The 57,500-nt window shown below is 52.8% G+C and overlaps 1 protein-coding gene across 3 annotated transcripts; it reads left to right on the forward strand.

Annotated features, from left to right (window-relative positions):
- The first annotated feature begins 25,583 nt into the window (after nucleotides 1-25,583).
- Nucleotides 25,584-42,595, forward strand: LOC143995851 (tripartite motif-containing protein 75-like). 3 transcript variants are annotated; one of them, XM_077490568.1, is made up of 2 exons: nucleotides 25,584-25,666; nucleotides 39,649-42,595. In XM_077490568.1, the coding sequence occupies exon 2, from the start codon at nucleotides 39,651-39,653 to the stop codon at nucleotides 41,190-41,192; it is 1,542 nt and encodes a 513-aa protein (XP_077346694.1). In that variant the 5' UTR covers nucleotides 25,584-25,666; nucleotides 39,649-39,650; the 3' UTR covers nucleotides 41,193-42,595. The 3 variants fall into 3 exon arrangements, with proteins under 3 accessions (XP_077346694.1, XP_077346695.1, XP_077346696.1); XM_077490569.1 differs by having other exon boundaries at nucleotides 25,590-25,682; XM_077490570.1 differs by having other exon boundaries at nucleotides 25,598-25,621.
- Nucleotides 42,596-57,500: the final 14,905 nt, after the last annotated feature.

The raw sequence follows: 57,500 nt of genomic DNA on the forward strand, positions 1-57,500 counted from the left end.
ACTTTCTTCTCTCCCGCCCTGCGCCTGCCGCCCCCCTCCTTCCTGCATTATCTACTATGAAGTCATTGGCAGCTATGACCAGTGTCCTAGCAACCAATGATGCTTGCCGATGGTCGTCCACCTCCGCTCCGCCCCCTAATCCACCTCCGCTCCGCCCCCTAATCCACCTCCGCTCCGCCCCCTAATCCACCTCCGCTCCGCCCCCTAATTCTGGCTCCCTCAGTCCCTCTCTGCATGCAGAGCAAAGCAGAGGCCGCCCTGACCCCTCCCCCCCCGTCAATGCAGCATTCTTGCAGGAGCCCAGCAGAAGGAGCAGCCAGTGCACAGGGAGCAAGTGCAATCCACAGCTTACAGAACGGGACAGCAGGAGAGCGGTACGTACAGTCCATCACTGAGCACCGCTGTCCCCTATCCACCCCGCTGTCTCCCTGCCCACCCCGCTGTCTCCCTGCCCACCCCGCTGTCTCCCTGCCCACCCCGCTGTCTCCCTGCCCACCCCACTGTCTCCCTGCCCACCCCACTGTCTCCCTGTCCATCCCACTGTCTCCCTGTCCATCCCACTGTCTCCCTGTCCATCCCACTGTCTCCCTGTCCATCCCCCTGATCCATCCCACTGTCTCCCTGTCCATCCCACTGTCTCCCTGTCCATCCCACTGTCTCCCTGTCCATCCCACTGTCTCCCTGTCCATCCCACTGTCTCCCTGTCCATCCCACTGTCTCCCTGTCCATCCCACTGTCTCCCTGTCCATCCCACTGTCTCCCTGATCCATCCCACTGTCTCCCTGATCCATCCCACTGTCTCCCTGATCCATCCCACTGTCTCCCTGATCCATCCCACTGTCTCCCTGTCCATCCCCCTGATCCATCCCACTGTCTCCCTGTCCATCCCCCTGATCCATCCCACTGTCTCCCTGTCCATCCCCCTGATCCATCCCACTGTCCATCCCCCTGATCCATCCCACTGTCTCCCTGTCCATCCCCCTAAACCGTCCCACTGTCTCCCTGTCCATCCCCCTAAACCGTCCCACTGTCTCCCTGTCCATCCCCCTAAACCGTCCCACTGTCTCCCTGTCCATCCCCCTAAACCGTCCCACTGTCCCCCCTGTCCATCCCACTGTCCCCCTACACACACACACACACACACACACACACACACACACACACCGACACACACACACACACTAGGGTTGCCACCCGTATGGGATTGACCCGGACAGTACGGGTCGGGCAACTTGTGCCCAGGTTTCTGTTCCCTGGAGACCCGGGCTCCTCTGTGTCCAACTTTCTTCTCTCCCGCCCTGCGTCTGCCGCCCCCCTCCTTCCCGCATTATATACTTTGAAGTCATTGGCAGCTATGACCAGTGTCCTAGCAACCAATGACGCTTGCCGATGCTCGGTCCACCTCCGCTCCGCCCCCTAATCCCGGCTCCCTCAGTCCCTCTCTGCAGGCAGAGCAAAGCAGCGGCCGCCCTGACCCCTCCCCCCGTCAATGTAGCGCTCTTGCAGGAGCCCAGCAGAAGGAGCAGTTAGTGCACAGGGAGCAAGTGCAATCCACAGCTTACAGAATGGGACAGCAGGAGAGAGGTACAGTCCATCACTGAGCACCACTGTCCCCCCCCATCCCCCTGTCCCCCTATCCATCCCCTTGTCCATCCCACTTTCTCCCTATCCATCCCCTTGTCCATCCCACTGTCCCCCTATCCATCCCTCTGTTCATCCCCTTGTCATCCCTCTGTTCATCCCCTGATCCATCCCACTGTCTCCCCTGATCCATCCCACTGTCTCCCCTGATCCATCTCACTGTCCCCCTACACACACACACACACACACACACACACACACACACACACACACACACACACACACACACACACGGGTTGCCACCCGTACGGGATTGACCCGGACAGTACGGGTCTGGCAACTTGTGCCCTGGTTTCTGTTCCCTGGAAACCCGGGCTCCTCTGTGTCCAACTTTCTTCTCTGCCGCCCCCCTCCTTCCCGCATTATCTACTATGAAGTCATTGGCAGCTATCACCAGTGTCCTAGCAACCAATGACGCTTGCCGATGGTCGGTCCACCTCCGCTCCGCCCCCTAATCCACTTCCGCTCCGCCCCCTAATTCCGGCTCCCTTAGTCCCTCTCTGCATGCAGAGCAAAGCAGAGGCCGCCCTGACCCCTCCCCCCCGTCAATTCAGCGCTCTTGCAGGAGCCCAGCAGAAAGATCAGCCAATGTACAGGGATCAAGTGCAATCCACAGCTTACAGAACGGGACAGCAGGAGAGAGGTATGTACAGTCCATCACTGAGCACCGCTGTCACCCCTCATCCCACTGTCCCCTATCTGTCCCCCTATCCATCCCCATATCCATCCCCTTGTCCATACCACTGTCTCCCTGTCCATCCCGCTGTCTCCCTGTCCATACCACTGTCTCCCTGTCCATCCCGCTGTCTCCCTGTCCATCCCGCTGTCTCCCTGTCCATCCCGCTGACTCCCTGTCCATCCCGCTGTCTCCCTGTCCATCCCGCTGTCTCCCTGTCCATCCCGCTGTCTCCCTGTCCATCCCGCTGTCTCCCTGTCCATCCCGCTGTCTCCCTGTCCATCCCGCTGTCTCCCTGTCCATCCCGCTGTCTCCCTGTCCATCCCGCTGTCTCCCTGTCCATCCCGCTGTCTCCCTGTCCATCCCACTGTCCCCTATCTGTCCCCCTATCCATCCCCCTATCCATCCCCCTATCCATCCCCCTATCCATCCCCCTATCCATCCCCCTATCCATCCCCCTATCCATCCCCCTATCCATCCCCTTGTCCATACCACTGTCTCCCTGTCCATCCCGCTGTCTCCCTGTCCATCCCGCTGTCTCCCTGTCCATCCCGCTGACTCCCTGTCCATCCCGCTGTCTCCCTGTCCATCCCGCTGTCTCCCTGTCCATCCCGCTGTCTCCCTGTCCATCCCGCTGTCTCCCTGTCCATCCCGCTGTCTCCCTGTCCATCCCGCTGTCTCCCTGTCCATCCCGCTGTCTCCCTGTCCATCCCGCTGTCTCCCTGTCCATCCCGCTGTCTCCCTGTCCATCCCGCTGTCTCCCTGTCCATCCCGCTGTCCCCTATCTGTCCCCCTATCCATCCCCCTATACATCCCCCTATCCATCCCCCTATCCATCCCCCTATCCATCCCCCTATCCATCCCCCTATCCATCCCCCTATCCATCCCCCTATCCATCCCCCTATCCATCCCCCTATCCATCCCCCTATCCATCCCCCTATCCATCCCCTTGTCCATACCACTGTCTCCCTGTCCATCCCGCTGTCTCCCTGTCCATCCCGCTGTCTCCCTGTCCATCCCGCTGTCTCCCTGTCCATCCCGCTGTCTCCCTGTCCATCCCGCTGTCTCCCTGTCCATCCCGCTGTCTCCCTGTCCATCCCGCTGTCTCCCTGTCCATCCCGCTGTCTCCCTGTCCATCCCGCTGTCTCCCTGTCCATCCCGCTGTCTCCCTGTCCATCCCGCTGTCTCCCTGTCCATCCCGCTGTCTCCCTGTCCATCCCGCTGTCTCCCTGTCCATCCCGCTGTCTCCCTGTCCATCCCGCTGTCTCCCTGTCCATCCCGCTGTCTCATTGTCCATCCCGCTGTCTCATTGTCCATCCCGCTGTCTCATTGTCCATCCCGCTGTCTCATTGTCCATCCCGCTGTCTCATTGTCCATCCCGCTGTCTCATTGTCCATCCCTCTGTTCATCGCCCTGTCCTACCCTCTGTTCATCCCCTTGTCCATCCCTCTGTTCATCCCCTTGTCCATCCCTATGTTCATCCCCTTGACCATCCCTCTGTTCATCCCCTTGTCCATCCCTCTGTTCATCCCCTTGTCCATCCCTCTGTTCATCCCCTTGTCCATCCCCTTGTCCATCCCTCTGTTCATCCCCTTGTCCATCCCTCTGTTCATCCCCTTGTCCATCCCTCTGTTCATCCCCCTGTCCATCCCTCTGTTCATCCCCCTGTCCATCCCTCTGTTCATCCCCTTGTCCATCCCCTTGTCCATCCCTCTGTTCATCCCCTTGTCCATCCCTCTGTTCATCCCCTTGTCCATCCCTCTGTTTATCCCCTTGTCCATCCCTCTGTTTATCCCCTTGTCCATCCCTCTGTCTCCCCTGATCCATCCCACTGTCCCCTATACACACTTTCTCTTCCCTGGAGACCCGGGCTCCCCTGTGCCCAACTTTCTTCTCTCCCGCCCTGCGCCTGCCGCCCCCCTCCTTCCCGCATTATCTACTATGAAGTCATTGGCAGCTATGACCAGTATCCTAGCAACCAATGATGCTTGCCGATGCTCGGTCCACCTCCACTCCGCCCCCTAATTCCGGTTCCCTCAGTCCCTCTCTGCATTCAGAGCAAAGCAGCGGCTGCCCTGACCCTCTCTCACCCCCGTCAATGCAGCACTCTTGCAGGAGCCCAGCAGAAGGAGCAACCAGTGCACAGGGAGCAAGTGCCATCCACAGCTTACAGAACGGGACAGCAGGAGAGCGGTACGTACAGTCCATCACTGAGTACCGCTGTCCCCTATCCATCCCGCTGTCTCCCTGCCCACCCCACTGTCTCCCTGTCCATCCCCCTGATCCATCCCACTGTCTCCCTGTCCATCCCCCTGAGCCATCACACTGTCTCCCTGTCCATCCCCCTGATCCATCCCACTGTCTCCCTGTCCATCCCCCTGATCCATCCCACTGTCTCCCTGTCCATCCCCCTGATCCATCCCACTGTCCCCCTAAACCGTCCCACTGTCCCCCCTGTCCATCCCACTGTCCCCCTACACACACACACTGACACACACACACTGACACACACACACTGACACACACACACACACACACTAGGGTTGCCACCTGTATGGGATTGACCCGGACAGTACGGGTCGGGCAACTTGTGCCCAGGTTTCTGTTCCCTGGAGACCCGGGCTCCTCTGTGTCCAACTTTCTTCTCTCCCGCCCTGCGTCTGCCGCCCCCCTCCTTCCCGCATTATATACTTTGAAGTCATTGGCAGCTATGACCAGTGTCCTAGCAACCAATGACGCTTGCCGGTGCTTGGTCCACCTCCGCTCCGCCCCCTAATCCACCTCCGCTCCGCCCCCTAATCCCGGCTCCCTCAGTCCCTCTCTGCAGGCAGAGCAAAGCAGCGGCCGCCCTGACCCCTCCCCCCGTCAATGTAGCGCTCTTGCAGGAGCCCAGCAGAAGGAGCAGTTAGTGCACAGGGAGCAAGTGCAATCCACAGCTTACAGAATGGGACAGCAGGAGAGAGGTACAGTCCATCACTGAGCACCACTGTCCCCCCTGTCCCCCTATCCATCCCCTTGTCCATCCCACTGTCTCCCTATCCATCCCCCTGTCCATCCCACTTTCTCCCTATCCATCCCACTTTCTCCCTATCCATCCCCTTGTCCATCCCACTGTCCCCCTATCCATCCCTCTGTTCATCCCCTTGTCATCCCTCTGTTCATCCCCTTGTCATCCCTCTGTTCATCCCCTGATCCATCCCACTGTCTCCCCTGATCCATCCCACTGTCTCCCCTGATCCATCCCACTGTCTCCCCTGATCCATCCCACTGTCTCCCCTGATCCATCCCACTGTCTCCCCTGATCCATCCCACTGTCTCCCCTGATCCATCCCACTGTCTCCCCTGATCCATCCCACTGTCTCCCCTGATCCATCCCACTGTCTCCCCTGATCCATCTCACTGTCCCCCTACACACACACACACACACACACACACACACACACACACACACACACACACACACATATATTAGGGTTGCCACCCGTACGGGATTGACCCAGACAGTACGGGTCTGGCAACTTGTGCCCGGGTTTCTGTTCCCTGGAAACCCCGGGCACCTCTGTGTCCAACTTTCTTCTCTGCCGCCCCCCTCCTTCCCGCATTATCTACTATGAAGTCATTGGCAGCTATGACCAGTGTCCTAGCAACCAATGACGCTTGTCGATGGTCGGTCCACCTCCGCTCCGCCCCCTAATCCACTTCCGCTCCGCCCCCTAATTCCGGCTCCCTCAGTCCCTCTCTGCATGCAGAGCAAAGCAGAGGCCGCCCTGACCCCTCCCCCCCCCATCAATTCAGCGCTCTTGCAGGAGCCCAGCAGAAAGAGCAGCCAATGTACAGGGATCAAGTGCAATCCACAGCTTACAGAACGGGACAGCAGGAGAGAGGTATGTACAGTCCATCACTGAGCACCGCTGTCACCCCTCATCCCACTGTCCCCTATCTGTCCCCCTATCCATCCCCCTATCCATCCCCCTGTCCCCCTATCCATCCCCCTGTCCCCCTATCCATCCCCCTGTCCCCCTATCCATCCCCCTGTCCCCCTATCCATCCCCCTGTCCCCCTACCCATCCCCCTGTCCATCCCCTTGTCCATCCCACTGTCTCAATCTCCATCCCACTGTCTCCCTGTCCATCCCACTGTCTCCCTGTCCATCCCACTGTCTCCCTGTCCATCCCACTGTCTCCCTGTCCATCTCACTGTCTCCCTGTCCATCCCACTGTCTCCCTGTCCATCCCACTGTCTCCCTGTCCATCCCACTGTCTCCCTGTCCATCCCACTGTCTCCCTGTCCATCCCACTGTCTCCCTGTCCATCCCACTGTCTCCCTGTCCATCCCACTGTCTCCCTGTCCATCCCACTGTCTCCCTGTCCATCCCACTGTCTCCCTGTCCATCCCACTGTCTCCCTGTCCATCCCACTGTCTCCCTGTCCATCCCACTGTCTCCCTGTCCATCCCACTGTCTCCCTGTCCATCCCACTGTCTCCCTGTCCATCCCCCTGTCTCCCTGTCCATCCCCCTGTCTCCCTGTCCATCCCCCTGTCTCCCTGTCCATCCCCCTGTCTCCCTGTCCATCCCCCTGTCTCCCTGTCCATCCCCCTGTCTCCCTGTCCATCCCCCTGTCTCCCTGTCCATCCCCCTGTCTCCCTGTCCATCCCCCTGTCTCCCTGTCCATCCCCCTGTCTCCTTGTCCATCCCCCTGTCTCCCTATCCATCCTCCTGTCCATCCCACTGTCTCCCTATCCACCCCCCTGTCCATCCCACTGTCTCCCTATCCATCCCCCTGTCCATCCCACTGTCTCCCTATCCATCTCCCTGTCCATCCCCCTGTCCATCCCACTGTCTCATTGTCCATCCCACTGTCTCATTGTCCATCCCACTGTCTCCCTGTCCATCCCCCTGTCTCCCTGTCCATCCCCCTGTCTCCCTGTCCATGCCCCTGTCTCCCTGTCCATGCCCCTGTCTCCCTGTCCATGCCCTTGTCTCCCTGTCCATCCCCCTGTCTCCCTGTCCATCCCCCTGTCTCCCTGTCCATCCCCCTGTCTCCCTGTCCATCCCCCTGTCTCCCTGTCCATCCCCCTGTCTCCCTGTCCATCCCCCTGTCTCCCTGTCCATCCCCCTGTCTCCCTGTCCATCCTCCTGTCCATCCCACTGTCTCCCTATCCACCCCCTTGTCCATCCCACTGTCTCCCTATCCATCCCCCTGTCCATCCCACTGTCCCCCTGTCCATCCCACTGTCTCCCTGTCCATCCCACTGTCTCCCTGTCCATCCCACTGTCTCCCTGTCCATCCCACTGTCTCCCTGTCCATCCCACTGTCTCCCTGTCCATCCCACTGTCTCCCTGTCCATCCCACTGTCTCCCTGTCCATCCCACTGTCTCCCTGTCCATCCCACTGTCTCCCTGTCCATCCCACTGTCTCCCTGTCCATCCCACTGTCTCCCTGTCCATCCCACTGTCTCCCTGTCCATCCCTCTGTTCATCCCCTTGTCCTCCCCACTGTTCATCCCCTTGTCCATCCCTCTGTTTATCCCCTTGTCCATCCCTCTGTTTATCCCCTTGTCCATCCCTCTGTTTATCCCCTTGTCCATCCCACTGTCTCCCTATCCACCCCCTGTCCATCCCACTGTCTCCCTATCCACCCCCTGTCCATCCCACTGTCTCCCTATCCATCCCCCTGTCCATCCCACTGTCCCCCTGTCCATCCCACTGTCTCCCTATCCACCCCCTGTCCATCCCACTGTCTCCCTATCCATCCCCCTGTCCATCCCACTGTCCCCCTGTCCATCCCACTGTCCCCCTGTCCATCCCACTGTCCCCCTGTCCATCCCACTGTCCCCCTGTCCATCCCACTGTCTCCCTGTCCATCCCTCTGTTCATCCCCTTGTCCATCCCTCTGTTTATCCCCTTGTCCATCCCTCTGTTTATCCCCTTGTCCATCCCACTGTCTCCCTATCCACCCCCCTGTCCATCCCACTGTCTCCCTATCCATCCCCCTGTCCATCCCACTGTCTCCCTATCCATCCCCCTGTCCACCCCACTGTCCCCCTGTCCATCCCACTGTCCCCCTGTCCATCCCACTGTCCCCCTGTCCATCCCACTGTCCCCCTGTCCATCCCACTGTCCCCCTGTCCATCCCACTGTCTCCCTGTCCATCCCTCTGTTCATCCCCTTGTCCATCCCTCTGTTTATCCCCTTGTCCATCCCTCTGTTTATCCCCTTGTCCATCCCACTGTCTCCCTATCCACCCCCCTGTCCATCCCACTGTCTCCCTATCCATCCCCCTGTCCATCCCACTGTCTCCCTATCCATCCCCCTGTCCATCCCACTGTCCCCCTGTCCATCCCACTGTCCCCCTGTCCATCCCACTGTCCCCCTGTCCATCCCACTGTCCCCCTGCCCATCCCACTGTCCCCCTGCCCATCCCACTGTCCCCCTGCCCATCCCACTGTCCCCCTGTCCATCCCACTGTCCCCCTGTCCATCCCACTGTCCCCCTGTCCATCCCACTGTCCCCCTGTCCATCCCACTGTCCCCCTGTCCATCCCACTGTCCCCCTGTCCATCCCACTGTCCCCCTGTCCATCCCACTGTCTCCCTGTCCATCCCACTGTCTCCCTATCCATCCCTCTGTTCATCCCCTTGTCCTCCCCACTGTTCATCCCCTTGTCCATCCCACTGTCCCCCTGTCCATCCCACTGTCCCCCTGTCCATCCCACTGTCCCCCTGTCCATCCCACTGTCCCCCTGTCCATCCCACTGTCTCCCTGTCCATCCCACTGTCTCCCTATCCATCCCCCTGTCCATCCCACTGTCTCCCTATCCGTCCCCCTGTCCATCCCACTGTCTCCCTATCCGTCCCCCTGTCCATCCCACTGTCCCCCTGTCCCCCTGTCCATCCCACTGTCCCCCTGTCCATCCCACTGTCCCCCTGTCCATCCCACTGTCCCCCTGTCCATCCCACTGTCCCCCTGTCCATCCCACTGTCCCCCTGTCCATCCCACTGTCCCCCTGTCCATCCCTCTGTTCATCCCCTTGTCCATCCCTCTGTTCATCCCCTTGTCCATCCCTCTGTTCATCCCCTTGTCCATCCCTCTGTTCATCCCCTTGTCCATCCCTCTGTTTATCCCCTTGTCCATCCCTCTGTTTATCCCCTTGTCCATCCCTCTGTTTATCCCCTTGTCCATCCCACTGTCTCCCTATCCATCCCCCTGTCCATCCCACTGTCTCCCTATCCATCCCCCTGTCCATCCCACTGTCCCCCTGTCCATCCCACTGTCCCCCTGTCCATTCCACTGTCCCCCTGTCCATCCCACTGTCCCCCTGTCCATCCCACTGTCCCCCTGTCCATCCCACTGTCCCCCTGTCCATCCCACTGTCCCCCTGTCCATCCCACTGTCCCCCTGTCCATCCCACTGTCCCCCTGTCCATCCCACATTCTCCCTATCCATCCCTCTGTTCATCCCCTTGTCCATCCCTCTGTTCATCCCCTTGTCCATCCCTCTGTTTATCCCCTTGTCCATCCCTCTGTTTATCCCCTTGTCCATCCCACTGTCTCCCTATCCACCCCCCTGTCCATCCCACTGTCTCCCTATCCATCTCCCTGTCCATCCCACTGTCCCCCTGTCCATCCCACTGTCCCCCTGTCCATCCCACTGTCCCCCTGTCCATCCCACTGTCCCCCTGTCCATCCCACTGTCCCCCTGTCCATCCCACTGTCCCCCTGTCCATCTCACTGTCCCCCTGTCCATCCCACTGTCCCCCTGTCCATCCCACTGTCCCCCTGTCCATCCCACTGTCCCCCTGTCCATCCCACTGTCCCCCTGTCCATCCCACTGTCCCCCTGTCCATCCCACTGTCCCCCTGTCCATCCCACTGTCCCCCTGTCCATCCCACTGTCTCCCTGTCCATCCCACTGTCTCCCTATCCATCCCTCTGTTCATCCCCTTGTCCTCCCCACTGTTCATCCCCCTGTCCTCCCCACTGTTTATCCCCTTGTCCATCCCTCTGTTTATCCCCTTGTCCATCCCACTGTCTCCCTATCCACCCCCCTGTCCATCCCCCTGTCCATCCCACTGTCCCCCTGTCCATCCCACTGTCCCCCTGTCCATCCCACTGTCCCCCTGTCCATCCCACTGTCCCCCTGTCCATCCCACTGTCCCCCTGTCCATCCCACTGTCTCCCTATCCATCCCTCTGTTTATCCCCTTGTCCATCCCTCTGTTTATCCCCTTGTCCATCCCTCTGTTTATCCCCTTGTCCATCCCTCTGTTTATCCCCTTGTCCATCCCACTGTCTCCCTATCCATCCCACTGTCTCCCTATCCATCCCCCTGTCCATCCCACTGTCCCCCTGTCCATCCCACTGTCCCCCTGTCCATCCCACTGTCCCCCTGTCCATCCCACTGTCCCCCTGTCCATCCCACTGTCCCCCTGTCCATCCCACTGTCTCCCTGTCCATCCCACTGTCTCCCTATCCATCCCTCTGTTCATCCCCTTGTCCTCCCCTCTGTTCATCCCCTTGTCCTCCCCACTGTTTATCCCCTTGTCCATCCCTCTGTTTATCCCCTTGTCCATCCCACTGTCTCCCTATCCACCCCCCTGTCCATCCCACTGTCTCCCTATCCATCCCCCTGTCCATCCCACTGTCCCCCTGTCCATCCCACTGTCCCCCTGTCCATCCCACTGTCCCCCTGTCCATCCCACTGTCCCCCTGTCCATCCCACTGTCCCCCTGTCCATCCCACTGTCCCCCTGTCCATCCCACTGTCCCCCTGTCCATCCCACTGTCTCCCTGTCCATCCCACTGTCTCCCTATCCATCCCTCCCCACTGTTCATCCCCTTGTCCATCCCTCTGTTTATCCCCTTGTCCATCCCTCTGTTTATCCCCTTGTCCATCCCACTGTCTCCCTATCCACCCCCCTGTCCATCCCACTGTCTCCCTATCCATCCCCCTGTCCATCCCACTGTCCCCCTGTCCATCCCACTGTCTCCCTATCCATCCCCCTGTCCCCCTGTCCATCCCACTGTCCCCCTGTCCATCCCACTGTCCCCCTGTCCATCCCACTGTCCCCCTGTCCATCCCACTGTCCCCCTGTCCATCCCACTGTCCCCCTGTCCATCCCACTGTCCCCCTGTCCATCCCACTGTCTCCCTGTCCATCCCACTGTCTCCCTATCCATCCCTCCCCACTGTTCATCCCCTTGTCCATCCCTCTGTTTATCCCCTTGTCCATCCCTCTGTTTATCCCCTTGTCCATCCCACTGTCTCCCTATCCACCCCCCTGTCCATCCCACTGTCCCCCTGTCCATCCCACTGTCCCCCTGTCCATCCCACTGTCCCCCTGTCCATCCCACTGTCCCCCTGTCCATCCCACTGTCCCCCTGTCCATCCCACTGTTCATCCCCTTGTCCATCCCTCTGTTTATCCCCTTGTCCATCCCTCTGTTTATCCCCTTGTCCATCCCACTGTCTCCCTATCCACCCCCCTGTCCATCCCACTGTCTCCCTATCCATCCCCCTGTCCATCCCACTGTCTCCCTATCCACCCCCCTGTCCATCCCACTGTCTCCCTATCCACCCCCCTGTCCATCCCACTGTCTCCCTATCCACCCCCCTGTCCATCCCACTGTCTCCCTATCCATCCCCCTGTCCATCCCACTGTCCCCCTGTCCATCCCACTGTCTCCCTATCCATCCCCCTGTCCCCCTGTCCATCCCACTGTCCCCCTGTCCATCCCACTGTCCCCCTGTCCATCCCACTGTCCCCCTGTCCATCCCACTGTCCCCCTGTCCATCCCACTGTCCCCCTGTCCATCCCACTGTCCCCCTGTCCATCCCACTGTCTCCCTGTCCATCCCACTGTCTCCCTATCCATCCCTCCCCACTGTTCATCCCCTTGTCCATCCCTCTGTTTATCCCCTTGTCCATCCCTCTGTTTATCCCCTTGTCCATCCCACTGTCTCCCTATCCACCCCCCTGTCCATCCCACTGTCCCCCTGTCCATCCCACTGTCCCCCTGTCCATCCCACTGTCCCCCTGTCCATCCCACTGTCCCCCTGTCCATCCCACTGTCCCCCTGTCCATCCCACTGTTCATCCCCTTGTCCATCCCTCTGTTTATCCCCTTGTCCATCCCTCTGTTTATCCCCTTGTCCATCCCACTGTCTCCCTATCCACCCCCCTGTCCATCCCACTGTCTCCCTATCCATCCCCCTGTCCATCCCACTGTCTCCCTATCCATCCCCCTGTCCATCCCACTGTCCCCCTGTCCATCCCACTGTCCCCCTGCCCATCCCACTGTCCCCCTGCCCATCCCACTGTCCCCCTGCCCATCCCACTGTCCCCCTGCCCATCCCACTGTCCCCCTGTCCATCCCACTGTCCCCCTGTCCATCCCACTGTCCCCCTGTCCATCCCACTGTCTCCCTGTCCATCCCACTGTCTCCCTGTCCATCCCACTGTCTCCCTATCCATCCCTCTGTTCATCCCCTTGTCCTCCCCACTGTTCATCCCCTTGTCCATCCCTCTGTTTATCCCCTTGTCCATCCCTCTGTTTATCCCCTTGTCCATCCCACTGTCTCCCTATCCATCCCCCTGTCCATCCCACTGTCTCCCTATCCATCCCACTGTCCCCCTGTCCATCCCACTGTCCCCCTGTCCATCCCACTGTCCCCCTGTCCATCCCACTGTCCCCCTGTCCATCCCACTGTCTCCCTATCCATCCCTCTGTTTATCCCCTTGTCCATCCCTCTGTTTATCCCCTTGTCCATCCCTCTGTTTATCCCCTTGTCCATCCCTCTGTTTATCCCCTTGTCCATCCCTCTGTTTATCCCCCTGTCCATCCCACTGTCTCCCTATCCACCCCCCTGTCCATCCCACTGTCTCCCTATCCATCCCCCTGTCCATCCCACTGTCCCCCTGTCCATCCCACTGTCCCCCTGTCCATCCCACTGTCCCCCTGTCCATCCCACTGTCCCCCTGTCCATCCCACTGTTCATCCCCTTGTCCATCCCTCTGTTTATCCCCTTGTCCATCCCTCTGTTTATCCCCTTGTCCATCCCACTGTCTCCCTATCCACCCCCCTGTCCATCCCACTGTCTCCCTATCCATCCCCCTGTCCATCCCACTGTCTCCCTATCCATCCCCCTGTCCATCCCACTGTCCCCCTGCCCATCCCACTGTCCCCCTGCCCATCCCACTGTCCCCCTGCCCATCCCACTGTCCCCCTGCCCATCCCACTGTCCCCCTGCCCATCCCACTGTCCCCCTGTCCATCCCACTGTCCCCCTGTCCATCCCACTGTCCCCCTGTCCATCCCACTGTCCCCCTGTCCATCCCACTGTCTCCCTGTCCATCCCACTGTCTCCCTGTCCATCCCACTGTCTCCCTATCCATCCCTCTGTTCATCCCCTTGTCCTCCCCACTGTTCATCCCCTTGTCCATCCCTCTGTTTATCCCCTTGTCCATCCCTCTGTTTATCCCCTTGTCCATCCCACTGTCTCCCTATCCATCCCCCTGTCCATCCCACTGTCTCCCTATCCATCCCACTGTCCCCCTGTCCATCCCACTGTCCCCCTGTCCATCCCACTGTCCCCCTGTCCATCCCACTGTCCCCCTGTCCATCCCACTGTCTCCCTATCCATCCCTCTGTTTATCCCCTTGTCCATCCCTCTGTTTATCCCCTTGTCCATCCCTCTGTTTATCCCCTTGTCCATCCCTCTGTTTATCCCCCTGTCCATCCCACTGTCTCCCTATCCACCCCCCTGTCCATCCCACTGTCTCCCTATCCATCCCCCTGTCCATCCCACTGTCCCCCTGTCCATCCCACTGTCCCCCTGTCCATCCCACTGTCCCCCTGTCCATCCCACTGTCCCCCTGTCCATCCCACTGTCCCCCTGTCCATCCCACTGTCCCCCTGTCCATCCCACTGTCCCCCTGTCCATCCCACTGTCCCCCTGTCCATCCCACTGTCTCCCTGTCCATCCCTCTGTTCATCCCCTTGTCCTCCCCACTGTTCATCCCCTTGTCCTCCCCACTGTTTATCCCCTTGTCCATCCCTCTGTTTATCCCCTTGTCCATCCCACTGTCTCCCTATCCACCCCCCTGTCCATCCCACTGTCTCCCTATCCATCCCCCTGTCCATCCCACTGTCCCCCCCCTGTCCATCCCACTGTCCCCCCCCTGTCCATCCCACTGTCCCCCCCCTGTCCATCCCACTGTCCCCCTGTCCATCCCACTGTCCCCCTGTCCATCCCACTGTCCCCCTGTCCATCCCACTGTCCCCCTGTCCATCCCACTGTCCCCCTGTCCATCCCACTGTCCCCCTGTCCATCCCACTGTCCCCCTGTCCATCCCACTGTCTCCCTATCCATCCCTCTGTTCATCCCCTTGTCCATCCCTCTGTTTATCCCCTTGTCCATCCCTCTGTTTATCCCCTTGTCCATCCCACTGTCTCCCTATCCATCCCACTGTCTCCCTATCCATCCCCCTGTCCATCCCACTGTCCCCCTGTCCATCCCACTGTCCCCCTGTCCATCCCACTGTCCCCCTGTCCATCCCACTGTCCCCCTGTCCATCCCACTGTCCCCCTGTCCATCCCACTGTCCCCCTGTCCATCCCACTGTCCCCCTGTCCATCCCACTGTCCCCCTGTCCATCCCACTGTCTCCCTGTCCATCCCACTGTTCATCCCTTTGTCCTCCCCACTGTTCATCCCCTTGTCCATCCCTCTGTTTATCCCCTTGTCCATCCCTCTGTTTATCCCCTTGTCCATCCCACTGTCTCCCTATCCACCCCCCTGTCCATCCCACTGTCTCCCTATCCATCCCCCTGTCCATCCCACTGTCTCCCTATCCATCCCCCTGTCCATCCCACTGTCCCCCTGTCCATCCCACTGTCCCCCTGTCCATCCCACTGTCCCCCTGTCCATCCCACTGTCTCCCTATCCATCCCTCTGTTCATCCCCTTGTCCATCCCTCTGTTTATCCCCTTGTCCATCCCTCTGTTTATCCCCTTGTCCATCCCACTGTCTCCCTATCCACCCCCCTGTCCATCCCACTGTCTCCCTATCCACCCCCCTGTCCATCCCACTGTCTCCCTATCCATCCCCCTGTCCATCCCACTGTCCCCCTGTCCATCCCACTGTCCCCCTGTCCATCCCACTGTCCCCCTGTCCATCCCACTGTCCCCCTGTCCATCCCACTGTCCCCCTGTCCATCCCACTGTCCCCCTGTCCATCCCACTGTCCCACTGTCCCCCTGTCCATCCCACTGTCCCCCTGTCCATCCCACTGTCCCCCTGTCCATCCCACTGTCTCCCTGTCCATCCCACTGTTCATCCCCTTGTCCTCCCCACTGTTCATCCCCTTGTCCATCCCTCTGTTTATCCCCTTGTCCATCCCTCTGTTTATCCCCTTGTCCATCCCTCTGTTTATCCCCTTGTCCATCCCACTGTCTCCCTATCCACCCCCCTGTCCATCCCACTGTCTCCCTATCCATCCCCCTGTCCATCCCACTGTCTCCCTATCCATCCCCCTGTCCATCCCACTGTCCCCCTGTCCATCCCACTGTCCCCCTGTCCATCCCACTGTCCCCCTGTCCATCCCACTGTCTCCCTGTCCATCCCACTGTTCATCCCCTTGTCCTCCCCACTGTTCATCCCCTTGTCCATCCCTCTGTTTATCCCCTTGTCCATCCCTCTGTTTATCCCCTTGTCCATCCCACTGTCTCCCTATCCACCCCCCTGTCCATCCCACTGTCTCCCTATCCATCCCCCTGTCCATCCCACTGTCTCCCTATCCATCCCCCTGTCCATCCCACTGTCCCCCTGTCCATCCCACTGTCCCCCTGTCCATCCCACTGTCCCCCTGTCCATCCCACTGTCCCCCTGTCCATCCCACTGTCTCCCTATCCATCCCTCTGTTCATCCCCTTGTCCATCCCTCTGTTCATCCCCTTGTCCATCCCTCTGTTTATCCCCTTGTCCATCCCTCTGTTTATCCCCTTGTCCATCCCACTGTCTCCCTATCCACCCCCCTGTCCATCCCACTGTCTCCCTATCCATCCCCCTGTCCATCCCACTGTCCCCCTGTCCATCCCACTGTCCCCCTGTCCATCCCACTGTCCCCCTGTCCATCCCACTGTCCCCCTGTCCATCCCACTGTCCCCCTGTCCATCCCACTGTCCCCCTGTCCATCCCACTGTCCCCCTGTCCATCCCACTGTCTCCCTATCCATCCCTCTGTTCATCCCCTTGTCCTCCCCACTGTTCATCCCCTTGTCCATCCCTCTGTTTATCCCCTTGTCCATCCCTCTGTTTATCCCCTTGTCCATCCCACTGTCTCCCTATCCACCCCCCTGTCCATCCCACTGTCTCCCTATCCATCCCCCTGTCCATCCCACTGTCCCCCTGTCCATCCCACTGTCCCCCTGTCCATCCCACTGTCCCCCTGTCCATCCCACTGTCCCCCTGTCCATCCCACTGTCCCCCTGTCCATCCCACTGTCCCCCTGTCCATCCCTCTGTTTATCCCCTTGTCCATCCCTCTGTTTATCCCCTTGTCCATCCCTCTGTTCATCCCCTTGTCCATCCCTCTGTTCATCCCCTTGTCCATCCCTCTGTTCATCCCCTTGTCCATCCCTCTGTTCATCCCCTTGTCCATCCCTCTGTTCATCCCCTTGTCCATCCCTCTGTTCATCCCCTTGTCCATCCCTCTGTTCATCCCCTTGTCCATCCCTCTGTTCATCCCCTTGTCCATCCCTCTGTTCATCCCCTTGTCCATCCCTCTGTTCATCCCCTTGTCCATCCCTCTGTTCATCCCCTTGTCCATCCCTCTGTTCATCCCCTTGTCCATCCCTCTGTTCATCCCCTTGTCCATCCCTCTGTTCATCCCCTTGTCCATCCCTCTGTTTATCCCCTTGTCCATCCCTTTGTCTCCCCTGATCCATCCCTTTGTCTCCCCTGATCCATCCCACTGTCCCCCTATACACACTTTCTGTTCCCTGAAGACCCGGGCTCCTCTGTGCCCAACTTTCTTCTCTCCCGCCCTGCGCCTGCCGCCCCCCTCCTTCCCGTATTATCTACTATGATCCTAGTAACCAATGACGCTTGCCGATGCTCGGTCCACCTCCGCTCCGCCCCCTAATCCACCTCCGCTCCGCCCCCTAATTCCTGCTCCCTCAGTCCCTCTCTGCATGCAGAGCAAAGCAGAGGCCGCCCTGACCCCTCTCCCCCGCCAATTCAGCGCTCTTGCAGGAGCCCAGCAGAAAGAGCAGCCAATGTACAGGGATCAACAGAACGGGACAGCAGGAGAGAGGTATGTACAGTCCATCACTGAGCACCGCTGTCTCCCCCCATCCCACTGTCCCCCCCCATCCCCCCTGTCCATCCCACTGTCCCCCATCTGTCCCCTTGTCCGTCCCCCTGCCCATCCCTCTGTCCGTCCCCCTGCCCATCCCTCTGTCCGTCCCCCTGCCCATCCCTCTGTCCGTCCCCCGGCCCATCCCTCTGTCCGTCCCCCTGCCCATCCCTCTGTCCGTCCCCCTGCCCATCCCTCTGTCCGTCCCCCTGCCCATCCCTCTGTCCGTCCCCCTGCCCATCCCTCTGTCCGTCCCCCTGCCCATCCCTCTGTCCGTCCCCCTGCCCATCCCTCTGTCCGTCCCCCTGCCCATCCCTCTGTCCGTCCCCCTGCCCATCCCTCTGTCCGTCCCCCTGCCCATCCCTCTGTCCGTCCCCCTGCCCATCCCTCTGTCCGTCCCCCTGCCCATCCCTCTGTCCACCCCACTGTTTCCCTGTCCACCCCACTGGGGTGCACTTTGGGGTGCCTTTGATATGATGGACTGATTAGTAGTAGTGTTGAGACAGAATGGGCCACTTTGGTGTGGTAGTTAATAGTGTGGGTTATAGGTTGGATGGGCTACTTTGAAATGTCAGTGGAAGGGTGCAGTGGATCGTAAATGTTGTTGTCGGTAGGGTGGGTTTAATTTAGGCTCCTACCACGGTCAATGCAATGTGGCTTCACCCTCTGTTCACCATGGTGTACACAGCACACTATGTTACTACTCTTTAAGCCACCTGAAGGTATCCAAGGTCTCTTACAATCCTATTGTCTATATAGTGATAACTAGAAAGAATACACTAAAGCCCCGTACACACGACCGGACTTTTCAACATCAAAAGTCTGACGGAATGATTCCGGCAGACTTTTCGATCGTGTGTGGGCTGCAACGGACTTTTGATTCACAAAAGTCTGACAGACTTTAGAACTGGAACATGCTTCAAATTTTTCTGCCAGAACTCCGCCGGATCCAGTTCCTATCGAAAAATCTGCTCGTCTGTATGCTAGTCCGACGGACAAACAGCGACACGAGGGCAGCTATTGGCTACTGGCTATGAACTTCCTTTATTCTAGTCCAGTCGTACGTCATCACGGTCGAATCCGTCGGAGTTTGGTGTGATTGTGTGTGGCCAAGTCCGCTCATTCGGAAAGTCCGTCAGAACTCCGTCGAAAGTCTGTCGGACATAAGTCTGGTCGTGTGTACGCGGCATTAGAGGCTCCTCTCTTCTCTTTTATACTCTGGAGCTCCTGCTGGAATTTTTCTTCTAATCCCCTTGTGGAGGCTTGCATTTGTGGACGGACTTTTTATGGTTATATAACCGATCACATTGCTATAATCTTTTTTTATTTTGGCTATAAACTGAAGGATTTATCAATAAATGGTTGTGGAACCAATCATCTGAGCTCCCATTATTTCTTATGGGGAAATTCGCTTTGATATACAAGTGCTTTGGATTACAAACATGTTTCGGGAACTAATTCTGCTCGCAATCCAAGGATTTTCTTTACTCAATCACACTCATTCACCCCACACCCACACATAATTAACCACAGGCCGACCATCCGCCGCAGTTGTACCGTGGCAGAATGGCACGGCTGGGCAAAACCACGTTATGTAACATCGCTTCAACCTGTAGCCACTAGGGGGCCCCCTGCTCACTCACAGAGCCGTTGTGAGTGCCCGCCGGTCTCAATCACCGACGGGCTCCCGCGATTGCTCGGGGCACACAGAGAACCCGGATCTGTGATTGTAAACAATTTCCGGTTCTGTGAGGGGAGAGGAGACAGATTGTGTGTTCATACAAAGTATAAACAGTGATCTGTCATCTCCCCTACACAGTCCCCTCCCCCTTTCAGTTAGAACACTCCCCTAGGACACACTTAAACCCCTTCACTGCCCCCTAGTGGTTAACATCTTCACTGCCAGTCATATTTTTACAGTAATCAGTGCATTTTTAATCACGCTGATCGCTGTATAAATGACAATGCTCCCAAAAAAATGTCAAAAATGTCCGACGTGTCCGCCATATTGTCGCAGTCATGATAAAAATCACTGATCGCCACCATTACAAGTAAAAAAATAAAAATAAAAAATTAATAAAAATTCTATAATCTATCCCCTATTTTGTAGACACTATAACTTTTGTTCACATCAATCAATATACGCTTATTGTGACTTTTTTTTTCCCCCAAAAATATGTAGAAGAATACGTATCGGCCTAATCTAAAGGAAATAATCTTTTTTTTATATATATTTTTAGGGGATATTTATTATAGTGAAAAGTAAAAAAAAAAATTTTTCTTTTTTTCAAAATTGTCGCTCTATTTTTGTTTATAGCGCAAAAAATAAAAACCACAGAGGTGATCAAATACCACCAAAAGAAATCTTTATTTGTGGGAAACAAAAAGGACGCCAATTTTGTTTGGGAGCCACGTCGCACAACCGCGCAATTGTCAGTTAAAGCGACGCAGTGCCGAATCGCAAAAAAAGTGCTCTGGTCGGGAGGGGGGTGAAATCCTTCCGGGCTGAAGTGGTTAAAAATTTTTTAACATTTTCACTAATTGCATTAAAGAAGAACTCCATCCAAAAAAAAAAAATGTATAAAAACGAATAGCCCAATATATATAAAAGAACAAAACCAGCTGCAATACTCGCCTTCAATCCAGAGGTTTCTCCTCCTCAGTGTGTCCTCGGCTTCAGCATCACTCAGCCTACTTCCTCTGAGCCCAGGTCATCTTGCTCTGGCCCCAGTCTGTGATTGGACAGTGGCAGGAGAAGCAGCGCACCGATGAGCTCATCCCTCTGTCACTCTGCTCTCTCTCTCTCTCTCTCTCTCTCTCCTCCTATCAGCATGCTTCTTGTCGGCACATGAACTGATTGGCTCCTTGTGCTGCTTCTCCCTCTCACACTCCAGCCCTGCTGTAGAAGTCCTATACCATAGAGATGATGGGCCGATGTTCTGGTCTCGATCACCTTTATGGTCAGCCAGCAGAACTGAAGGCTTCAGCTCCGGGCTGTGGAGGCCTGGGAGGGGGAGGGGTGACCACCCTCCACTACCTCTTAAGAATTTGTTCACACTATGGCGTTACGTAATCGCCAAAAATCGCAGGATGCCCTTTGCGATACCCTCCCTTTTTTTTTTTTTGTAATGACCGCGATTTTGCCGCGATCGTCGCCCCGGCAAATTGCAGAGAAGATCACGCAAACAGAAGGTCGGGACGCCCGTCCCCCAAAAGAAGCCCCCGGAACTCCTTTGGGGTGAAAGGCGTGCTGCCATTCTGTTTGCGGGATCGTACTGCGTTTGGTCGGGCGTTTGCCGCGATTTGAAATTAAAAAAAAGAGGGGATCGCAAAGGGCATCCTGCGATTTGCGGCGGGTTCAGAATTTGCGGTTGGTATTGCGGCGATTGCACCCCACAATTCTGGGAATGCCGTGGTGTGGTGGTGGAGCCTAAAAGCAATCCAACGGTTAGTTCTCCTCGAAGATCGATTCTACAAAATTCCCCAAATATTGTCTGCTGGAAATCACAGTAATAAGTTATGATGTCTGTAGATGCACCACCCCCCCCCCCCCCTACTGTCTCCCTAATCCATCCCACTGTTCCTCTGTCCATCCCACTGTCCCCCTGTCCATCCCACTGTCCCCCTATCCATCCCGCTGTCCCCCCTGTCCATCCCGCTGTCTCCCCTGTCCATCCCGCTGTCTCCCCTGTCCATCCCGCTGTCTCCCCTGTCCATCCCGCTGTCTCCCCTGTCCATGCCGCTGTCTCCCCTGTCCATGCCGCTGTCTCCCCTTGTCCATGCCGCTGTCTCCCCTTGTCCATGCCGCTGTCTCCCCTTGTCCATGCCGCTGCCTCCCCTTGTCCATGCCGCTGTCCCCCTGTCCATCCCCTTATCTAACCCACTGTCCCCCTGTCCATCCCCTTATCTAACCCACTGTCCCCCATCTATCCCAGTGTCCCCCCGCCTATCCCAGTGTCCCCCCGCCTATCCCACTGTCCCCCCGCCTATCCCACTGTCCCCCCGCCTATCCCACTGTCCCCCCGTCTATCCCACTGTCCCCCCGTCTATCCCACTGTCCCCCCGTCTATCCCACTGTCCCCCCGTCTATCCCACTGTCCCCCCGTCTATCCCACTGTCCCCCCGTCCATCCCCCTTGTCCATCCCACTGTCTCCCCTTGTCCATCCCACTGTCTCCCCTTGTCCATCCCACTGTCTCCCCTTGTCCATCCCACTGTCTCCCCTTGTCCATCCCACTGTCTCCCCTTGTCCATCTCACTGTCTCCCCTTGTCCATCTCACTGTCTCCCCTTGTCCATCTCACTGTCTCCCCTTGTCCATCTCACTGTCTCCCCTTGTTCATCCCCTTGTCCATCCCACTGTCCCACTGTCTCCCTAATCCATCCCACTGCCCCCCTGTCCATCCCACTGCCCCCCTGTCCATCCCCTTGTCCATCCCCTTGGCCATCCCCTTGGCCATCCCCTTGGCCACCCCACTGTCCCCCTAATCCACCCCACTGTCCCCCTAATCCACCCCACTGTCCCCCTAATCCATCCCACTGTCCCCCTGCCCATCCCCTTGTCCACCCCACTGTCTCCCTAATCCACCCACTGTCCCCCTAATCCATCCCACTGTCCCCCTAATCCATCCCACTGTCCCCCTAATCCATCCCACTGTCCCCCTGCCCACCCCACTGTCTCCCTAATCCATCCCACTGTCTCCCTAATCCATCCCACTGTCTCCCTAATCCATCCCACTGTCTCCCTAATCCATCCCACTGTCTCCCTAATCCATCCCACTGTCTCCCTAATCCATCCCACTGTCTCCCTAATCCATCCCTCTGTCCCCCTAATCCATCCCACTGTCCCCCAATCCATCCCACTATCCCCTGCCCATCCCCTTGTCCATCCCACTGTCCCCCTGCTCATCCCCCAGTCCATCCCACTGTCTCCCTAATCCATCCCACTGTCTCCCTGTCCATCCCCTTGTCCAACCCACTGTCCCCCTGTCCATCCTACTGTCCCCCCCGATCCATCCCACTGTCCCCCCGATCCATCCCACTGTCCCCCCGTTCCATCCCACTGTCCCCCTAATCCATCCCACTGTCTCCCTAATCCATCCCACTGTCTCCCTAATCCATCCCACTGTCTCCCTAATCCATCCCACTGTCTCCCTAATCCATCCCACTGTCTCCCTAATCCATCCCACTGTCTCCCTAATCCATCCCACTGTCTCCCTAATCCATCCCACTGTCTCCCTAATCCATCCCACTGTCTCCCTAATCCATCCCACTGTCTCCCTAATCCATCCCACTGTCTCCCTAATCCTTCCCACTGTCCCTCTGCTCATCCCCTAGTCCATCCCACTGTCTCCCTAATCCATCCCACTGTCTCCCTAATCCATCCCACTGTCTCCCTAATCCATCCCACTGTCTCCCTAATCCATCCCACTGTCTCCCTAATCCATCCCACTGTCTCCCTAATCCATCCCACTGTCTCCCTAATCCATCCCACTGTCCCCCTAATCCATCCCACTGCCCCCCTGTCCATCCCCTTGTCCAACCCACTGTCCCCCCGTCCATCCTACTGTCCCCCTGATCCATCCCCCCGATCCATCCCACTGTCCCCCCGTCCATCCCACTGTCTCCCTAATCCATCCCACTGTCTCCCTAATCCATCCCACTGTCTCCCTAATCCATCCCACTGTCTCCCTAATCCATCCCACTGTCCCCCTAATCCATCCCACTGTCCCCCTAATCCATCCCTCTGTCCCCCTAATCCATCCCACTGTCTCCTCTATCCATCCCACTGTCTCCTCTATCCATCCCACTGTCTCCTCTATCCATCCCACTGTCTCCCCTATCCATCCCACTGTCTCCCCAATCCATCCCACTGTCTCCCCAATCCATCCCACTGTCTCCCCAATCCATCCCACTGTCTCCCCAATCCATCCCACTGTCTCCCCAATCCATCCCACTGTCCCCCTGTCCGCTCCCCTGTCCATCCCACGGTCCACCCCACTGGGGTGCACTTTGGGGTGACTTAGGTATGATGGACTGATTAGAAGTAGTGTTGAGACAGAATGGGCCACTTTGGTGTGGTGTTGATAGTCTGGGTTATAGGTTGGATGGGCTACTTTGAAATGTCAGTGGAAGGGTGCAGTGGATCGTAAGGGTTGTTGGTAGGGTGGGTTTAATTTAGGCTCCTTCCACGGTCAATGCAATGTGGCTACACCCTCTGTTCACGATGGTGTACACAGCACACTATGTTACTACTCTTTAAGCCACCTAAAGGGATCCAAGGTCTTTTACAATCCTATTGTCTGTATAGTGATAACTAGAAAGAATACACTTAGAGGCTCCTCTCTTCTCTTTTATACTCTGGAGCTCCTGCTGGAATTTTTCTTCTAATCCCCTTGTGGAGGCTTCCATTTGTGGACGGACATTTTATGGTTATATAACTGATCACATCGCTATCATTTTTTTTATTTTGGCTATAAACTGAAGGATTTATCAATAAATGGTTGTGGAACTAATCATCTGAGTTCCCATTATTTCTTATGGGGAAATTCGCTTTGATATACAAGTGCTTTGGATTACAAACATATATATATATATATATATATATATATATATATATTAGGGTTGCCACCCCTCTGTCACTCTGCTCTCTCTCTCCTCCTATCGGCATGCTTCTTGTCGGCACATGAACTGATTGGCTCCTTGTGCTTCTTCCTCTCACACTCCAGCCCTGCTGTATAAGTCCTATACCATAGAGATGATGGGCCGATGTTCTGGTTTCGATCACCTCTGTGGTCAGCCAGCAGAACTGAAGGCTTCAGCTCCGGGCTGTGGAGGCCTGGGAGGGGGAGGGGTGACCACCCTCCACTACCTCTTAAGAATTTGTTCACACTATGGCGTTACGGAATCGCCAAAAATCGCAGGATGCCCTTTTGCGATCCCCTCCCTTTTTTTTTTGTAATGACCGTGATTTTGCCGCGATCGTCGCCCCGATGAATTGCAGAGAAGATCACGCAAACAGAAGGACGGGACGCCCGTCCCCCAAAAGAAGCCCCCGGAACTCCTTTGGGGTGAAAGGCATGCTGCCATTCTGTTTGCGCGATCGTACTGCGTTTGGTCGGGCGACGATCGCGGCAAAATTGTGCCGCGATTTGAAATTTTAAAAAAGAGGGGATCGCAAAGGGCGTCCTGCAATTTGCGACGAGTTCGGAATTTGCGGTTGGTATTGCGGCGATTGCGCCCCACAATTCCGGGAACGCCGTGTTGTGGGGGTGGAGCCTAAAAGCAATACAACGGTTAGTTCTACTCGAGGATCGATTCTACAAAATCCCCCAAATATTGTCTGCTGGAAATCACAGTAATAAGTGATGATGTCTGTAGATGCACCATCCCCACCCCCCATTATCACCGGAAACCCCCCGAGAAATATAGATATAGATGTGTGTATATATGTGTATATATATATATATATATATGTGTGTGTGTGTGTGTGTGTGTGTGTGTATATATATATATATATATATATATATATATATATATATATATATTACAGCCTTCAAGGGGTTAATATCTGTTTGTAGTTATTTGCATGGCTTATTATTCTATATACTAACAATACAGAATAATACTCATTTATTAAATATTGTATTATTTATTCATTTTATATTATTAATTTCTCTCCTTGTATTAATAATACTCTGAGGATCACATTCTATGACTTCCTGATGATCTATATATACACTGAGCCATTCTTGTCCTACGCAAAAATGGCCGCCCCCCGGCCGGAGTCCCCTCACAAAGCCATGTGACCTCTAGTGTCTGCTGGAGGACTTCTTCTGTGTTCTATGCAGTGTGTATTATGACGGCCGTCCTACGCAAAATGGCCGCCAGCCGGAGCCTCAGATAAACGTAGTTGTTCCTCTAGTGTTTGTAGGGAAAAGACAGGAAGAGGAATTGTATGAAGAGGTGATGAGGATACACAGAGGAATCGATTAATAATACCGATTATAGGTGATTTATAATCAATGTAAGAGGAGGAGGGGATAGATTTATATCTTATTACAGAGAGATCACAGCAGACTCCAATCTAATCCTTCTATAGAGCCGACATATACCATAGTGCTGTACACTGAGCCAATCACATCAGTCTGTACAGAGGAGCTTACACTCTAATGTCCCCTCCCCCCACAGTCACATCAGTCTCTGTACAGAGGAGCTTACACTCTGTCCCCTCCCCCACAGTCACATCAGTCTCTGTACAGAGGAGCTTACACTCTAATTTCCCCTCCCCCCACAGTCACATTGGTCTCTGTACAGAGGAGCTTACACTCTAATGTCCCCTCCCCCCCACAGTCACATCAGTCTCTGTACAGAGGAGCTTACACTCTAATGTCCCCTCCCCCCACAGTCACATCAGTCTCTGTACAGAGGAGCTTACACTCTAATGTCCCCTCCCCCCCACAGTCACATCAGTCTCTGTACAGAGAAGCTTACACTCTAATGTCCCCTCCCCCACAGTCACATCAGTCTGTACAGAGGAGCTTACACTCTAATGTCCCCTCCCCCACAGTCACATCAGTCTCTGTACAGAGAAGCTTACACTAATGTCCCCTCCCCCCACAGTCACATCAGTCTCTGTACAGAGGAGCTTACACTCTAATGTCCCCTCCCCCACAGTCACATCAGTCTCTGTACAGAGGAGCTTACACTCTAATGTCCCCTCCCCCACAGTCACATCAGTCTCTGTACAGAGGAGCTTACACTCTAATGTCCCCCCCCCCACAGTCACATCAGTCTCTGTACAGAGGAGCTTACACTCTAATGTCCCCTCCCCCCACAGTCACATCAGTCTCTGTACAGAGGAGCTTACACTCTAATGTCCCCTCCCCCACAGTCACATCAGTCTCTGTACAGAGGAGCTTACACTCTAATGTCCCCTCCCCCCACAGTCACATCAGTCTCTGTACAGAGGAGCTTACACTCTAATGTCCCCTCCCCCACAGTCACATCAGTCTCTGTACAGAGGAGCTTACACTCTAATGTCCCCTCCCCCCCACAGTCACATCAGTCTCTCTACAGAGGAGCTTACACTCTAATGTCCCCCCCCCCCCCAGTCACATCAGTCTCTGTACAGAGGAGCTTACACTCTAATGTCCCCTCCCCCCCCCCAGTCACATCAGTCTCTGTACAGAGGAGCTTACACTCTAATGCCCCCCCCCCCACAGTCACATCGGTCTCTGTACAGAGGAGCTTACACTCTAATGTCCCCTCCCCCCCCACAGTCACATCAGTCTCTGTACAGAGGAGCTTACACTCTAATGTCCCCCTCCCCCCCCACAGTCACATCAGTCTCTGTACAAAGGAGCTTACACTCTAATGTCCCCTCCCCCGCACAGTCACATCAGTCTCTGTACAGAGGAGCTTACACTCTAATGTCCCCCTCCCCCCCCCACAGTCACATCAGTCTCTGTACAGAGGAGCTTACACTCTAATGTCCCCTCCCCCCCACAGTCACATCGGTCTCTGTACAGAGGAGCTTATACTCTGTTCCCTCCCCCCACACTGAATGAAGGGTCTGGGTCATGTGGCTAAGGATTGCGGTAGGGTCAGATGTGATCTCTGATAAGGTCGGAGTGTTCTGAGGTCTTTGCATTACCAGTCAGGTTTGGTGGAAGAGATTTGTCCCCGGGACATGGAGGAGGCGGGGGTGGGGGGCTGTGCCGGGGGTCCTCAGTGTCTCTGTGCCGGGGGTCCTCAGTGTCTCTGTGTCGGGGGTCCCCAGTGTCTCTGTGCCGGGGGTCCCCAGTGTCTCTGTGCCGGGGGTCCTCAGTGTCTCTGTGCCGGGGGTCCTCAGTGTCTCTGTGCCGGGGGTTCCCAGTGTCTCTGTGCCGGGGGTCCCCAGTGTCTCTGTGCCGGGGGTCCTCAGTGTCTCTGTGCCGGGGGTCCTCAGTGTCTCTGTGCCGGGGGTCCTCAGTGTCTCTGTGCCGGGGGTTCCCAGTGTCTCTGTGCCGGAGGTCCCCAGTGTCTCTGTGCCGGGGGTCCCCAGTGTCTCTGTGCCGGGGGTCCCCAGTGTCTCTGTGCCGGGGGTCCCCAGTGTCTCTGTGCCGGGGGTCCCCAGTGTCTCTGTTCCCGGGGTCCCCAGTGTCTCTGTTCCCGGGGTCCCCAGTGTCTCTGTGCCGGGGGTCACCGATGTCCTTGTTGTGTTTCCATTGGGGTCCATCCCACGTTGTGTCCTCCCCTTGATGTGTCCTCTGAGTCGGTGTCCGTAGATGTTGTGCCCAATCCTCCAGAGTTTGTGGAGGGAGCCGGACCAGTGTGTATGGTTGCACTGATCCCGGGGGTCTGAGGACCAGAAGGGGCAAAGCGCTGGGGGGGTGGAGTGAATGATGGCGGGGTGGGTGATGGTGGAATGGAAGGGCTCTTTACGGTCAGGATTGTCACATGATGGACAGGAAAGGAGATGTAGCGGAGTCGAACACACAATCTCTAGACAGGCCGGTGTGGTGGATGTGGGGTGATTGCTGCTCAGATGACACGGAATTCACTTTTCGGGAAGGTAGTAGAGTACAATCAATGTTTTTTCAGATTGGTGCCTTCTCTGCACCAATGTGCGCGGCGGTGGAATTTTCCGATTACGGTGTTTTTCTGTCTGTGACTATGAAATAGTGAAAAGTGTGGGGGGGGGGGGGGGGGTATTTGTATTCAGCCCCCTTTACTCTGATACCCCTAACTAAAATCTAGTGGAACCAATTGCCTTCAGAAGTCCCCTAATTAGTAAATGGAATCTACCTGTGTGTAATTTAGTCTCAGTATAAATACAGCTGTTCTGTGAAGCCCTCAGAGGTTTCTTAGAGAACCTTAGTGAACAAACAGCATCATGAAGGCTGAGGAACACACCAGACAGGTCAGGGATAACGTTATGGAGAAGTATAAAGCAGGGTTAGGTTGGAAAAAAATTCCAAGCTTTGAACATCTCACGGAGCTCTGTTCAATCCATCATCGGAAAATGGAAAGAGTATGGCACAACTGCAAACCTACCAAGACATGGCCGTCCATCTAAACTGACCGGGCCGGGCAAGGAGAGCATTCATCAAAGAACAACCAATTGGTCCATGATAACTCTGGAGGAGCTGCAGAGATCCACAGCTCAGGGGGGAGAATCTGTCCACAGGACAACTATTAGTCGTCTCTCCACAAATCTGCCCTTTATGGAGGAGTGACAAGAAGAAAGACATTGGTGACAGGAAGTCATAAGAAGTCCTGTTTGTGGTTTGTGAGAAGCCATGTGGGGGAGGGGTTGACAAATTTGCTTGGAATCTAGGAGCCAGCTAAAAAAGTTAGGAGCCAGGTCCGTGACGGCGGCGATCTGGACCTGTCCCTGGCCTGACATGGAGACGAGTGAGGGGAAGGTAGCCCCCAGCCCCCCACCTGTCTCCAAGTCATTGCCCATAGCTCTTAGAGGGACATTTTATTTTTTTCAAATGACAAATTTTTTTTAAATTGCATTTTAGTGTAAATATGAGATGTGAGGTCTCTCTGACCCCAGATCTCATGTAAAAATCCCTTGTAATAGAAAAAAGCATGACAGCTCCTCTTGTATATTCCTTGTAATAGGAATAAAAGTGACACAAATTTTTTATTTTTTTTTAAAAAGAACAGTGAAAAAAAATAAAAATAAAAGTTAAAATAATAAAAAAAAAAAATATTTTAAACGCGCCCTGTCCCGCCAAGCTTGCGTGCAGAAGCGAACGCATATATGAAAGCGGTGTTCAAACCACACATGTGAGGTATTGCTGCGATCAGTAGAGTGAGAGCAATAATTCTAGCCCCAGACCTCCTCTGTAACTTAAAAAGTGCAACCTGTAGAATTTTTTTAAACGTCGCCTATGGAGATTTTAAAAGGGTAAAAGTTTGTCGCCATTCCATGAGCGGGCGCAATTTTGAAGCATGACATGTTGGGTATCGATTTACTCGACGTAACATTATCTTTGACAATAAAAAAAAAAAATTGGGCTAACTTTACTGTTGTCTTATTTTTTTTTTTTTATTAAATAAATTTTCCCTAAAAAAGTGCGCTTGTAAGTCCGCTGTGCAAATACAGTGTGACAGACAGTATTGCAACGACCACCATTTTATTCTCTAGGGTGTTAGAATAAAATATATATATATATATAATGTTTAGGGGTTCTGAGTAAAGGGAAGGAAGATAGGCTGGCAGGCAGGGGAATTAGCATTGCATCCATTAGCATTGCTGGTTGTAATTCCAACGGCCACCACAAGAGGGCGCCAGATTCCAGAAGGAACCATAGGATCGTAGAAGGCCTCAAAGCCGGGGGCTCAATTACCAGCGGCGCGGCCCGACGCGATCGCGCCGGGGGGGGGTCTGCGGAGACAGCATACCCCCAGCTGTACTGCCCCAGGCGCCAGGTCGCTAATTCTAGTCGCAAATGCGACCTGGCGCCTGGGTTTTGTCGAGCCCTGATGTAGGGGACACAGCAAACATGTGGAAGAAGGTGATCTGGTCAGATGAGACCAAAATTCAACTTTTTTGGCCTAAAAGCAAAATGCTATGTGTGGGGGAAACCTAACACTGCCCATCCCCCTGAACGCACCATCCCCACCGTGAAATATGGTGGTGGCAGTATCATGTGGTGGGGGTGCTTTTCTTCAGCAGGGACAGGGAAACTGGTCAGAGTTGATGGGAAGATGGATGGAGACAAATACAGGACAATCTTAGAAGAAAACCTGTTGGAGTCTGGAAAAGACTTGAGACCGGGGCGGAGGTTCACCTTCCAGCAGGACAATGAAACATACAGCCAGAGCTACAATGGAATGGTTTAGATCAAAGCATATTCATGTGTTAGAATGGCCCAGTCACAGTCCAGACCCAAATCCCATTGAGAATCTGTGGCAAGACTTGAAAATTGCTGTTTACTGACGCTCTCCATCCAATCTGACAGAGCTTGAGATATTTTACAAAGAAGAATGGGCAGAAATGTCCTCTCTAGATGTGCAAAGCTGGTAGAGACACCCCCAAAAAGACTTGCAGCTGTAATTGCAGAGAAAGGGGGTTCTACAAAGTATTGATTCCGGGGGGGGCGCCATACAAATGCCCCTCCCCCACACTTTTCACATATTTATTTGTATCATTTATCCTTTTCCTTCCACTTCACAATTATGTGCCACTTTGTGTTGCTCTATCACATGAAATACATTTACGTTTTTGGTTGTAACATGACAAAATGCGAGAAATTTCAAGGGGTGTGAATACTTTTTCAAGGCACTGTATGCCACCTACCAGCGTCTCTGCAGAGGAAGCTCGACAGGCTTGTCTTGAATAACGGACATCAGAGGACGATCTCTGAGGTTAAACTCTTGCTCAGGAATTGTCAATATGACAGGGATGCCTCTTTTGGTTCTGGAGAGGGATTATGGGAAATATCTCACACCCGACCCTTACCAGAACTGCAAACAAGGTAGAGCAGTTAAGTCAGTTGTAGGCCTGGTTGACAGTACTGGTTCCTTGACATAGTCCAAGCCGGGGATCCTGGAAACCGCCAGGTCATATTATGCTCACCTCCTTGGCGGGGGGGGGCCTTGATCGGGGAGGCATATCAAGTTTTCTGCATTCTACTGCAGGATTGGGAAATGGAAGTTCTCTTGTGATTTTGATAATAGAGGACATCCCAGCAGATGAGGTGGTCAAGGCTATTGATAAGCTTCCCATTAAGAAGTCGTCTGGGCTAGATGGATTGACAGCACAAGCACCTTAAGGTTACTCTGGCCCCATATTTGGTGGAGGTTTTTAATGGCTGTCTGAGAGATGGTTTGAACTCTGTTCAGGAAGCCTTGGAGCGGTGCAGGGCTGAAGGCTGGAGAAAGTACCTGCTGCCATTGGATCAGGCTAAAGCTTTTGACCAGGTCAATCATGAGTACCTATGGCTGCTTCTTGGCAAGTATGACATGGAGGGGGGCTTTATTGATTGGCTGAAGACCTTGTACAGGGGGGTGGCTGAAAGCTTCATGCTTATAAATGATTTGATCGTATGGCCTTTTGGAGGTTGGCTCAGGTGTGTGTCAGAGGTGTAATTTAACATGTTCGTATTCGATCCCTTTATCAGGAGGTTAGAAAGCGTACACTTGTGCCTTTGGGCACACTTGGTGCGCATAGTCTGAGAGTCATGGCATATGCAGATGACGTGTTTGTTTTCATCTCGGGGACAGAGGAGTTGGTCTTTGTGATGAAGCAGTATACTGAGGCATCTGGCTCAAAGATCGATCAGGATAAGAGTGAGGTTTTCTGGATGGGAGAGGAAGACGAAGGCTTCGAGCTTCCAGACACCTTCCCAGAGCCCCAGCAGGAAATTAAGTTTTTAGGCATCAAATTTGGTCCCGGCGATTATGGCCTTGAAAATTGGGTAAGCAGGCTACAAGATGCCGATGCCAAGGTTGCCAGCTGGAAGGATTGGAAACTCTTATGCCGCGTACACACGACCGTTTTTTCCATCAGAATAAACTGACGGTTTAATAGATGGAGTTCCGCTGAAACGGACTTGCCTACACACGATCACACCAAAGTCCGATCGTTTAGAACGCAATGACGTACAACACGTACGACGGGACTAGAAAAAGGAAGTTCAATAGCCAGTAGCTGCCCTTGCGTCGGTTTTGGTCCCTTGGAACAGCATACAGACTAACGGTTTTCCCGATAGAACATGTTTTAAATCTTTCCGATGGAATCAATTTCTATTTCTAGGTCCGTCAGAATTTTCGGGGGAAAAAAAAAGTTCGCTGAAGCCCACACTTGATTGGAATCTGGATTTTTCTGCCAACCATGTGTACACGGCATTACAGGGAAAGAATTTACTTGATTAAATTTACCTGATCCCCAGTATGTAAACTTTGTGTTTTGCCAGTGTCTCTCTATGTGAATATCTACAGCTGTTTCTTCCAGCTGTTATGGGGAAACAGACTGAACCTTGTTAAGAAGTCTGTAACCTACCTTCCCAGGCGGATGGGTGGCCTAGGTATGGTCAACCCAGTGGTATGCTTTTCTCTGATGTTTTTGAAACACAATTTTGATAACATACTGGCAGAGGTACCGCCTGGGTAGGTTGGTATTGTTCAGTGCTGGTTAAGGCCTTTTCTGCAAAGCTGGGAGAATGCTGGGCCGGTGAAAAGCCTAAAGGTCACCGGCCCACTGGTGGGCTCTTGGCTTATGTTGCTCCGTGACTTAAAATGCTTCGGCAGTGGCGAATGCTGGCAGAGGAAATTAAGTCTCTTCCTAGAAGGCCCTGGAGAGGAAAGTTGAATCTGCCTTTAGCAAGGCACTGGCCTTAAGGGATTGCCCAGGTCCTGTTATGAGGGACGGTCTACGTTTTATGAATCTGGAGAGAATCTCTTTTTAAAGTTTCATGATTTGGCCTGATGCTCATTCCATGGCAGACTCAATGTGAAGGACAACTTGAAGCATCACTCTGTGGTTGTCCCAAGAGTGGGGTGTGGAGGTGACAATGGAGCATTTCTTAATTCAGTGCCCCTTCAATATAGAAGTCTATAAGCGGGGGTGGGTGAGGCTCTCGGTTTTCCTTTCCTGCTTGAGTTACGCTGAGTGGTCATACGGAGCTTTTGAGACACTTTTTCTAGTTAGTTTAGTAGTCCGTTACTTCACGTGGAATGCCCAGTGTTGGGTTTCCACTCGGGGAAAAAAAGTTCTTCCTGTCAAGGTGGTGCTGCACGACATTCTGGTTGAGATTGGAAAGATTCAGGGTCTTGAGAAAGGAGGACGGTTGGCGGCCGGGGGCCTAGACAAAGACTTGGAGAAATGTCAGGTCCCCATAGCTGCTATCTGTCAGTCTCTGGGTGTGCAGCCTTTTTTCTATCCTTTCATGTACCCTAGATTCTTGGAAAAAAAAAAGGCTGCATGCATGGGTTAAATGTTTAATTGTTTCTTAGCTTGAAGGTGTGTTTAGGTGGAGGTTAAGGTTTTGTTGAGCATCATGAAGATAGTAATATTAAGATATGTCTTGGTCTAGTATATTTATTTCTTTATATATATATATATATATATATATATATATATATATATATATATATATATATATATATATATATAATTTTTATGTTTGTAAGGATTTTAATAAACAAAAATGTATACTCTAATGTTCCCCTACAGTCACATCACACATGCAAGCCTTATATTGAGTGCGCCCATAAAATGACGAGGATCTCCTATACCCGATTATTCTCCATTTGTCAGGCAGAACTGATGGGACCTACCATTGTCCTCTATGGGGGATGGGTGTAAATAGACGTGTGCATTTACATCCAATCTGACCTGCTAAAAACAGACAAATAGGGATGCATTCCCCTTTCATCGAGTGCAGCCTTTGTCAACCTTTTAACCCTAGAGGAACCTCCAAAAATAATTCTCAGGTCTCAAAGAACCCTTACTAAAATCAATTTATCAGGGGTCAATAGGAACAATGCCCCTTATACTGGTGGCCAATAGGAAGAATGTCCCACTTAAAATGGTGCTCAGAATGCCACCCTTAAAGACAGCTGAAAAGATATTTGGTGTCGTGCTGCTGGCTTTGCTGAACCTTAAACTCCATAGGCACCATCAAAAAGGTGGTTCATCAGCCACAGCTCGAGGAACCCCTAGCAACCTCTGGAGGAACCCTGGTTGAGAATGGCTGATCTAGTGGATCGGATGGCAGACGAGTATAAACGGACAGGCAGTCCATTTACGTTGAACTGCTCATAGAAGCGAGCGGGCTGTGTCTGTGTCCTCCTGGCATAAGTGGAACGTATACGGACCAGCAATCCGATTACTAAAGAAATCAGTGGACAGATCCCCCCCCCCCCCCCCCCCACTGAGCAAGAGGACTTCTAATGGAGTCCACTCCATGAGGAAAGGACCTTAGGTGTAGTTAGACAAAACCACTATAGTGCAATAGATCCATCATCAAGAGGGCATGAGGAGCCCCGGCTGCCTTGAAGGAAGCAACCCAGATTCTCTTGTGGACAGAAACTCGCTGTCCAGCAATTACTTGGCCCTCTCTTCCTTATCTTTTAGACACAACCCCAAAACATAAAAAAAAACAATAAAACGTGCAAGGCGAGGAGAAGCAAGAGCTAAAAAAGAACACAATAATATGCAACCAACAATACAATTCACAGTAATGCCCCGTACACACGATCAAACAAGCGGGTGAAAAAGTCTGGCAAACTCAAGTCCGCCAAACAATCCCCCCGTGTGTAGCCTCCGGCATACTTTTTTGACCCGAAAGTACGGCAGACTTAGAATGCCGTGTTGCACTCCAATCTTCCCGCCGGACTCGCATTTCAGCGGACAATCCGGCCGTGTGTATGCCAGTCCGCCGTACTTTTTCGAGCGGGTCTCCAGGTAGGCGGGGCCCGCGAAGGAGACGTCGCTGGCCCCGCCGCCTGGTATGGACTTAAAGGGGAACCCCAACGCCGAAAAAATCGGCATGGGGTACCCCCAAAGTCCACAAAAGACCCTTGTCCGAGCACGCTACCTGGCTGGCCAGGAAAGGAGGGGCGAGCGAGCGCCCCCCCCTCCTGAGCCATACCAGGCCGCGTGCCCTCAACATGGGGGGTGCCTTGGGGAAGGGGGGGGCCGTGTGGCCCCCCCACCCCAAAGCACCTTGTCCCCATGTTGATGAGGTCAAGGACCTCTTCCCGACAACCCTGGCCGTTGGTTGTCGGGGTCTGCGGGCGGGGGGCTTATCGGAATCCGGGAGCCCCCTTTAATAAGGGGGCCCCTGGATACCGGCCCCCCACCCTATGTGAATGAGTATGGGGTACAATGTACCCCTACCCATTCACCTGTAAAATAAAGTACAAAAATAAAACAACACACGAGATAAAATACTTTATTGCACAGCTCCGGGGGTCTTCCGTCTTCGGGGGTCTTCTCGCCGGACTCCTCTGCTATCTTCTTGTAGCTCTTTTACTAGCGGAGGAGCCTGGCATTCTTCTTCGTCGCCGCGGCCTCTTCTTCCGACTTCGGGGGTCTTGTCCCCCTCTTCGGTTCTTCTGCCGGGCCACCGCGCCTTCTTATAGCTCTTTTACAGGCGGTGGCCCGGTCTTCTGTCGCCGCCGCCTTCCGTTCTTCTTCTTCTCCTCCAGGAGATGTTGACTCAACGATCTCTCCGGCCTCAATGCCAGGGACGCGCTGCGCTTCCACTTATATAGGGACAAGGGGCGGTGTCACATGGGTTTATGTCACATGGCGACAGTCCCAGCATCCTCTGGGACTGTGACATCGTAAGGGGGCGGGGTCACCATGTGACACCAACCCATGTGACACCGCCCCTTGTCCCTATATAAGTGGCAGCGCAGCGCGTCCCTGGCATTGCAGCCGGAGAGATCGTCGAGTCAACATCTCCCGGAGAAGAAGAACAACGGAAGGCGGCGGCGACAGAAGACCGGGCCACCGCCTGTAAAAGAGCTATAAGAAGGTGCGGTGGCCCGGCAGAAGAACCGAAGAGGGGGACAAGACCCCCGAAGTCGGAAGAAGAGGCCGCGGCGACGAAGAAGAATGCCGGGCTCCTCCGCTAGTAAAAGAGCTACAAGAAGATAGCGGAGGAGTCCGGCGAGAAGACCCCCGGAGCTGTGCAATAAATTATTTTATCTTGTGTGTTGTGTTTTTTTTTTTTGTACTTTATTTTACAGGTGAATGGGTAGGGGTACATTGTACCCCATACTCATTCACATAGGGTGGGGGGCCGGTATCCGGGGGCCCCCTTATTAAAGAGGGCTCCTGGATTCTGATAAGCCCCCCGCCCGCAGACCCCGACAACCAACGGCCAGGGTTGTCGGGAAGAGGCCCTTGTCCTCATCAACATGGGGACAAGGTGCTTTGGGGTGGGGGGGGCCGTGCGGCCCCCCTTCCCCAAGGCACCCTCCATGTTGAGGGCACACGGCCTGGTACGGCTCAGGAGGGGGGGTGCGCTCGCTCGCCCCCCTTTCCTGGCCGGCCGGGTAGCATGCTCGGACAAGGGTCTGTTGTGGACTTGGGGGGGACCCCCACGCCGATTTTTTTCGGCGTTGGGGTTCCCCTTTAAGTCCATTCCAGGCGGCGGGGCCAGCGACGTCTCCTTCGTGGGCCCCGCCTACCTGGAGACGCGCTCGAAATGAGCGGACTTTCCTCCGCGTGTGTGGGCGAGTCCGTTCATTTCAAAAATAGGGCGGATAGTACGGCGGACTTAGTACGCCGTATTAGTCCGCTCAAAAAGTGCCGTGTGTGGGCAAGTAGCCCGTTCGGAAAGTCCGACGGACAGTCTGGCGGGAAGTCCGCCAGACTAAGTACGTCGGACAAACAGCTACGTGTGTACGCGGCTTAATGTAGCAGAACACAGTATAGAGAATATGGGGGGTAAACTACACACTATGTAGGTCACCACAGTTCATTTCACTGTAACATAATCAATACAGCTCTGTATATAGCACTATATTCACCCCTTTTTAACAAATATAACCACCAAGCTCCTCATTCACTCCCTTGTTATCTCTCGCCTTGACTATTGCAACTCCCTTCTCATTGGCCTGCCTCTCCATAGGCTCCTCCCCTCTTCCGTCTATCACGAATGCTGCTGGCAGACTTAGCTACCCTCTCCTCCAATCCCTTCACTGGCTCCCAGTCATCCAGCAAATTTAATTTCAAAATACTAACCACAACATACAAAGCCATTCACAACTCTGCCCCGAGCTACATCACCAACCATGTCTCCAAATATCACCCAAACCGTCCCCTCTCAGCTCTTCTCAAGACCTCCTACTCTCAAGCTCTCTCGTCTCCTCCTCCTGTGTACATCTCCAGGATTTCTCCAGAGCCTCTCCCATCCTCTGGAACCTTTACCTCCACCGGTCCGGCTATCCCCTACTCTTGCTACCTTCAGGCAAACCCCTGAAACCTCATCTCTTCAGGAAAGCCTATCACGTCTCCAACTAATCTTCTACCACTTCCATCAGCTCATTCCCTACAGTCAGGCCGCGTACACACGGGCGGACTGTTCGCCCAACCTTGTCCGCTGAACAGTGTTTGGGCGGACAGTCCGCTCGTGTGTGGGGCTTCAGCGGACAGTTTCAGCGGACAGTTGGACGAACAAGGTCTTACGGAAATTCCGAAAAACTGTCCGCTGAAACAAGGTTTCAGCGGACTGTTCGCTCGTGTGTAGGCTTGTTCGGCCAACTAAGTCTCGCGCATGCTCAGAAAGGATTTCCACGCCGAAAGCTATAATGCAGTGTATAGGACGTCGTATTTTTCGTCCCGTCGTACGTGCCGTTCACGTCATCGCGCACGGTTTCAGCAAACTGTTCGTCCGTCGTGTGTGGCCATGTCCGTCCATGCTAAGTTTGAGCGGACTGTTTGCCGAAACTGTTGGACGGACAAAGTTGGGCGAACAGTCCGCGCGTGTGTACGCGGCCTTACAACCTTTTTGTACCACCTGCCCCACCCTATTAGACTGTTAATCCTCTTGTATTTTATTGTATTATAACTGTATTGTCTCCCTTTTATATTGTAAAGCGTAAACTGTTGGCGCTATATAAATCATGTATAATAATATAGCTCTCACGTAAAATGCCCTGCCTTCTGTAGTCCAAGACTTCACACATCCTGACGAGTTCTGGGAACCCTGACTTTTATAGGGAGGGGAAGGTTGCCTTTTAGAAAACTCCAAGTATTGGCCCTTCTAAGCCACCCGATTAAAAGTTTGAAGTCCAATAACTGCATGTTTGGTAATTTGTTGCTATGGCAGGGAACAATTTCATCAGTTTGTCAACCGCAAATGGCTAACACTCAGGTTGCACTTGGGGTCAAATCAAACCCTAAGCTCTTTGCTAGTGGGAAATGATTATCAATCGTTGGTTGCTTGGGTTCACCTCAAGCCCATGCTCGTCTCAAACCTCATCATGACCCAAGAACCTCTAGTCTACTATTGTGTTAATACATACAGTGTGGAAATGCTCCCCCCCCCCCCCCGCCATAAACCATAATGGAGATTAGGAGGGGTTGTTAGTGGTTTCTGATCCCCCGTACTACAATACGTCCCCTCAGGACAGGAAGGGACATTTTCTGACTCAGAAACACTCAGATCATGTCTGTCACAGCGACTGCTATATGAGAAGACAATTTCTCTTCCGTCAGAGCACCGGGAGTGTAGTGGTAGCTGTACTCTTGGTTTTCAGTAAAACTGTTAAGCTCACTGTAGAACAGGGATTCTCAACCAGGGTTCCCTGGAACCCTAGGGTTCTTACAGAGGTTGCTAGGGGTTCCCTGAGAAATGAGACTGTCTACCTCTCAGATAAGTTCCCACTGACACCATTGATCTTTTTTAGCTATCTGTAAGGGGGTAATTCTTCTCAGTGACCACAAGTGTAAGGGGCATGCTTACCACTGACCATCACACTAATGTATCATGAGTTGTAGACTTAGTCATTTTTAGCAGGGGTTCCCCAAGACTGGGAAGTTATTTCAAGGGTTTTCTGCGTTAAAAAGGTTGAGAAAGGCTGCTGTAGAAAGTTCTAATCTTGGCCGGTTCAGCAGGAACCAGTTTTTATTCAAACCATGTGTGGGCAGGTTGAATCTACCCAAGTTGATCGTTCAACTTGGGTACAACAGCCTGCTGGACTTTACATGCGATTATGGCTAGGGGCTATTACAGCAATTAGCAATAATCACTGTGTTCTCCCGGCAGGGACAGATTCCCCTGCCGGGAGAGCACAATGACTCCACAGAAGGGGGTTCCCCTGTCAACACTGTCTATGGTTGCAGGAATAAAATTTTGCTCTGTCTATGGCCGGCCTTAGTTATAAATAACAAAGAGAAGTCCACAAGGTGGCATGCACCCCATTGGACTTGAGCCCTAGTAATCTGATGTACTCTACAAAGTGGCTAAAATCCTAGAGCTCAGTATTAATGCGTGTCAGATCATTTCAATTTCTTTTCTCTCTTCTGCTTTCAGTCATGGCGTCTGTTGATCTGAAGGAGGAGCTGGAATGTTCCATCTGTCTGAGCATTTATACAGATCCTGTAACCCTGATATGTGGACACAACTTCTGCCAGGACTGTATTGGTCGCGTGTTGGATTCACAGGAGAGGTCTGGAGGTTATTTCTGTCCTGATTGCAGAGAAGAGTTCCAGGAGCGACCTTCACTGCGGAGGAACATAACACTGCGTAACATAGTGGAGAATTTCCAGTCCACCCAACCTGATCAGGCATCATCCGGGGTCTTCTGTACTTACTGTATTCACACTCCTGTACCTGCTGTGAAATCCTGTCTGATGTGTGAAGCTTCTCTGTGTGTCAATCACCTGAGAGTCCACAGCAAGTCACCAGAACACGTCTTATGTGACCCCACCACTTCCTCGGAGAACAGGAAACGTTCATCATCAGAACACGTCTTATGTGACCCCACCACTTCCCTGGAGAACAGGAAACGTTCATCATCAGAACACGTCTTATGTGACCCCACCACTTCCCTGGAGAACAGGAAACGTTCATCATCAGAACACGTCTTATGTGACCTCACCACTTCCCTGGAGACCAGGAAACATTTATCCTCAGAACACGTCTTATGTGGACCCACCACTTCAATGGAGAACAGGAAATGTTCATCATCAGAACACGTCTTATGTGACCCCACCACTTCCCTGGAGAACAGGAAACATTTATCCTCAGAACATGTCTTATGTGGACCCACCGCTTCCCTGGACAACAGGAAATACTCCGTCCATAAGAACGCATTACACACAGGTTTATCTAATGCCATGACTGGGGTAAACGTTCAGAAATGTGCAGACACATATGTCTATCCACATTCTAGTGCAAAGGAAATGCTTCCCTTTATTGCTAAACCATCCAGGAAACATCCCAAACCCACTCCCACCATACAACACTCACACCACCAGGCTGGAGGACCTAAAATTGGGGCTGTACAGAAAACATGGGGGGTGCCGGAGTTTGGAGACATATTACTGGATGTGAGCACAGCCAGTAATCATCTAGTTATAGCAGATGACAAGAAAACCGTGTATAGGTCACCATATAAAGTCTTTCGAGAACTACCGGGGGGTTTTCGGTGTTCTCAGGTGATCAGCATTCAGAGTTTCTCCTCAGGGAGACATTACTGGGAAGTAGATGTGGGGGAGTCACCGATCTGGAAAATCGGGATGTGTTACCCCAGTATGGACAGGAGGGGATATCAGTCAGGGCTTGGATATAATAATAAGTCCTGGTGTTTGGCGAGGAGGAGGTATAATCAATGCCTTTTGTTGCATGACTGTAATCAGATCCCATTACCCGGAGATGTCTACAGTAACAGAGTCAGGGTAGAACTGGATTATGAGGCCGGGCTGATCTCCTTTTATGATCTGTGTTACCCGATCCGACACCTCCACACCTTCACCACCACCTTCACTGAGCCCCTCCATGCTGGGTTACGTGTAGGTAAGGATTCCTATATGATTATAGCTGGGAGGGAAATACAAGATGAGAAATCTGCATAGAGACTGGTGACATCACAGGGAGGAGCATCTGATTGGTGCAATACCCAGATAATAGGAGGAAGCACTGGACAAAAACCAACATTACTGATTTATTTACAAAGCTGCAGGCCTCGGGGGTCGTTATCTTCATCTTAAGCCTCACTTCACCACCTGGTGCCGGGGTAGGCAACCTGGGGTTCTCCAGCTGTTGGGGAACTACATTTCTCATGAGGCATTGCAAGGCAGGCAGTTACAATTACTCCCAGAGAAATGATGGGCCCCATGTTGCCTACCCCTGACCTAGTGTGTCACTGACCAGGAACAAGCATGCAGGAGGTCAGATTATTTCACTGGCTGCATGCTTGTTCTGGGAACCCATGGTATGTACGTGAGCTGCTCAGGCTGCTAGAAAGTGTAGTCCTGTCGCGGTGAGGAACCTGCCCATGCTCCAGGCAATGACAGATACGAGTAGAAGATCCCAGAAGCCGCACATCAGAACCAGACCTACTGTGCATAGATAAGTGTCGGTCTCAGCCTGGACCCATGCCCCTAACATGTTTCACTCCACCCACTGGAACCCATGAGCCCCATGGGTAAGCTTCTGTGGGCAGAGTGAAACGCGTTGAGGATGTCGACTGGTGGAGGTCCAGGCTGAGACTGCCACTGGTCTACACACAGCAGGACTTGTTCTGATGTGCAGCTCCTGGGATCGGCTGCATGCTTGTTCTGGGTCAGTGAAACATGAGGGAGTTTAGTGAGGATTGGGGTTAGTCCGGGATCCTGCACCTTTACAATATATCTATAGGCAACGTGTGTTTTTAGTTGTAGAATGGAGATGTATTAGAACCTTTTTTATTTTTTGCTATCCGGGGCTGTCAAAGAAATTTCAATTTTACTTTCTGTCCTGACAGCAATTCACCAGACAGGAAGTGAGGAGAACTCTGACAGCAAGACAGATGGATAAACAGACAGAGATATACATGATTTTATTTACTAGAATAGGGGGAAGGCTAGAACCCCTGGCATGTTTATATTTCTATATCCTTGTTTAAGATTTTAATTCATTTCTTGTCTGAACTACTTTCTCTTATAAAACATGTCCTATAAAACAATTGTCTGCTACATCTACTTTATCAAACGAAAAATCCCAATAAATGTACATTGAATTGGTTTGGGTGAAAGTTATAGCGTCTACATTCTATATGGTACAGTATATTTGAAAATCGATCAATCCTGATCTACTGACTCATTTCTTGAGGCTCTTAAAATGTCAGAACAGTACAAATATCCCCCCAAATGACCCCCTTTTTGGAAAGCGGACAGTCCAAGGTGTTTAGTAAGAGGCATGGCGATTTAATTTTTTTTGTAAATTTTCAATTTTTTTTTGAAAAATGAAGAAACTAAATTAAAATGTGTTATTTTTATTTTCTGTTTTTTTTTAACCTCTCACCAGTACAGTCTCATCATATAACTGGTGCGGTGGTAACCAGGGACACTGGCCGGGGAAAGTATGTGTAAAAAAAAAAAAAAAAAAAAGTTAAATTATTTATTCAATTTTCTTTTACCATAGTTACATAGTAAGGTGACACCAGTCCATCCACTTCAACCTGAGTGTACATTGAACACTCACATTGGTCCCTACCCTCAAGGAGCCCACAATCCAAGGCCCCTATTCATATACTAGGGCCAATATAGTTTTGGACAGAAGCCATTTAACCTACCTGCATGTCTTTGGAGTGTGGGAGGAAACCGGCGTACCCGGAGGAAACCCACACAGGCACAGGGAGAACATGCAAACTCCAGGCAGTTAGTGTCATGGTTGATATTCGAACCAGCGACCCTTTTTACTGCTAAGTGAGAGTGCTACCCACTATACCACTGTGCCGCCCTTTTACCCGCGCACCGGGGATGATCACTTTCAGTCTGCTGGCACTTTGGTTTGTGGGCCCACAAGCTGGAAAATATCTGTGCAGGACAAGGCTGGAAGCACTATAGTCACACATTATTAAAATTATTAAAACTATTTTCTTAAATCTTAATCTTTCTTTTAAAGCAGTGTTCCGGCCAAGATATGACTTTTAAGATATAAATACCCCTAGAATAATTACGCTTCGTGCAATGTAACAAAGGTAAACTATGCCCAGTTTTCTATTTGTGCAGCATCGTTTTCTTACTTTGTGAAGTTCCTGCACAGCGCGGCCACCTCCAGTGTGGGTATCTGAGGCCACAGTGTCCTCCTTGGATTCCGTGCATGCTGGATACCCAGCATGCACCTGCCGATCCCGCACATGTGTAGTGCGGTGCAATCTTGGTCAGCTTGACATGGCACAGCCATGCCAAGCTGACCAAGATTTTCCATAGACGCCAGTGTTAAATGTTGCGGGAGCCGTGCTGTGCCAAGCTGGCCAAGAATTTCCATAGACGCCATCGTTAAATGTTGCGGGAGCCGTGACATGCCTAGCTAACCAAGATCTCCCAGGAGTCAATGCAAAACTGGAAATGACGCGCGGCGCCGCGGCCTCTAAAGGAGGAAGTGAAATTAGATATAGGGGTAAATCAGGTAAGTGAACAGAAAATAAACAAACTGCCAATTCATTTTTAGGATGCACATTAGTTCTGCATGGTGAGGAGTAAAAAAAAATATGGGTAGAACTCCGCTTTAACTATTTAAGTAGTTCAGTGTCACCATAGTAACACTACTACTCTAGGGGGTGATCGTGGATTTTTTTTTTAAATTGTAAAACATTTTTACACTTTGTTATTACAATGATGTTCATGGTAACATTGATGTTTTCAACCCACTATCATGAATGGGTTACATTCATGACAGCTGTGTTTACTAGTGATCTTTGATTTGCTATAGCTAATCACATGGCACAGGGTGCCATGTGATTTGATTGGCCCAGGTACCATGTGATAGCTATGGGCCAATTACAGCTCACTTGTATAGGAAGCATAGATTTTATGAATGCGATTCATTCATAACAGTTTTGTTTGCTATGCGATCCCATGATCACATTATAATCTCTCTCTCTCGCTCACCAGTCTGTACTCCCAAATGTCCTTAGAAAAATTGGTTACCTCCTTTCAATATCTTCGCAATACTTGTGATTCCAGACTAGATCCTCAGACAAGTCCCCCAGTTAGCTTTCAGCAAAATAAGCCTCCAGGTCACCCAACTGAGGCCTCAACACCACACAGGCAAATGGCAGAATGGCCTTACAGGGCTAGCAGCCCCCCAAGGCTTTGATCTCCTCCTCAGGGGAAAAAGACCAGGCTGCTCTCAGTCTCAGAATATTCATACAGACTCCCAGTCACCATCTGGGAACCTCTCCCCAGGGATTGGCCAAGGCTGTATGTTTACTCAGGCAATGAGGCACTATTCCTCCTACTGACACCAAGGATGGGGCACTATTCCTCTCATTGGCACAGTCCGGTCCCCCTCAAGTTTGAAGGACAGTAAAATGGCCCTTTGTTTAGAAAGTTTGGAGACCCCGGCTCTAAGGTCCCATTCACACCTCAGCATATTGTAGCTCTAAGCTCCAAAATTCTGGAGGAGAAAAAAAAGTCAATCATTCTCTATGGTGTTGGTTCACATCTCCACTCCAAGTCACCTTAATCCAAACACTTGCGGCTCAAAAAAGTTCTGGATGTGCTAATCTATTGGAAGTATGGGGAGTGCGCATGTATAGAGCTCTATAGGCAGTATGGGGAGTGCACATGTATAGAGCTCTATAGGAAGTATGGGGAGTGCACATGTATAGAGCTCTATAGGAAGTATGAGGAGTGCTCATGTATAGAGCTCTATAGGCAGTATGGGGAGTGCACATGTATAGAGCTCTATAGGCAGTATGGGGAGTGCACATGTATAGAGCTCTATAGGCAGTATGGGGAGTGCGCATGTATAGAGCTCTATAGGCAGTATGGGGAGTGCGCATGTATAGAGCTCTATAGGAAATATGGGGCGTGCTCATGTATAGAGCTCTATAGGAAATATGGGGCATGCTCATGTATAGAGCTCTATAGGAAGTATGGGGAGTGCACATGTATAGAGCTCTATAGGAAGTATGAGGAGTGCTCATGTATAGAGCTTTATAGGAAGTATGGGGCGTGCTCATGTATAGAGCTATATAGGCAGTATGGGGCAGTGCGCATGTATAGCCTATGGGCTCATTAGCCCCCTGTGTGCTCACTGGTCCCTGCCCTATCTACTTCTCACCCCGGTCTCGCTCAGAATGTTCCACCGTCATGTCTAATGACCCCGGCCAATAACCACTTGCCGACCACCTAACTGGGAAAGTAGGTCATTATTTTGACGTTTATTACCTGCAGCTATAGATGCTGTAACCCCGGTATTCATTTTTACTTAAGGCTCCAGACTTTGCTAAAAGTGATCTGAGCAGCGGGTTTGGATCACTTTTAGAAGTGGCAGCATCGGTCATCGCCTCTCCGTTCCCAGGCTTACCTGGATGATCGGTAACTCTGGGAACCCATCCAGAGAGGAGTGAAGGAAAGATGGCCTTCGCCCATCTCTATGGTCTAGGACAGTGGTCTCCAAACTGCGGCCCGATGTGGCCCTTTGCTTGCCTTTGTCCAGCCCTTGGGGCACTACTCCCCCCCCCCCCCCCCCCCGATACGAGACACTATTCTGACACTGACAATTGGGCACCATTCCTCCTACTGACACCAAACATTGGGTACTATTCCTTCCTAAGATACCAACTATGGGGCACTATTCTGCCTGTGGCAATGTTTATTCCCACTGATGCCAGGAAAATTTCTACGCCCGCTTTCCAAAATCTGGCCCTCCTAGAGTCTGAAGGACAATAAACCGGCTCTTTGTTTGGAATGTTTGGAGACCCCGGGCCTAGGAGGAGGAGGAGAACATCGTAATTTTCGGTTACAGCCCCATGTAAGAAATGACTTTTTTTTAATGCAAAAGATCGAAAAAATGTGTAGCGGTGCCCTCGTGAGGGCTGCTGAGTTATGAAGTCCACCTGTCACCCCGCCCAGCCAGGCACAAGATTTCCAGTCACTCTTAGGCAGAAAACAGTCCATGCACTTTGTTTTTGTATTTTTATTGAGGGGAATTAACTTGGATAGGGTAAGGGTATATGGGATGCCCAGTTGATTGAAGAAAATTGACATGGGACAAACTATATACACTCTCTGTATATACACTCCAGTCTTCACTCCAGCACAACACTTGCTTGCAGACTATTACTCCTCCATACCTCCAGCACTTCTCTTGCTTATATTCCCAGGACCAGCTAGCACTGATTTGTAGGCCGGAACTGACTCAACCAGGCCTAAGGTAGATGCCCTTTACAGGCAGAGACCGCGGTCCCCTTTTAGTGTAGCAACAAAAATAAAGGTAGTTCTTTAGTGCTAGCTGTCCATGTGGCTGCTGAGCCCAGTACCACCTCTTCAGGTCCTTCCAACCTTCATGGCTGCAGCTGCCTCTCTACACTGCCCATGCCCCCCCAGTCCTCTCTTCTGGTTCGGCACCCATCTCAGACTGCAGTCTCCCAGTCCTCTCAGGCGTGTCTCCCCAGTCCTCTCTTCTGGTTCGGCACCCATCTCAGACTGCTCTCCATCAGTCCTCTCAGACGTGTCTCCCCAGTCCTCTCCAGTCTCCACTGTGCTTCACTCACCAGCCCTCCTGGCTGCAACCTGTTCCTCCTTGGAGACTTTTCTGGCATTGCTCTCTCCTGCTGTCCTGTCCTTGCGCCTCTTGGCTAGGACACCTCTGTGTGTTGTAGGCGGGTCCCGTCCGCACCAGAGCCCAGGCCCAAGTTCAGCCCCAGATTGGGGGGGGCTCCCTCCAAGGCCACCGACAGCCTAGCACTCCATCTCCAACTTCCACAGAATAACTCCTCCCCAGTGGGCTGACCCTGGGTATTTAGGAAAATCAAGAAAGCGAGGAATACCCCCCCCCCCTGCAGTTGGGTGGGACTTTCAGGGCAAAAAATACCAAGGTTTACAAAATGATTTTATTTAAATAAATATACAAATGTACACATTACAAAGTGTCAAACCAAGTAGACATTAGATAAAATTCGAAACTGTGTTCTCATAACATCCAGACAGGCCAACGCGTTTCGGGACACAGACGTCCCTTCATCAGGGGAAAATTGTCAGGTGAAATTACACATCAAATGTTCATGTTGGCCCCTTCGGTGTTTGGTGCTATTTTTCATCTTTAGTGCATGCCTGCATTGTTTTTGATGCCTCCATTCCAGCAGATTCGTTATACGATAACTTCTTGATGTGTGATTTCTCCTGACAATTTTCCCCTGATGAAGGGACGTCTGTGTCCCGAAACGCGTTGGGCTGTCTGGATGATATGAGAACACAGTTTAGAATTTTATCTAATGTCTATTTGGTTTGACACTTTGTAATGTGTATATTTATTTAAATAAAATCATTTTGTAAACCTTGGTATTTGTTGCCCGCTTGGGGGTATTCCTCTCTTTCTTGATTTGGCTATATAAGGGATGTTGGCAACTTTTCAGTGATATAGGTGGATGTTCTCTTTTTTTTTTTCCGGGTATTTAAGGAGGCCTGCCCCCTGCCAATCCAGATAGGGGATTGGTCAGGGCTCCTCTGAATAGCCGAGACAGCTCTACCTCCCCTCTCCACCTCTCTCTCTCTAGAAAACGCCAGAATGTTCAGCACTACCACGAGCCACTGCCAGCCCAGATCAAAACAAGCAGGCATGGCTACCAGCCAGGCCCGCCTAAATGTACCTACCCTGCCAAAAAATATATATAAATACTCTAGCAACCTAGAGGGTGCTACAAATGTTTTTTGCTTTTAAATTTAAGAGAGATTTTGGGGTTTTACACAGTAGACCCCGGATCTCTCCATAAAGAGGACCTGTCATGCTGTATTGTTATCGTAAGATAAGATGTTTACATTTCTTGCGATAGCAATAAAAGTGAAAAAAAATGTAAATGGACAGTGTAAAAATAAAAAAAGTAATAAATAATAATTGTATAAAATAATAATTTTGAAGCGCCCCCCCCCCTTCCCCCCCCCCCGTGTTCACGCGCCATGTTGAACACATATGTAGGTCACGCCCACATACGTAAACGATGTTGGCACCACGCATGTGAGGTATCATGAATGTCAGAGCGAGAGCAATAATTCTAGCACTAGAAGACGTTCTCTGTACCTCAAAACTGGTAACCTGTAGAAATGTTTAAAGCGTCACTTATGGAGATTTTTAACCTCTTGCCTACTGGGAACTTTTACTCCCTTTCTGCCCAGAGAAATTTTCAGCTTTCAGCGCTGTCACATTTTGAATAACAATTGTGCGGTCATATAACACTGTACACACATGGAATTTGTATCATTCTTTTTCCACACAAAATAGAGATTTATTTTGTTGGTATTTAATCGCTGCTGGGTTTTTTATTTTTTTGCAGAAACAAACGAAAAAAGACCCAAAATTTTGAAAACAAAACAAATTTAATTTTTTTTGCATTTTCTGTTATTCAATTTTTTAAACAGGTATTTTTGCTCCTTTACTGATGTGCACTGATATGTGACACTGGGGGTCACTGATGTGTATTGATAGGCTGCAATGATGGGCAGCACTGGTGGGTACTGATGATGTGGCACTGATAGCCACTGATATGTGGCATTGGTGGTCACTGATGGGTATTGATGGGCAGCACTGATGAGGTGGCACTGATGTGTATTGATAGGCTGAAATGATGGGCAGCACTGGTGGGTACTGATGAGGTGGCACTGATGGCCACTGATATGTGGCATTGGTGGTCACTGGTGGGCAGCATTGATGAGATTGAACTAGTGGGTACTGATGAGGTGGCACTGATGGGACACTAATGAGGTGGCACTGATGACCACTGATATGTGGCACTGGTGGTCACTGATGGGTATTGATAGGCTGCAATGATGGGCACTGATGAGGTGGCACTGATAGGCAGCACTGATGGGTACTGGTGGGCACTGATGAAGTGGCACTGATGAGGCACTGGTGGGTACTGATGGGCAGCACTGATGAGTACTGATGAGGTGGCAGTAGTGGGCACTGATGAGGTGGCACTGGTGGGCACAGATGGGTATTGATAGGCTGAACTGATGGGCACTGATAGGCTGCAATGATGGGCACTGATGAGGTGGCACTGATGGGTACTAGTGGGCACTGATGAGGCACTGGTGGGTACTGATGAGGTGGCACTGGTGGGTACTGATGAGGTGGCACTGGTGGGCACTGATGAGGTGGCACTGGTGGGCACAGATGAGGAGGCACTGGTGGGCACAGATGAGGAGGCACTAGTGGGTACTGATAGGTGGCACTGGTGGGCACTTATAGGCAGCATTGGTGGGCACTGATGAGGTGGCACTGGTTGGTACTGATAGGCGGCATTGGTGGGCACTGAAAGGTGGCACTGATTGGCAGTACTGATTGGCATCCTTGAGGGGTAGTGATTAGCATTGAAAGGCAGCATTGTTGGGACTGCACTGATAATCAATACCCTGATTATCAGTGCAAATGCCCCCTTTCACACCAGCTTGTTTTCGGCTCTATGCTTACACTGTGACATCATGAGGAAAGGAGTGCCGATAACAGGCAAATGTGTTTACATTGTGATCACCTGTGATTGGACACAGCTGATCAAGTGGTAAAGAGCCGTTGATTGGGTCTTTACCCCGATCTGTGATCAGCAGTGTCTGGAGGATACGGCGATCACAAAACGCGTTGCCCGTTCTCCGTAGTGGCACGTGGCTGGCACGATCACAGGAGGACATCATAAGACACCCTCCCGTAACTGGCCTACCACGCTGTAGCCCTCATTTTCCTATAGTGGGGTCGACAAGTGGTTAAGTAGCGTAGTTTGGTGCCGTTTCACCGCATGACATGTTAGGTATCTATTTACTCTGCGTAGCATCATCCCTCATATTTTACAAAATAATTGGGGTAGATGTTGTGTTTTTTTATAATTCATTAAAGACGAGCTCCGGGCTTTTTTTTTGTTTATTAAAAGTCAGCAGCTACAAAAAGTTTAGCTGCTGACTTTTAATAAACAGACACCTGTCCGACGGTCCAACCATGCGGCCGCACCTAGCCCCGCTCCTCTCCGTTGTGCCTCCATTGAAACTGTGGCCACCCAAACGTGACAGCTTGCGGCTTCATGGCCGGGCGCACACTGCACATGCGCAAGTCATGCTGCGTTCTCTCCAAGGGGACAGGCCATCTACTGGGACATGTCCCAGAAGTTTGCTGAGAGGGAGGGGCCGCTTAGGGCAAGCGGGAGGGGCCGCCTAGGGTGAGAGGGAGTGGCCTTCTAGGACGAGAGGGAGGGGCTGCCTAGGTGAGAGGGAGGGGCCTTCTAGGACGAGAGGGAAGGGCCTTCTAGGACGAGAGGGAGGGGTCACCTTGGGTGAGAGGGAGGGGCCGCCTAGGGGGAGAGGAGGAGCTGCCTTGGGTGAGAGGTAGGGGCCACCTAGGGGGAGAGGGAAAAGTCGCTTAGGGCGAGAGTGAGGGGCCGCCTAGGGGGAGAGGAGGAGCCGCCTACGGTGAGAGGGAGGGGCCGCCTAGGGGGGAGAGGAGGAGTCGCTTAGGGCGAGAGGGAGGGGCCGCCTAGGGCGAGAGGAGGAGTTGCTTAGGGCGAGAGTGAGGGACCGCCTAGGGGGAGAGGAGGAGTCGCTTAGGGCGAGAGGGAGGGGCCGCCTAGGGCGAGAGTGAGGGGCCGCCTAGGGGAGAGGAGGAGCTGCCTAGAGGGAGAGGAGGAGCCGCCTAGAGGGAGAGGGAGGGGCCGCCTAGGGCGAGAGGGAGGGGCCGCCTAGGGGGAGAGGAGGAGTCGCCTAGGGCGAGAGGGAGGGGCCACCTAGGGCGAGAGGGAGGGGCTGCCTAGGGGGAGAGGAGGAGTCACCTAGGGCGAGAGTGAGGGGCTGCCTAGGGGAGAGGAGGAGTCGCCTAGGGAGAGAGTGAGGGGCCGCCTAGGGAGAGAGTGAGGGGCCGCCTAGGGGGAGAGATGTAGCTGCCAAGGGGGAGGGGCCGCCTAGGGCGAGGGGCCGCCTAGGGGGAGAGGAGGAGTCGCCTTGGGTAAGAAGGAGGGGCCGCCTAGGGGGCACACAGGCGGAAGCAGGAAGTTCCACTCAAAACTAAGCACCCTCACCCCCCTCACCCCCCCCCAAAAAAAAAAATAACATGCCAAATGTGGCACGTAAGGGGGTGAGGAGTCCTTAAAGCGAAAGTTCGACTTTTGGGTGGAACTCCACTTTAAAGTGTATTTTATTTTTCTCAAAATAATTGCGTTGGAAAGCCGCTGCTCAAAAACTGCATCACAAATTGAAACAAGCGCCATTTTATTCTTTAGGGCCTCTGATAAAAAAAAAAAAAGAAGTATGTATGTAATTTTGGGGGCACATGTCCAGCCTCTGATGATACGACCTACAGAGAAATATAGAATTATATATAGATGAGTTATATAGGAGATCTATAATGCAGGAAGCTCGGCTATTGATTTCAGTATATGCCTGACAGATATCTCTCTCCTCATCTACATATACAATTATATACTGGTGTCCTCTATCTTCAGGATTAACCAATCACAGAGCTAGAGCAGGCGACACGCCGACCAATTGTAGTCATTAAACTGCACCTGTCAGAACATACTAGTGAGTCTTGGAAGTGGAGCGAGCATGCAGGCAGTGAAGGCAGAACCCCATAGCGCCCCCTTGTTCCAGGTCAGTGACTCGGTATGTAGAGAGGTCGGGATTACCAACACAGTCCTGTGTCATTAAGACATTAATGGGAGCTGCCGGACCCCACACAGGTCCTCTACTGACATCTCCATGTAGGTGGAGGAGCCTTTATGGAGGTCCTAATCCAGAGACGGCAGACGTCTCCCACACGTGACTTCTCAGAGGTGACAATTCAGGTTCTTCCATTTAATGATGGGTGTCATGTCTGTCCTCAGATTCAGAGCTGTACTGATATCGCCCTATAGAGACCGTTATAGATGGAGGAGAACATCCAGCACCTCCATAATGACTACCTCTAAAGCAGGCCCGGACTGGGACAAAAAATAGGCCCGGGCATTTTGGATTGAGCAGCCCATGACATGTTAACCGGCCCCTTCCCCACTCTCCACCCTGACAAATACCCTGAGAGAGGGGAGGGGGGAATCCAGCAAAGGTGTGGGGGGGGGAGGTGAGGGGGGACCAGGAAAGAGCATGGGGGGATGGAGAGCACAGGGAAGAACCTTGAGAACATGGGGTGGGGCAAGAGCACAGGGAGGAAGAGAAGAGCACAAGGGGCAGCGGAGAGCATGGGGGGAGGTGGAGAGGACAGGGGGCAGCAGAGAGCATGGGGGGAGGTGGAGAGGACAGGGGGCAGCAGAGAGCATGGGGGGAGGTGGAGAGCACAGGGAGGGCGGTGGAGAGAATGGGGGGAGGTGGAGAGTGCAGGGAGGACGGCGGAGAGCATGGGGGGAGGTGGAGAGCACAGTGGGGCTGGTGGAGAGCATCAGGGGAGATGGAGAGCATCAGGGGAGATGGAGAGCATCAGGGGAGATGGAGAGCGCAGGGAGGCAGCAAAGAGCATAGGGGGAGGTGGAGAGCATTGGGTAGGTGGAGAGCATTGGGTAGGTGGAGAGCACAGGGAGGGTGGTGGATTACACTGGGGGGGTGGCAGAGGGCATGGGGAGGTGGAGCACACTGGGGGGGTGGCAGAGGGCATGGGTGAGGTGGATTGCACGGGGGGGGGGGGAGAGGGCATGGGTGAGGTGGATTGCGCAGGGAGGCAGCAAAGAGCATAGGGGGAGGTGGAGGGCACAGGGAGGGTGGTGGAGAGCATGGGGGGAGGTGGCGAGCACAGTGAGGGCGGCGGAGAGCATTGGGTAGGTGGAGAGCACAGGTAGGGGGCGGTGGAGAGCATGGGGAGGCGGGGAGCACGGGGGGGTGGCAGAGGGCATGGGGGAGGTGGATGGCACTGGGGGGTGGCAGAGGGCATGGTTGAGGTGGATTGCACGGGGGGTGGCAGAGAGCATGGGGGAGGTAGAGCACACTGGGGGGGTGGCAGAGGGCATGGGAGGTGGATTGCACTGGGGGGGTGGCAGAGGCCATGGGGAGGTGGAGCACACTGGGGTGGCGGCATAGGGCATGGGTGAGGTGGATTGCACGGGGGGGTGGCAGAGGGCATGGGTGAGGTAGATTGCACGGGGGGGTGGCAGAGGGCATGGGTGAGGTGGATTGCACTGGGGGAGTGGCAGAGAGCATGGGGAGGTGGAGCGCACTGGGGGGGTGGCAGAGTGCATGGGGAGGTGGATTTCACTGGGGGGGTGGCAGAGTGCATGGGGAGGTGGATTTCACTGGGGGGTGGCAGAGAGCATGGGGGAGGTGGAGCGCACTGGGGGGTGGCAGAGGGCATGGGTGAGGTGGAGCACACTGGGGGGTGGCAGAGAACACGAGAAGGCAAAGAGTATGGGTAGTGTAGAGAGCCCGGGGGGGGGGCAGCAGTAATAAGCAGGATATGAGGAGGGGTGGGGGTGGCTGCATATAGAACAATCATTCTCTCCATCTTCCTCCTGCAGTCTCCTGCTTGAATGATTGTTCTATATGCAGCCGCCCCCACCGCTCCTCCTATCCAGGTTATAAGGGGGTGAGCGCAGAGCACGGCGCAGAACTCACGTTTACTGTTATCCGGTGTTCTGCCAGGACTCAGCAGCAAGTGTCTGCTCTGGCTCCTCCCCCTTCACAGTCACGCCCCCTCAGGCTGGCTCCGATGGCCGACCTATACGGCCGAAGGCTTCACATCTGGCTCCGCCCCCTCTATGTTTACATTCTCCCGACGCCGATGAGCTGAGTTTAGCTGGCAGCTCGGCGGCCGCGGAGAGGCTGCATGAGTGGCGCGGGCTCAAAGAGCCTTGTCCCCAAATGTACTTGCAGCAAGGCGGCCCCGGCGGCCGCGGCCCACCGGGCAAGAGCCCGGTTTGCCCTATGGCCAATCCGGGCCTGCTCTGAAGACTATTATAGAAATAAAACACCCAGCACCCTCCATTCTGGCCCCTGTGGAGATTGTTATATACTGAGAATATCCAGCACCCCCATAATGATCCCCTATGAAGATTGTTATAAATGGAGAACATCCAGCACCCCCATAATGACCACTTCTAAAGACTTATAGCAATAAAACATCCAGCACCCCCATTTTGTCACATGGGATGTTTACATTCATTACAGACCCCGGATCTCTCCATAAAGAGGACCCGTCACCTCCTATTACTGTCACATGGGATGTTTACATTCATTATAGACCCCGGATCTCTCCATAAAGAGGACCCGTCACCTCCTATTACTGTCACATGGGATGTTTACATTCATTATAGACCCCGGATCTCTCCATAAAGAGGACCCGTCACCTCCTATTACTGTCACATGGGATGTTTACATTCATTATAGACCCCGGATCTCTCCATAAAGAGGACCCGTCGCCTCCTATTACTGTCACATGGGATGTTTACATTCATTATAGACCCCGGATCTCTCCATAAAGAGGACCCGTCACCTCCTATTACTGTCACATGGGATGTTTACATTCATTATAGACCCCGGATCTCTCCATAAAGAGGACCCGTCACCTCCTATTACTGTCACATGGGATGTTTACATTTCTTTTGACAGCAATAATAGTGATCAGATTTTTGTCGTCCCGGCAAAGCAGGTCCGCTCTGTAGCCATCATTTGGCTATAGCACGGATCTCAAGAGGTTAAAGAGACAATGTAACAAAAAAAAAAAAAAAAGTAAAATAAATAGGAAAAAAAATATTTCCTTTTTTTTAAAACCAGGGCGCTTTAAAAAAAATGCATATTTTTTTTTTCTTATTTATTTTACTTTTTTTTTTTTACATGGTCTCTTAAGAAAAAAAAATAAAAGTCTGATCACTATCCCCGCGAGCTCGCGCAGTAAAGAAAAGCGCAAACGTAAGTCGTGCCTGCAAATGTAAACGGTGTTCAAATCACACATGTGAGGTTTCGCCGCCATCGCTAGAGCGAGAGACCTCCTCTGTAACTCTAATCTGGTAACCGTTACATTTTTTTTTTTTTTTTTTTTTTTTAACCACTTGCCGACCGCCTCACGCCGATGTACGTCATCAGAATGGCACGGGCAGGCATAAGCACATATATGTACGTCCTTTGCCTCCCGCGGGTCGGGGGCCCGATCGGGCCCCCGCCCGGTGCCTGCGGCGGTCGGTTTTCGTTCGGGAGCGATCCCGGACGAGGGGACGGCCATTCATTCATGGCCACCCCCTCGCGATCGCTCCCGACGAATGGAAATCCCCGGTGACATCACTTCCTCTCCTGTAATGTAAACACAGGAGAGGAAGTGATGTATTCTCTCCTCCGTGTCGGTATTTTTCGTTCCGACACGGAGGAGAGCGGATCAGTGAGTTGCACCAACACATCCCACACACAGTAGAACATGCCAGGCACACTCACACCCCCCCTTTACCCCCCGATCACCCCCCCAATTACCCCTGCCCCCCAGTCACAGTGACACCAATGTCATTTTTTTTTTTTTTTTTTTTTTTTTTGCATTGGTGTCATTTGTGACTGTAATAACTGTTAGGGCAGTTAGGGTTAGCCCCCTTTAGTTCTAATGTACCCCCCTAACCCCCCCAATAAAGGTTTAACCCCGTGATCACCCCCCGTCGCCAGTGTCACTAAGGCTGGGTTCACATTGCAGCGGTTTATGAGAACGAATGTGATTCGCACCGCACTGCAGTGCAAATCACATCCGATCTCTGTGCGATTCGAGTTCAGCCATTCGCCGCACCCGCCGCACCCGCCACACCCGCCGCACCCGCCGCAAATTCGCACGGGACCCTTTTTTTGGCCCGCAGCAGAATCGGATCGCATGGGTGTTCACACCATGCGATCCGAGTTTGCAGATCGCACTGCGATATGCGAACTGATCTGGGGGTGTCAGTAACATTTCACTGACACTCCCAGCAGTTCGCATAGGGCAGTGTGAACTGCCGCCGGGAGGCATGCGATGCGGGAACCCGCCGCGGATTCGCGGCGTTTCCGCATCGCTCCAGTGTGAACCCAGCCTAATAAGCGATCATTTTTCTGATCGCCGTATTAGTGTCACAGGTGACGCTAGTTAGGCAGGTAGGTATTTAGGTTCGCCGCAGCTTTTTATAGCGCTAGGGACCCCCATATACTACCGCATAAAGCCCCCTGATTGCCCCCTAGTTAACCCTTTCACCAGTGATCACCATATAACTGTTACAGGTGACGCTGGTTGGTTAGTTATTTTTTTATAGTTTCAGGGCACCCGCCATTTATTACCTAATAAAGGTTTAACCCCCTGATCACCCGGCAGGTGTCATTTGTGACTAATAACTGTTAGGGCAGTTAGGGTTAGCCCCCTTTAGTTCTAAGGTACCCCCCTAACCCCCCCAATAAAGGTTTAACCCCGTGATCACCCCCCGTCGCCAGTGTCACTAAGGCTGGGTTCACATTGCAGCGGTTTATGAGAACGGATGTGATTCGCACCGCACTGCAGTGCAAATCACATCCGATCTCTGTGCGATTCGAGTTCAGCTATACAGATAGTATGGCTGAATTCGTGTCGCACCCGCCGCAAACTCGCACGGGACCCTTTTTTTGGTCCGCAGCAGAATCGGATCGCATGGGTGTTCACACCATGCGATCCAAGTTTGCAGATCGCACTGCGATATGCGAACTGATCTGGGGGTGTCATTAACATTTCACTGACACTCCCAGCAGTTCGCATAGGGCAGTGTGAACTGCCGCCGGGAGGCATGCGATGCGGGAACCCGCCGCGCATTCGTGGCGTTCCCGCATCGCTCCAGTGTGAACCCAGCCTAATAAGCGATCGTTTTTCTGATCGCTGTATTAGTGTCACAGGTGACGCTAGTTAGGCAGGTAGGTATTTAGGTTCGCCGCAGCTTTTTATAGCGCCAGGGACCCCCATATACTACCGCATAAAGCCCCCTGATTGCCCCCTAGTTAACCCTTTCACCAGTGATCACCATATAACTGTTACAGGTGACGCTGGTTGGTTAGTTATTTTTTTATAGTTTCAGGGCACCCGCCATTTATTACCTAGTCTCACTAGTGTACCCCTAAATTTAGGGGTGTCTACTTTCTAAAATGGGGTCATTTGGGGGGGGGGGGTTTGTGCCATCTTGGCATTTTATGGCCTTCAAAACTGTAACGCCCTTAGAAAGCCTGAAGGCGGTGCTTGGTTTTTGGGGCCCCGTACGCGGCTAGGCTCCCAAAAAGTCCCACATATGTGGTATCCCCGTACTCAGGAGAAGCAGC

The sequence above is a fragment of the Lithobates pipiens genome, unplaced genomic scaffold (genome assembly GCF_037356315.1).
Source record: "Lithobates pipiens isolate NorthernLeopardFrog02 unplaced genomic scaffold, aLitPip1_a1.2 Scaffold_19, whole genome shotgun sequence".
Classification (NCBI taxonomy): domain Eukaryota; kingdom Metazoa; phylum Chordata; class Amphibia; order Anura; family Ranidae; genus Lithobates; species Lithobates pipiens.

Coding starts and splice junctions, on each gene's coding strand:
- LOC143995851 (XM_077490568.1), top strand. CDS start 39,651: ATGGCGTCTGTTGATCTGAAGGAGGAGCTGGAATGTTCCATCTGTCTG.